We start from the raw sequence: 72,089 nt of genomic DNA on the forward strand, positions 1-72,089 counted from the left end.
TTTATAGCACTACACTTCCATGTCAAAATGTTAGAAAGATGTCAAATTAACAACCTAACATCACAACTAGAGGAACTGGAGAAACAGGAGAAAACCAGCTCCAAAGCTAGCAGAAGACAAGAGATAACCAAAATTAGAGTTGAACCGAAGGAAATTAATATGCAAAAAACCATACAAAAGAGCAACAAATCCAGGAATTGGTTCTTTTAAAAAATTAATAAGATAGAACACTAGCTAGACTGCTAAAGAAAAAAGAGAGAAGATCTTAAAGAACACAATTAGAAATGACAAAGGGGACATTTCCACTGACCCCACAGAAATACAAAAATCCCTCAGCGACTACTATTATCAGCTCTATGCACACAAACTTGAAAATCTAGAAGAAATGAATAAATTCCTGAAAACATACAGCCACCCAAGATTGGACCAGGAAGAAATTGAAATCCTAAATAGATTGAATTAGTAACAAAAAGCTTACCAACCAAAAAAGCCCAGAACCAGATGGATTCACAGCTGAATTCTACCAGATATATGAAGAAGAGCTGGTACAATTCCTATAGAAACTATTCCCAAAAATTGAGGAGGAAGAACTCCTTAATTCATTCTATGAGGCAAGCATCATCTTTATTTTTATTTTTATTTTTTTTTAATTTTATTATTATTATACTTTAAGTTTTAGGGTACATGTGCACAACGTGCAGGTTTGTTACATATGTATACATGTGCCATGTTGGTGTGCTGCACCCATTAACTCATCATTTAGCATTAGGTATACTTCCTAATGCTATCCCTCCCCTCTCCCCCCACCCCACAACAGTACCCGGTGTGTGATGTTCCCCTTCCTGTGTCCATGTGTTCTCATTGTTCAATTCCCACCTATGAGTGAGAACATGTGGTGTTTGGTTTTTCGTCCTTGCGATAGTTTGCTGAGAATGATGGTTTTCAGCTTCATCCATGTCCCTACAAAGGACAGGAACTCATCCTTTTTTATGGCTGCATAGTATTCCATGGTGTATATGTGCCACATTCTTAATCCAGTCTATCATTGTTGGACATTTGGGTTGGTTTCAAGTCTTTGCTATTGTGAAGAGTGCCGCAATAAACAGACGTGTGCATGTGTCTTTATAGCAGCATGATTTATAATCCTTTAGGTATATACCCAGTAATGGGATGGCTGGGTCAAATGGTATTTCTAGTTCTGGATACCTGAGGAATCACCACACTGACTTCCACAATGGTTGAACTAGTTTACAGTCCCACCAACAGTGTAAAATTGTTCCTATTTCTCCACATTCTCTCCATCACCTGTTGTTTCCTGACTTTTTAATAATCGCCATTCTAACTGGTGTGAGATGGTATCTCATTGTGGTTTTGATTTGCATTTCTCTGATGGCCAGTGATGATGAGCATTTTTTCATGTGTTTTTTTGCTGCATAAATTGTCTTCTTTTGAGAAGTGTCTGTTCATATCCTTCACCCACTTTTTGATGGGGTTGTTTGTTTTTTTCTTGTAAATTTGTTTGAGTTCATTGTAGATTCTTGATATTAGCCCTTTGTCAGATGAGTAGATTGCAAAAATTTTCTCCCATTCATTGCCTGTTCACTCTCATGGTAGTTTCTTTTGCTGTGCAGAAGCTCTTTAGTTTAATGAGATCCCATTTGTCAATTTTGGCTTTTGTTGCCATTGCTTTTGGTGTTTTAGACATGAAGTCCTTGCCCATGCTTATGTCCTGAATGGTATTGCCTAGGTTTTCTTCTAGGGTTTTTATGGTTTTAGGTCTAACATGTAAGTCTTTAATCCATCTTGAATTAATTTTTGTATAAGGTGTAAGGAAGGGATCCAGTTTCAGCTTTCTACATATGGCTAGCCAGTTTTCCCAGCACCATTTATTAAATAGGGAATCCTTTCCCCATTTTTTTTTGTCAGGTTTGTCAAAGATCAGATAGTTGTAGATATGCGGCATTATTTCTGAGGGCTCTGTTGTGTTCCGTTGGTCTATATCTCTGTTTTGGTACCAGTATCATGCTGTTTTGGTTACTGTGGCCTTGTAGTATAGTTTGAAGTCAGGTAGTGTGATGTCTCCAGCTTTGTTCTTTTGGCTTAGGATGACTTGGCAATGTGGGCTCTTTTTTGGTTCCATATGAACTTCAAATTAGTTTTTTCCAATTCTGTGAAGAAAGTCATTGGTAGCTTGTTGGGGACGGCATTGAATCTATAAATTACCTTATTCTTCCTACCCATGAGCATGGAATGTTCTTCCATTTGTTTGTATCCTCTTTTATTTCATTGAGCAGTGGTTTGTAGTTCTCCTTGAAGAGGTCCTTCACGTCCTTTGTAAGTTGGATTCCTAAGTATTTTATTCTCTTTGAAGCAATTGTGAATGAGAGTTCACTCATGATTTGGCTCTCTGTGTGTCTGTTTTTGGTGTTTAAGAATGCTTGTGATTTTTGCACACTGATTTTGTATCCTGAGACTTTGCTGAAGTCGCTTATCAGCTTAAGGAGATTTTGGGCTGAGACAATGGGGTTTTCTAGATATACAATCATGTCATCTGCAAACAGGGACAATTTGACTTCTTCTTTTCCTAATTGAATGCCCTTTATTTCCTTCTCCTGCCTGATTGCCCTGGCCAGAATTTCCAACACTATGTTGAATAGGAGTGGTGAGAGAGGGCATCCCTGTCTTGTGCCCGTTTTCAAAGGGAATGCTTTCAGTTTTTGTCCATTCAGTATGATATTGGCTGTGGGTTTGTCATAAATAGCTCTTATTATTTTGAGATACATCCCATCAATACCTAATTTATTGAGAGTTTTTAGCATGAAGTGTTGTTGAATTTTGTCAAAGGCCTTTTCTGCATCTATTGAGATAATCATGTGGTTTTTGTCTTTGGTTCTGTTTATATGCTGAATTACATCCCAGGGATGAAGCCCACTTGATCATGGTGGATAAGCTTTTTGATGTGCTGCTGGATTTGGTTTGCCAGTATTTTATTGAGGATTTTTGCATCAATGTTCATCAAGGATATTGGTCTAAAATTCTATTTTTTAGTTGTGTCTCTGCCCGGCTTTGGTATCAGGATGATGCTGGCCTCATCAAATGAGTTAGGGAGGATTCCGTCTTTTTCTATTGATGGGAATAGTTTCAGAAGGAATGGTACCAGCTCCTCCTTGTACCTCTGGTAGAATTCGGCTGTGAATCCATCTGGTCCTGGACTTTTTCTGGTTGGTAAGCTATTAATTATTGCCTCAATTTCAGAGCCTGTTATTGTTCTATTCAGAGATTGAACTTCTTGCTGGTTTAGTTTTGGGAGGGTGTATGTGTCAAGGAATTTATCCATTTCTTCTAGATTTTCTAGTTTATTTGCATAGAGGTGTTTATAGTATTCTCTGATGGTCGTTTGTATTTCTGTGGGATCGGTGGTGATATCCCCTTTATCATTTTTTATTGCATCTATTTGATTCTTCTCTCTTTCTTATTAGTCTTGCTAGTGGCCTATCAATTTTGTTGATCTTTTCAAAAAACCAACTCCTGGATTCATTGAATTTTTGAAGGGTTTTGAGGCAAGCATCATCTTTATACCAAAATCTGGCACATACACAGCAACAGCAAAAATATCAGGCTAGTATGTTTGATGAACATAGATTCAAAAATTCTCAACAAAATACTAGGAAAGCAAATTCAGCAGCACATCAAAAAGCTAATCCACCATGATCAAATAGGCTTTATCCCTGGGATGCAACATTAGCTGAATATATACAAATCGATAATTGTGATTCATCACATAAACAGAAATAAAAACAAAAACCCCATGTTTATTTCAATAGATGCAGAAAAGGCTTTTGATAAAATTTAGCATCACCTCGTGTTAAAAAACCATCAATAAACTAGGCTTTGAAAGAATATAATTCAAAATAATAGAGCCACCTATGACCAGCTCATGGCGAATATCTTAGTAAATGGGGAAAAGGTTCCATTTGTCAATTTTGGATTTTGTTGCAATTGCTTTTAGCGTCATCATCAAGAAATCTTTGCCTGTTCCTATGTACAGAATATTATCTCCTAGGTTATCTGCCAGGGTTTTTATAGTTTTAGGTTTACATTTAAATATTTAATCTGAGTTAATTTTTGTATATGGTGTAAAAAAAAAGGGCCTTTTTCAATTTTCTGCATATGGCTAGCCAGTTATCCCAGAACCGTTTATCAAATAGGGAGTCCTTTCTCCATTGCTTGTTTTTGTCAGCTTTATTGAAGATCAGATGGTTGTAGGTGTGCAGAATTGTTTCTGGGCTCTCTATTCTGTTCCATTGGTCTATGTATCTGTTTTAGTACCAGTACCATGATGTTTTGGTTACTATAGTCGTGTATTATTGTTTGAAGTTGAGTAACATAGTGCCTCTGGCTTTGTTTTCTTATTTTTGCTCAGGATTACTTTGGTTAATTATTAATTCTTCCAATTTATAAATGCATGTCTGTTTCCATTTGCTTGTGTCTAGTTTTTTTCATCAGATTTTTCTTGTTTTTAGTGTACAAATCTTTCCCCTCCGTGGTTAAGTTGATTCTTAAAAATTTTATTCTTTTTGTTGCTGTGATCAATGAGATTTTTTTAAATTTGCTTTGTGGCTAGTTTGCTGTTAGTGAATAGAAATGCAACAGATTTTTGTGTGCTGATTTTGTGTCCTGCAATTTTACTTTACATATAGAATGAAATATATTTATGAGCTTTGAACTCTTACAGAAAAAAGTCAAAGTCCTAAGTTTGGAATGCAGTCTTCCAAAATGTAAGGTTTTACTGTGAAAGGTTAATTATCTCATCGTTTTTGTCTTGAGAGTTATTAAAAGTATTTAGTAATCTATTTCTCTCTCTCTCTCTCTTTCTCTCTTTCTTTCTCCTTTTTTTTTTTTTTTTTTTTTTGACTATTTGCTCTGGCTATGACTTCTAGTACTGTATTGAATAGAAGTGGTAATAATGGGTATCCTTACCCTGTTCCAGATCTTAGAGAAAATGCTTCAGTTCTTCACTTTTGAGTATGATGTTACCTGTGAACTTTTCATATATGGCCTTTCTTGTGTTGAAGTAAGTTTCTTCTATAAGTAGTATGTTGAGAGTTTTTATTATAAAAGAGTGTTGAATTTTGTCAAATGCTTTTCCTGCATCTATTGAGATTGGTATGTGATTTTTTTATCTGGCATTCTGTTAATGTGGCATATCATGTTGATGGATTTACATATGTTCCTACCCTCCTTGCATCCCAGATATAGATCTCACTTGGCTATGATGTATAGTCCTTTTAATGTGCTGTTTAATTTGGTTGGCTAATATTTTCTGAAGGATTTTTGCATTCGTGTTCATCAGGGACATGGGCCTGTAGTTTTCTCTCCTTGTTGTATCTTTGCCTGGCTTTGATATCATGGTAAGGCTGACCCCATAAAAAGAGTTTGGAAATATTATATCTCCTATTATTTTAGAAGAGTTTAAGTAGGATTAGTATTAAGTCTTCTTCGAATGTTTTATATAATTCACCTGTGAAACCATCTGGTCTTAGGCTTTTCTTTGCTGGGAAGTTTTGTATTACTAGTTTAATGTCTTTATTTGTTATTGACTTTTTTAGGCTTTCTATTTCTTCTTAATTCAATATACCTTTGAACAATTAAACTCCCTTTTGATAAAAAATTAAAAGAGAACTAGAAAAATAAGAACAAACTTAAATCCGAAGTTAACAGAAGTAAGTAAATAATAAAGGTTAGAAAAAATATAACTTCCATGTACTTGTGAATTTTCCCATTTTCCTTTTGTTATTGATTTCTAGTTTCTATCATGGTTGGAAAAAGACTTATTTGTGACCTAGCATGTGATCTATCTTGAAGAATGTTCTATGTGCACTTGAGTAGAATATGTATTTTGCTGCTGTTGGATGGAATGTTCTGTGTATGTTTGTTAGGTCCATTTGGTCTATAGTGTTGCTTAGTTCTCCTGTTTTCTTATTGATTTTCTGTCTGAATGATCTATCCATTATTGAAAGTGGAGTATTAAAATACCCTATTATTGTATTGCTGCCTCTGTCTCCCTTCAGGTTTGTCAATGTTTGCTTTACATATTTAAGTGATCTGATGTTGAATGCATACGTGTTTATAATTGCTATTTTTTCCTGCTATATTGACCCTTTTATCATTACATAATGATATTCTTTATCTCTGCTGACACTTCTCAACTTAATATCGATTTTGTCTGATATAAGTATGGTCACCTATGCTCTCTTTTTGTTACCATTTGCATCCCTTCACCTTCAGCCTGTATGTGTCCTTAAATCTAAAGTGAGTCTCTTGTGGACAATACATAATTAGGTCTTTTTTTTTTTCTGTTCAGCCACTAAATGTTTTGATTGGTGAGTTTAATTCATTGAAATTGTAAGTAATTATAGATAGGTAAGGACTTACTATTGCCATTTTGTTAATTATTTTCTGTCTCTTTCATAGTTCTTTTGTTCCTCTCTTCCTCTCATGCTGTCATCCTTTGTGATATGATTATTTTTTGGAGTGATATGCCTTATTTCTTTTCCATATATCTATTTTTGTATTGACTATAGTTTTTCTCTTTGTGCTTATTGTGAGATTTGCATACAACTTTTTATAGTTATAACAGTCTATTTTAAGTTGACAACTTAAACTTAATCACATTCAACAACTCTACCCTTTTAAGCCACTTCCCCACCACACACAATTTATGTTATTGATGTCAGAATTTACTTCTTTTTATATTGTATATTCACTAACAAATTTTTATGGTTATAGTCATTCTTTAAACAATTTTCTTTTAACTTTTATACTAGAGTTAAAATGATTTACACACCACCATTACAGTATTGCATTATTCTGTATTTGTCTATGCATTTACATTTATGACTGAAATGTATACCTTCATATGCATTTGTGTTGCTGTTTAATGTTCTTTCATTTCAACTGGAACTTCTTTTAGCATTTATTGTAGGACAGGTTTAGCGGTTATGAACTCCCTCAGTTTTTGTTTGTCTGGAAAAATTTTTCTCTAGCTTTCATTTTTAAAGTACAATTTTGCCAGTATCATAGGATTCTTAGTTGGCATTTTTTTTCTTTCAGTACTTCAAATACATCATTCTACTCTCTTCTGGTTTGTGCAGTTTCTGCTGAGAAATTTACTGATAGCCTTATGAAGTTTCCCTTGTATATCATGAGTTGCTCTTGCTGCTTTCAAGCTTCTCTCTTTATATTTCACTTTTGAAAATTTAACCGTAATGAGTTTCAGTAGACCTCTTTAGATTCAACATGTTAGGGATCCTTTGGGCTTCATGAAAGTGATGTTCATTTCCCTCCACAGATTTGGGATGTTTTCAACCATAATTTATTTAAATAAGTCTTACTCGCCTTTCTCTTTCTCTTCTCCTTCTAATACTCCATAATGTACATATTGGTTTGCTCAGTGGTATTTCATAAATCCCATAGGCTTTCTTCACATTTACATTCTTTTTACTTTTTCCTTCTCTGACTGGATAATTTCAAGTGGCCTGTCTTAAAGTTCATCAATTCTTCCTTCTGCTTGATCTAGTCTGCTGTTGTAGCTCTCTATTAAATTTTTCAGTAAATTCACTGATTTTTCAGCTCCAGAATTTCTGTTTGGTTCATTTTATGGTTTTTATGTATTTGTTGAGCTTCACAATTTGTTCATGTACGGTTTTTCTGATTTCATTTTGATGTCTATGTCCCCTTGTAGCTCCCTGAGCTTCTTTAAGATGACTATTCTAAATTTCAAGTGGTTCATAGATCTGTGTTTCTTTAGGGTCAGTTACTGGAGCTTTATTTTGTTCTTCTAGTTGTGTCATATTTCCCTGAGTCTTGTAGCTTTTTCTTGGTTGTGTATTTGAAGAAGCCATCACCTCTTCCAATCTTTACAAACTGGCTTCAGGAAAAACCCTTTCCTAGTCAGCCTGGCCAGAGATTCTGGGTGAGCTGGTTGGTGGTGTCTGTGGGCAGTCTGCCTGGTAGTCTGTGGGAGGATTGACCTGCCACTGGGGCCTGTGGGTTAGCTCCTGAGATCTGCACACTTGTTGGGAGCCCCTCCCTCTTTTCTTTGTTCTTACTTACCCCAACGCAATGTAGCCATGCTGATTCCTTCAGTGGTATGGGTGAGGCATTTCAGAAGCAAGCCACTTAGGTGTTGCCCCAAGAGACTGAAGAATTCAGATGCACACTTTATTATTTCTTTCCCCCTCTGGAGAACTCACAGGCAGAGGGAAACTGTCTTGTTGCTACATTATGCTGGCTTAGGGAAGGATGACACAGGTAACGTGAAACTGTTCTTAACCTTTTAAATCCATCATTTCTTGTTTTTGTGCCCAACCAGGGTGCTATAACCTCTCATTTAGATTATGGAACTCACACACAAAAAACTATTTTCATCTATGAATGGTTGCTAAATCAATGTTTCTGTGGGAGGACAAGAACTAGGAGCTCCTATTCTTCCATTTTACTAATGTCACTCCCGCAGCTTTCTTTGGACTAGTGTTTGCATCATATTTGTTTTTCTTCTTTACTTTAAGCCTACATGTGTCTTTTTATTTAAAGTGAGATTCTTATAGATGGTATGTTTTTGGATCTTACTTTTTGAATCCAATTTGATTGGTTCGCTTTTTGATCAGAGTGTTTAGACCATTTACATTAAATGTGATTATTGCTATGATTGGGGTTAAAATGTATCATTCTGATATGTGCTTTGTGTTTATCTAATCTCTTCTTTGTTGTCTTTTTCCTTTTTCTTTGCTTCGTTTGAATAAACTAGATTTTAAAATTATTGTCTGTTATCTCCTTTATTAGCTTATTTTTTCTTCTTGAAGGATAGTCTTAAACATTTCTGGTCTTCTGGTAATGAGTTCTCTGTCCTTTTGCATGTCTGCAACAATTTATATTTTGCCCTCATTCTTAAAAGGCAATTTTACTCAACATGCAATTCTAGGTTTGTATGGTATTTTTTTGTTTTGTTTTCCATTTTTTTTAGTACTTTGAAGATGTTGCTCCACTATATTCTGGTCTGCACTAGTTCTGACTGCAAGTCTGTTGTTCTTATTTTTGTTCTTCTGTAGTATGTCTTATTTTTCTTTAGCTGCTTTTAAGATTTTGTTTTTAATCTGTTCTTCAACAATTGATTATGATGCTTATATGTGGTTTTCTTAATGTTCTTTTGGTTCACAATTTGTTGTTCATCTGGATCTGTGGTTCTATACTTTACATCAAATTTGAAAAATTATCAGTCATTATATTTTCAAAATTTTCTTCTGTCCCTCCATCCTTCTCTCTTTATGGGGAGTTCACTTGATGTTGTCTCCAACAGAACTGATGTTCTGTTAACTGTTTTGTTTTGTTTTCTTCTTTTGAGATAGAGTCTCACTCTGTCACCCAGGCTGGAGTGCAGTAGCACAATCTCAGCTCACTCTAACCTCCGCCTCCCGGGCTCAAATGATTCTCCTGCTTTAGCCTCCCAAGTAGCAGGGATTACAGGCACACACCACCACACCCGGCTAATTTTTGTATTTTTAGTAGAGATGGGGTTTTACCACGTTGGCTAGGCTGGTCTTGAATTTCTGACCTCAGTGATCCGCCCACCTTGGCCTCCCAAAGTGCTGGGATTACAGGCATGAGCCACTGTGCCCAGCCCTGTTGACTGTCTGTGGTTCTTTTTTCTCTGTAATACATTTTGAGTAGTTCTATTGTTAGGTCTTCACATTAATAACCTTTCTTCTGCAAAATCTAATCTGTTGTTACTCCAATTCAGTGAAGTTTTAAACTCACACAGTGTATTTCCCATCTCTAGAAGTCTGATTTGAATCTTTTCTATAGCTAACATTTTTCTCTCTATCATGCTTGTGTTCTCTTCCACCTTCCTGAACAAATGGAGCATGTTTATAATAATTTTTTTGATGTTCTTGTCTACTAATTGTATCATGTGGTTCATGTCTGCATCTGTTTATATTGATTTACTTTCTCTTGGATATAGTTCATATTTTCTTGTGTCTTTTTATGCTTGGTAATTTTTGTTCAGATAAAAGTCACAGTAATTTCACACCATTAGATACCATATTTACTCCCTTTCTATTTTAAAATTTTTTGTATTTTTGTTAAATATGTTGAGGTTTTGTTCTGAGATAAAGTTTAGTCACTTGCAATCAGTTTGATTCTTGCTTTTGGGCTTTGTTAGGGTGAATCTAGAGCAGCCTTTCTTCTAAGGCTAATTATTTACCATTACTAATGCAACAACTTTCTAAGGACACTACTCAATGTTTTGTGTATTAGGAGGTTTTTAGTCACTGGGTGTTGGAAGAACAAACTATTTCTAGCTTTGTGTAAGCCGTAGGGATTATTCCACCTATGTCTCTCTGTTGGTGTCCCTCTTGCATTTCTAGTTTCTTCACATGCATGTCTGTCCTCAGGTAAAGACTTGAGGTTTACCCTCTGTAGATCTCTGCAGCAATCTTATGCTTTCTCTGTACAACCCTTTCCTCTTCTCATACTTTTTCCTGAAAACTCTTACCACCCACCTGAATTCCAGAGTCTGTCTCCTCACCTCAGGGAAGGAACCACCAGGCTCTGATTGCATTCCTTCTTCCTGTTCTGCAGGCTGAAAAGGTTCTCAATGCTGTGAGATGGGACACTCATTGGGCTCACTTTCTTCATTTTCCTTATCCTAGGTACAATTGTCCTGTGCTAACTATTGTCCGGTGTTTAAAAACCTGTCCAGTTTTCTTAAGACAGAAAGGTAAGCTTGTTAGCCCATCATGACTATAATCAGAAGTACTCCCATATCTATGCTTCACATGAAATGCACTCATCCCTCCCAAAGGCAGTGACTTCAAAGTGTCATGCAATTAATGCATTTAGCTTGAACTTCACCATCTCTGGGTAGTGAGCAGTTTTCTATATCATGTCTTGATATAGTTTCTCATGGTCTGACAACTTAGAATCTAAAATAAAAGCTTTACTTCTTTTTGGCTTGATGAGAGTAGAGGCATAGCAACAGAATTTGGCCTTAAGAAAACTAAAGAAGGTTTAGACAAGATTCCATGGGAATATCCCAGGGAATTAATATAAAATTAATAATGGCCCAATAGTTATTATACAACTGTCCTAGTCAACCTTAGAAAACCCTATGAGTAAAATACTATTAACTTAGAGAAAAAATGTATTTGTTCAGAACGTATTTTTTGTTAGCATAGGGGACTCTCCAGATTGGTGCTATATTCACATATGTTTCAACAAAAAATATAACTTTAATTTCCAAATTAGTCTTTCAATGGAGCTTGGTTCTTAAAGGACCATTATTTAATTCAAGCTGTTCCACCATGTAATTTATCGTAAATACCCTTTAAGTGTCCAAAGGGAGACCACTTTTTCTTTTTGAAGAATGTAAATTGGAAATGGCACACAGCAGATTCATAATCATTATTGTTGACTAATGGCTTTCACCATCATTGGGTATAAATGGGTTTTATACTCTTGATTCTATGAATCACTTAAATGACCCAGAATTTGATCCAAAATATAAGTGCATTGAAATGGCTGGCTAATGAGTGAAGCAAGTCTTAAATATACAATTACTGTGGTTTCAGGATGAGTCACATGGGTGGAATTACAGAGAAATGCACATGTTTTTTTCTGTTCATTTTACACCTGATCTGGAAAGCATAATGATGCCTTTAATTGTGCCATGAATTTCAAGCCAACACCTTTTCAAATCACTCACTCTTGCTTTCAAAGTAAATTATTTAGAACTTTAAAGAGAAAAAAATCTTCAAACTCAGACAGGCTTAGTACTATGGATTGGGAGAGAGTTAAGATGCCATCTCTACACAATATGCCATCCATACTAATATAGCAAAGTTGGAAGACAGGAGGGGAACTTAAGAAAATCTGAAACCTTGTGAAACTAGTTAGAAGTAAAAGTTATTGAATTTAAATTCCAGGTCCACATGTTTGTATAATATGATCACTGCTCACATTTATTTACTTAATATTGAAACTAAACTAACATTGTTAGGTTGCAGCTGTTTAGATTTTGATAAATGACAAACAGAATTTTCTTCTTACAAACAGTGCAAGCGATCAGATCCATACTTTAGAGGAAAAAAAAAAGGGAGATTGAGAGAGACTAACAGGAAGTGGGTTTGTTCACTTTGGAATTCTATTTATAAATAGACCAAATCAGATGGACCCTAAGCCAGAGGGTGGCCACATCTTGTTTCCATAAACACGCACATTCTAATCACCTTTAGACAAAATCGTTTTGGCCTTTGTTTGGCTTTATGCATAGTAAAGTGCATCAGCTATTTATATTCCTGCCAGTAGGAAATGATGGGCCAGGTTTGTGGGGCTTTTTATTTTTAACAAAAATGTTAAAATCTGTTTATCTCACCCTGATCCTGCTGTCAAAAAGCTATAACTACTGGAAAGACAGAGTGTCTGAGGAGACAACTGCCTTAGATTGTCAGTGAGCCAATGACTGTGCTGCCTAAAAATATTTAAAAGTATTTTAATTCCTTTATTAAAAGCAGTTTATAAAAACACATAATTTTCAAGGAAGTGTGGGTGGAATAATACAGAATATAAAATGTGCCGACTTTCCATGTTTGGGCTATTTAATTTTTGTTAAGAAAAACAAAGACAATTACTTTTTCCATTTATTCTAGGAGATAACGGACACATTTTTTAAACATCTCAGGATTGTTCCTTCTTCTAGAAATACCTCTTTTTCAAACTGCAACTTGCAGTTCAGAGGTAGCCTCCATTTTTAAATGTGAGTCCATCTCCTACACTCAGAGCATGAGGCTTGAAAGGTTAAATTGCCTGCCCTAGTGCTCCCATCTGAAACTGATAAATCAGAGTCTTCATCAGGATTTCTTAAAACCTGAGAGTGAGCTTGGGTTGGCTCCCTCCAGGTAGTGAAAGTTATAAACTACACAACATGAGTGCAGATGGTAACCATATCTCCTGCCCTCTGTAGGAAAGTGAACTCTTTTAAGATATTAAAGCCAGAATATTGTGCCAGGGTGAACCCATACTTTGTGTTGAGACCAACTGTGTTTTGAATGATGTGTGATCAAATCACATTATGTCAAAATTTGGGGGCTAATATTTTACAGTTATGGTGTATCAGATTGCATAAGTATATTTTCAAATCACTTCCACTTACTATTATTCAAACTACTGTGAGTCAGCCATACAAGCATAAATATGGAGCAGCTATAAAGGGCATTGTTCCTTTAGTTGATATTTATTGGCCAGTTATTAGTATGCCGGCTTTGCGTGAACATCAAAGATAAGCACATAGAACAGTGTCTTCATTCAATGTACTTATAATCTAATAGGAAGATAAGTAAAATAAAATTTTCACCCCAATCAAATATGCACATGTGGTTACAATTTTAGATGAATAAATGGATTTATTACAAAGACCAAAGGATTATGACCTCTTCTCCTCCAGATAAAATAGCACTATGAGTTCACAGTATAAAACTCTCCCTTCCATTTCAAAAACATAAACAGTGTTAAGTGGAGGTGACCTACGGGATCCACTAATTGCAATGAGGCAGAGGCAACTGGGAAACTACAAGCAGAATATTCACCCAGGTCTGTCTTATGATAGACTCACTGAGTCTATACATTCGCTTGGCAGTTATTTCCCCAGTTCCCAAATTCATTATCAGGATGGACATGCTTAGCAACTGTTAGAAGCCTCACATTTATTGCTTGATCTGTGAAGAATAGGAAAGACCAAGGTTTTTTCCTGGAAGCCCCTGAAAATGTCCCCGTTCCCAGCTAAGATTGCAAATTGGAAAAAAAAAAAAAATACTGCATCCTTGGTGGAATGGCAGAGATCATTGCAATTTTCAAAGACTTAAATGATACTGGGCTGGTGATTCTCATTACACCCCCATTTAATTCACTAGTATTGCTCCTACACAAAGCAGATGACAATGGACTATCACGAGCTCAATTCAGAGGTTGTACCAATCACAATTGCTGTGCCAGAGGTAGTACCTTTAACAGAACAGGTTAATATAGCCTCTGGTACACAGTATATGACTTCTAACCCAGTGGATGTTTGTATTTTAAAATCCATCAGGATGAAACAAGACTGTAAAATTGGAGATAAGGAAGTCTAGGGGAGAGACATGTAATCAGATCTACAAAAGTGGGTCCTAAAAAGATGAGAATCTTTGTACATCAAAATAATAATTACTAGAAAACACCTTCTTTAGAAGAAGCACAGAACAAATGTATGGAAAGAGCAAGTACAATTGGCTGATGGAAGGAATAGGTATGCTAAAGAAATAGAAGTTACACATGAGCCCAAGAGCATGGACCTTCTTGTACCAAGCATAGTCTAGTTACTGTTGTTGAGGAATGTCCAATCTATTGGCAGCTGGGAGTAATTCATGCCACAAGGAGACTAACACAGAATGTCTAATTTACTGACATTGCCTCAGCTCAAGAGAGCCATTTTATAGTGAAGGAGATAGGACAAAGGACACATGATCACATGATAATAATCCATTCATGATAATAAATGCATTCATTCATCTAAAAATTATAATGACATATGCATATTTGATTGGTGAGGGTGTTTTTACTTATCCCCTATTAGATTATAAGTTCCTTGAATAAAGACACTGTCCTGTGTGTTTAACTTGATGTTCACACAAAGGCTACATACTAATAATTGGTCAATTAATATTAGCTAAAGTGCCAAATTAGGGATAACACTCCATGAAACTGGAATGTTATATAAATACTAAAGGCCATTAAATGGAACTGTGTCTTCAATAGGTAGAATATAAAAGCCTGGAGCAGTGCTGTCCAATAGGATTTTCTGTGGTAATGGGAATATTCCTCTGTACTTTCCAATATGGTAACCACTAACCACATGTGTCTATACAACACTTGCAATGTGGCTAATGTGACTGAGGAACAAAACTTTTAATTTAATTCAAAATTAAATATCATATATGACTAGTGGCTTCCATATTAGAGCATAGGTCTAGAGGCTTTTTTTTTTTTTTTCCTAGAGGGGCAATACTTCTACCATGAGCTGTAGTATTAATATCACTAAACATAAAAGTACAAATACTGACTGGTCACCTCCCTACCATTTGGGTAATTTGGGGTTGCTCATTCTGGTGAATCACAGGCAAAAAAAGGAATTACCATACTGACATGGGTAATTGATCCTGATCATCAAGAGGAGGTGAATTTTACTGTTGCATAATGGTTCAGGGACTCCAGTTTGGGACCAAGGAGATTCATTGAATCATCTCATTTACCTCCCATGCTAATTTTACTTATGAGTAGGAAGTTACATCAGCAATAGACTGACACACATGGTAACCAGGGGTTCCTCAGCCAGCACATCTGTCAGTCTGAGTGACTGGTCTTATAAAGTGACCTTTGAGGCCAGTCATTCAGACTGACAGATGTTCTGGCTGAGAAAGAAGAGAATCTGGACTGTGTGGTAGAGCCAGGAGATGATGATCTCAGTGCACTATTGGGACCAACTGAAGTAGTAAGACTGTTTGTCCCACCAACTGTTCCTCTTATAAGAGTTTTTTTTCCACAGATTCTATGTCTAACCACTGTTTTGAAGAAGCTTGTATGGTACAAAGGAAACAATGTAATTGCCAATGAATTACTAGTAATGTTTAGTAAATAAAACTAAATGTAGTAAATAAAACATTACTAGTAATTAATTGGCAATTATATTGTCAATTGAACAGTGGTTACATGGGCATGTTCACTCTACAAACGTTTATTGAGCTATGTACTTTAGATATTTGAATTTTACAGCATGTATATTGTAGTTCAATAGAAATATTTTTAAAATAAGAGAACTCCACACAGACTTGCCATTATCACATCCAGCAATGCATACACATCTATCCTCATTCACTTTGTTTTCTGGAACTCACACAGAACATTAACCAAGATAGACCACATTTTGGGTCACAAAACACACTCTAGAAAATTTAAAATAATGGAAGTCATAGAAAATATTGTTTCAGACCACAATGGAATTAAAGTAGAAATCAATATTAAAAAAAATCTGAGAAACCCCTAAATTAGTGGAGATGAAACAACACACTTTTGAATAGCATATGTGTCAAAGAAAAATCTCGAGAAATTTTAAAATATTTTAAACTAAATGGAAATTAAAGTATAACATCAAAATTCGTGGGACACATTGAAACAGTGCTTAGAGGGAAACTTACCATGTTGAATGAATATATTAGAGAAGAAAAAAGATTAAAAATTAATAATTTAAGCATATATTTTAGGAAACTATAAAAAGGAGAGCAAATTACATTCAACATAAGCAAGAGAAAAGAAGTAATGATAGAGCCAAAATAAATAAAATTCAAAATACAAAATCAGTAGGGAATATCAATGAAACCAGAGTTGATTCTTTGAAAAGATCAATAAAATTAATAAACCTCTAGCCAGGCTAACTAAGAAAAAGAAGAAAAGACATAAATTACTAATATCAGAAATGAAAGAAGGGTCATTACTATTGAGTCCACAGACAATAAAAGATTATAATATTATGATTAACTCCATTCCCACAAATTTAATAATCTAGATGAAATGGATCAATTCCTTCGAACCAAGCTACAAAAACTGACACAGGAAGAAATAATGTGAATAGGCTTATATCCTATTAAAGAAATTGAATCAATAAGTAATAACTCTTCAACTTAGAAGGCACCCAGCTTAGATGAGTTCACTAGTAAATTATACCAAATATTTGAGGAAGAAAATATATGAATACTCTACAATTTCTCCCAAAATATAAAAGTAGAATGACTTTTTCCTAATTCATTCTGACATTAACCTGATACTAAAATCAGATAAAGACATTAAAACAGGGGGAAACTATATAGTGTATATCTTATTAGATGAAAACATCCTCAAGAATATATTAGTAAATTAGATTCAACAATGTATAAAAATAAGTATACACAATGAGCAAGTGGGGTTTATTTCAGGTATGTAGTATGCAAGCCTGGTTCAACATTCAAGAAACAATGTAATTCATCATATCAAAAGGCTAAAGAAAAAATTATATGATTATATTAATAACGCAGAAAAAGCATTTGACAAAATTCAATACCCATTTATGATAACTAACAAAAACCCTCAGCAAAATAGGAAAAGAGGGAATTTTTTTTTTTTTTTGAGACAGAGTTTTGCTCTTGTTGCCCAGGCTGGAGGGCAATGCAGCGATCTTGGCTCACTGCAACCTCTGCCCCCCGGGGTTCAAGTGACCTTCCTGCTTCAGCCTCCCCAGTAGCTGGGATTACAGGCATGCACCACCATGCCCGGCTAATTTTGTATTTTCAGTAGAGATGGGGTTTCTTTACGTTGGTCAGGCTGGTCTCAAACTCCTCACCTCAGGTGATCTGCCTGTCTCGGCCTCCCAAAGTCCTGGGATTATAGGTGTGAGCCACAGTGCCTGGCTTTTTTTTTGTTTGTTTTTTAGATGGAGTTTTGCTCTTGTTGCCCAGGCTGGAGTGCAATGGCCAGATCTTGGCTCACTGCAACCTCTGTCTCCTGGGTTCAAGCAGTTCTCTTGCCTCAGCCATCTGAGTAGCTGGGATTACAGGTGCGCATCACCACACCCAGCTAATTTTTGTATTTTTAGTAGAGACGGGGTTCACCCCGTAAACGTTAGATGCTTTCTTGCTAAGATCAGCTACAACCCAAGGAAGCTACTCTTCCCACTCCTATTCAACACTATATTGGAAGTGATAGCTAAGTAAAAAAGACACCAAAAGGAATAAAAACAATGCAGATCGGTAAGGAAGAAATAAAGTTGTCTTAGTTTGCACGTGACATAATTGTCTATGTAGAAATCCCAAATAATCAGTTAAAAAACTCCTAGAATTAATAAATGCTTATAACAATGTTGTAGGATACAAGGTTAATATGCAACGCTCAATTACTTTTTTATATACCAGCAATGAACAATGAGAATTTGAAATAAAAATATATAATTCCATTTACATTAGCAACAAAAAAATTAAATACTTAACTGTTAATCTAACAAAATATATGTGAGAAAACTACAAAACTCTGATGAACAAAATCAAAGATTTAGATAAATGGAGAGATATTCTATGCTCATGGATGGGAAAACTCAATATTATCAAAATGTCAGTTTTTTCCAAATAGAACTTACATCTGACAAGATATCAATCAGCATCTCAGCATGTTAGTTTGTGGATAGCATCAAATTGATTCTAAAGTTTATATGAAAAATCAGCCAGGCATGGTGGCTCACACCTGTAATCACAGCACTTTGGGAAGCCAAGGTGGGCAGATCTCTTGAGCCCGGGAGTTCAAGACCAGTATGAACAACATAGTGAGACCCTGTGTCTACAAGAAATACAAAATTTAGCTGGGCATGGTAGCACAAGCCTGTAGTCCCAGCTACTTGGGAGACTGAGATAGGAGGATCACTTGAGCCCGGAAGGCTGAGGTTGTAGTGAGTCAAGATCAGGTCACTGTACTTTAGCCTGGGCAACAATGAGACTGTATCTCAAAAGAAAAAAAAAATAAAGTTTATATGAAAAGGCAAAAGACCCAGAATATCTAACTCATTATTGAAAGAGTACAAAATCTGAAGACTGATGTTACCTGACTTCAAAATTTACTATAAAGCTATAGTTTTCAAGATAGTGTGATATTGGCAAAACCGTAGACAATATATCAATGAAACAGAATAGAGACCCAGAAATGAACTCATACAAAGTCAACTGATCCTTGAAAAAGAGCAAAGGCAATTCAAGGGATAAATAATACAAAACAACAACTGGACATCCACATAAAAAATTAATCTAGACAGAAAACTTACATATTTCACAAATATTAACTCAAAAGGGAATATAGGCCTAACTGTAACATGCAAAACTATAAAACTCTTAGAAATAACACAGTAGAAAACCCAGGTGTGCTGGGTTTGATGATGGCTTTTAAGTAACAAGATCAAAAGCACAATCCAGAAAAAAAAAATTGGTAAGTTGGACTTCATCAAAATTCATACCTTCTGCTCTGCAAAAAAAATACAGAAACTGCAAAAGACAGTGTTGATGAAACTGCACTGTGAAAGACAGTGTTTATGAAATAATGAAAAGTCAAGTTACAAAATGGGAGAAAACCTTTGCAAAATACAGATCTGATAAAAGGCTTGTTTTCAAATTATACAAAGAACTCTTGAATTCAATAATAAGAAAACAAACAACCCGATTAAAAAATGGACCAAAGACTTAACAGACACCAAAGAAGATAAAAAGATGGCAAATAAGTATATAAAAAAATACTCAGCATCATATATCATTAGAGACTTGGGAATTAAAACAATGAGAAACCACTACAAGCCTATTAGTGTTGTTAAATCTAAAACATTGACAACAACCATGGCTGGTGAGGGTGTAGAGCAACAGAAACTCTCTTTCATTGCTGATGGTAGTGCACAATGGAATAGCCATTTTGGAAGACATTTTGGCATTTTCTCACAAAACTAATACGCTCTTACCTTATGATCCAGTATTTATGCTCCCTGTTATTTACTCAAATGAATTGAACACTTACATCTCCACAAAACCCACACAGAAATGTTTAAAACAGCTTTATTCGTGATTGATAAAACTTGGAAGCAACCAAGAAGTCCTTTAATAGGTGAATGAATAAACAAACTGTGGTTCATCTATGCAGTGAAACAGTACTCAGCAAAATGAAAAAAAAAAAAAAAAATGAGCTATCAAGCTGTGAAAACACATGGAGGAACCTAAAAGGTGTATTGCTAAGTGAAAGAAGCCAGTATGTGAAGGCTACAAACTTTATAGTTCCAACTATATGGCATTTTGGATAAAGCAAAACTATGGAGACAGTAAAAAAAAAAAAAAAATCTATGATTCCCAGGTATTCAGAAGGAAGAAGGGATGAATAGGTGGAGCATAGAGGATTTTTAGGGTAGGACAACTGTTCTGTATAATACTGTAATGTTGTATATATCATTATATATGTATAAACACCTATAGAATGTACAACACAAAGAGTGAACCCTAAAATAAATTATAGACTATAGTTAACAATAATGTATCAATATTGGTTCATCAATCGTAACAAATATACCACACTAATGCAAGATGTTCATAAAGAGGAAACTGGGATGGTGCTGGTGGTAAGGGGGTATACAGGAAATCACTTTATACTCAGTTTTTCTGTAAACATAAAACTGCTCTTAAAAAAAACTCTTTTAATTTAAAAAGACAAAATCTTCCCCAATAAAAAAGAAATTTAAAAATACATTAGTGACATGCAAATTAAAACCATAATGAAATATCACTATTTAACAACAGAATGGCTAAAATTTAAAAGACTGAAAATACTGAGTGCTGGCAAGAAGCTTTAGAAATATCTCATACATTCATAAATTATTGGTGGGAATGCAAAATGGTACAGCTACTTTAAAAATCAGTTTGTTTCTTGTAAAGGTCATCATGTACTTACCATATGATACAGTATTTTACTCCTAGTATTTACCTAAAAGAAATTAAAACATGTATACACATACAGGATTGTACAAAAGTATTTATAGTAGCTGTATTCATAATTGCCCCAAACAGGAAGCAACCCAAATGCTCATCAATTGGTAAATGGATAAAAAGAATTATGGTATATTCATACAATGGAATATTACTCAATAACAAACAGGAATGCAACAACATGAAGGAATTTTCAAAGGATTATACTCACATATGTGAAAGAAGCCAGACAAAAGGCTATGAAGAAAAACCCATTTACAAAATGAACAAAACATTTGAATGGATATCCAAAGGACATTTACAAATAGCTAATAAGGACATAAAAAGATGCTCAACATCATTAATCATTAGAAAAATGCAAATAAAATCCACAAAATATTTTTATACTTATTAGGATGACCATAATAAAAAAGATAGGCAGCAACAACTGTTGGAGAGGATATGGAGAAATCAGAGCTCTCATGAATTCCTGGTAGAAATGTAAAATGGTAAAGCATTTTGATAAGTTTGATGGTTACTCAAGAAGTTAAACATAGAGTTAGCGTATGAACCAGCAATTCCACTCCTTGGTGTATACTCAAAAAAGAATTTTTTTAACTTTTATTTTAGCTTCAGAGGTACATGTGCAGGTTGGTTATATGGGCAAATTTCATGTCATGGGGCTTTGATGTACAGATTATCACCCAGGCAATAAGCATGGTGGGAGGGAGAGGATCAAAAGAATTTAAAACATATGCCCACTCAAACACTTGTACAAGAGTGTTCATAGAGGCATTATTTAAGCCAAAAAGTAGAAACAAGCTAAATGTTCATCAACTGATGAATAGGTAAACAAAATATGGTATATCCATATGATGGAATATTATACAGCCATAAAAAGGAATGAAGTACTGATACATGCTACAACATGGATGAAACTTGATAATGTTATGCTAAATGAAAAAAGCAAGACACAAAGGCCACATATTGTGTGATTCCACTTATACAAAACATCTAGAATAGGCAAATCTGTAATGGTAGATAGAATGATAGTGTTTTCTAAGGGATGGGGTAGAGGGGAATGGGGAGTGACCATTAATGGGTGTGGGGCTTCTTTTGGGATTGATGAAAATATTCTGGAATTAGCTAGTAGTGATTGTTGCAAAACCTTGTGAATGGGCTAACCACCACTGAACTCTATACTTTAAGGGGGTGAACTTAATGGTATGTGAGTGATTATCTCAATTTTTTAAGGCTGTGTGTAGTATGATAACATTTATTTGACATTATGGAAAAGGCAATCATAAGAACAGAAATCAAATCACATAGGCTGAGGGTTGGGGAAGAGGATTCACAGAAAAGGGGAAGGCAGAGGCTCTGGGATGATGACAAGTTTTATGTTTTGATTAAGATGGTGCCTATACAAATGTATGGATTTGTCAAACTCATATACATAATAGGACTCAATTTTACTGTATATAACTTATAACTCAACAACCCTATCTAAAACAAAGAGGAAGATAAAGATACTATGAGAGAGAGAATGAGAATGATGGAGAGACTGTATGAATCATATATCCATGTATGAGAGGGAAACTAAACTTTTGGTTATATTTTTGTGTCCTATAAAAAGAGTAGGAGCTTAGGCTTCTCACAGTTCCAGGTTCATCTCTTAGAGCCAGCAGTTTTTGACTGTGACTTTGGCAAGATTTTTAATCTTTATGAGCTTCAGTTTCTTCATGTGTAAATTGCAGGAGGGAAAAAAGGAGAAAAGTGATTAATAGTGGTTGGGCACCCACTACATACCAGAAACTATGTTGAACATTAAATGATATTGTAATTCTAAATGTATATATATTTAGGGCAAAAAAAGCAAAGGTCTCATACAATTTTAAATTTGGAATATGCTATAAGAGTTAATAAATATTATCTCCCCAAGTGTTTGAAAGTATTATACAAAAGCAGCTGTCTCAAAGGAATGTGGTTGGTGGTGAGAAATGTGTGGTTTCCAGGACAACATTTTTCTCAATATAAAGATGATCAATCCTGGGTTGTACAGGGTGGGCAATAGTTAAAGCCTGATATCTGCTTGTTTTGTTTTGACTATAAATGGCAAACAAAACTCATCCCAGGTAGAACTGATAGCACCGTAACACCAAATATCTAGTCAATTAATGAGAACTGAGCTTGAATTAGCAGCAGACAAGGGAGGCCACCATCTCAGCTGACCACTGGACTTGGAGGAGCTGCTGAGAGCAGCCTGGGTTAGCTCCTTAAGTTTACACTGTATAAGTGAGGGCAAGTCGAGGGATGCTCTTTGGAACCCTACTGCCATTGGGCAGAAATACAGAAGGCTAGGATTCAATTAAGCAGCAACTGGCTGAAATTTGGTCTGAAAAGCCTTTTGCTTTCTTCTCCATGGAAATCACAATGAGTTTTACAGCCCACTTCACTTCCTCTTCCTTCCTGAAATTGTAATCATTTCTATGGCTCTCTTTCACACCTTTTGTCTACCGTAGAGTTTTGCACTTTATGAGTAGTCTTCATCTGTCATATCTGACTCTCTTTATCCCAGGATAATCTTGCCTGGCAGAAGAAATATATATTCTTGGGGGCAAGAGAATGTCATTATCTATTTGTCCTTTGTTCCTCTCAGCACCTGAGACGTTAGGATTTAAACTAACTCTGCTCTGATGGATTGACCAGATTTACTTGAACTCTTGAAATGAATAATCAAGTCTCTCTCCTCAGGTGTTTATGTTCCTAGAACTCTTGGCAGGTCCCAAGTTCTGACCTTCTTACCATTTTTGTTGAGACAAAAGTTCTCAGGAAAACAAATAGTTGGTCTTTGGGCAATCACAATTTCTCTGAGCCTCAGTTCCCCACCATAAGATAGGCCAGAAACATAATTTTTCTCAGGTTGTTGTAAAAAAAAATAGATAATGTAGAATAGCACCTCATAGTACATGCTCAGTAAGTGGTAGCAATTATTGTCATTACCTTTTTTAGCAACTCTCATTCATAAATGGCTCTAATAAGTTCACAGGAGAAGTAAGTAGAAGCGGCAAGATTCCTCTTCTGTGAAGATGCTGCTATGAAGACCTCACAGGATGGCCATGTGGCGTAAACCAGATGAAGGATATCGCTGAAGCACTATCCAATATTTCCAAGCAAGAAGAGCCACTGAGTCAGGGATGGTGTCAATACATGCAATATTTGAGGAACACCCTTAGGGTGAGATGCGGAAAAGGGAAGGATTAACCGAACCCTCTCAATTTGTATTTGGCATTTCTATGTAAGGAAATGAAGTGTTTCTTCCAAATAAATTACAGCACTGAAGGAGGTACTGATTAAAGATTTCTGCTTGTGAAGTTACTTTAAAAAGTACAATCCATTTTCAGAATTCTCTTTCCTTCACGCATTACTTAATTTGCTGGTTTCAAGTTGGTATGGCTCCTTGAAGCAAAAACAGGTGCTTTTGAGAAGTGGTAAGAATGCAGAATTAATGGCATGCAGAGATGTATTCTATGTCTGAAAACAGGCTATGTATCTAAAACCTTCTCTATGTCTGTGCTACTTAAGTGCTAGAATAATAAAACACAGGATGAAGCAGAACAATTGTGCTATTGTTTTTAACATCCTCAAAAAGGATTTTGGGGCACCATAAGCTGCTAATGAATTTCAGGAGGCAGGTGCAAGACATGCAATTACTTTTCCATTTTCATCCCTTTTTATCATTTGAGAGCACTTACAGATTATTCACTGGTTTTCATGGTAGAGGCTTTTTGTGAGAAATAGTCTATCAGAAAACAGCTATTAAACATTGTTCAAGATGTCTCTAATTGGGAGGAAAATAATAAAGACAATGAAAAATGACAATTTCTCAAATTTAAAGAATTTTAAGTGGTTCTCATTAAAAGTTTTAAATGGCTACTTTATTTTACTAATATGCTTGGTTACAAAGGCTTATAATTCAGGCTCCATTTAGTCTTTCTCCAAAGAAATAAAATATATGTCCCTTCTCCAAGCTCATCTCAGTGAGCTTTGCCTTTAGTTATCATTGGACTGCTCACATCTGCCCCCTCTTCTTTGCTCCTTCTATAGTCTTCCTGGATGCCAACTTCTTGGCATATCGAGTTCAGGCTTCCGTGGCCAACAGTAGACTAGGTTTGGAGCACAATCCTGAGATGAACTGGGACTTAAGAAATATAATCTTCTTATTTCATGTCATTGCAGTACAGCTTTTATACTCCAACCCTCAACCCTACCACTTTCCCCTCTACCATCAAGAAGCCCTTTAACTTTATTGCATTATGAACAATGTAAAAGGTATCATTGTTCAAATTATAATCAGCTATGGAAAGGCATTTTCTTATGCTCTCAGGATTGTTGCTAAGGTCGAAGTGGAAACCAAAATCACCAAGAACTTAACTTTCGAAGTCCAGAGAGTTTCCAGCATTTAGAGCTATCTCCCCACCCTAAAAGGCTAATCAAGAGTACCCCAGAATCTGTTCCATGAATCCAGTCACCTTTCCTGTTCCCAGCCCAATCATATGGCCAGGGGACTGGGTGGAGAGAAGATGACCAGTTTTGGGAAGCACAGTGCTCTTGGAGAGAAGCTCTATTCTCTCTTCACATGGTAGCGGTAAGGTGGGGGCTGTGCTTCCCTGAAGCCAATGCAGGAAGGTCTCAAGAGAATCACCAGTCACATAGAGGTGTTTGCCACTTCATTACCCTGTTAGGCAACTGCATAGCTAGTAGGACTGCTTATCCATCCCTAGTTCGCTGAATGTGGAGAAAGACAATTGGAGAATGACTGGGGGCCTATGGAAGAGGTAAAGACCAAGAGGCTTGTGCTCCTACCACTTAGCATGGAAATAATATGTGGATGTTTTTCTGATTGAATGGACCCAACCTAAGATAGCTGGGCTTGCTGGTGTCCCCCCAAAGAGAGCAGCCCAAGTGGCAGGAATGGATCTTTGATGGGTGGAGGACCGCCAAGGTGGGAGCTGAAGGGGCGGGGGTCAGCAAGAAATGTTAAGTCACAGCTGAATTTTCTCATCAGAAACCATGCATTGAGGAGACCCCAGCTGTTTCCTTCAAGACAGACATGTGTCTGGTGTGGGAGACAGGCAGCCCTTGGACGTCTGCCACACAAAGGCATTGTTGAATGGTTAGGGCTGGCAGCAGAGGCAGCAGCAGTCAACCCAGGAGATGCCTGCAGCTTTACCATAGCACTTCCTTAAGGAAAATTGCCTCTCCCAGATCTTCTCCTAAACCCTACACTGAAGGGAAAGGTCTGGAAAGAACATACTTTATTCGTCTTCCCCAGACAGGCCTAGTCAGTGCTAGCGGAGACAGAGAATGGGTCTACATGGAGTGTGATGCTTTTGCTTTATAATGAAGATGACTGAATATTAAATATGAAAGCCAGTCATTCTTTCTTTCTCTTTTTTTTTTTTTGAGATGGAGTTTTGCTCTTGTTGCCCAGGCTGGTGTGCAAAGACGCGATCTTGGCTCACTGCAACCTCTGCCTCCTGGGTTCAAGTGATTCTCCTGCCTCAGTCTCTTGAGTAGCTGGAATTGCAGGTGCCTGCCACCACGCCCAACTAATTTTTGTATTTTTAGTAGAGACAGCATTTCACCATGTTGGCCAGGCTGGTCTTGAACTCCTGATCTCAGGTGATCCACCCGCCTCGGCCTCCCAAAGTGCTGGGATTACAGGCATGAGCCACCATGCCCAGCCCAGTTATTCATTCTTTTCACACATATTTATTTCTTTTATTTCACTCCCCTAGCTAGTTAAATCACCAAACTCTGTGGCTTCTACTGACCATCTCCCTTCAATCTACCTACCATTCCTTTTCTTACTGTCACCACCTTAGCTCCTGCACCATCATCTGATGCCCCATAGGGATCTGCTGTATGGGATCCTACATGGGTACTTGCCCTTCCCAAACATTCTCCACCTTGTGTGCAAGGTGATTTTATGAAACACAGATCTGATCATGTCACTCTCTAGTTTAAAGTATTTGTTTTCGTTTGTCCTTGGGATAAAGCCCAAAATCTATAGCACGGTGGTATAAGGCTCTGGGTGACAAGGACTTTGCCTATGTCTCCACATTTGCTTCAGAGCCCACCCTCCCTGCCTACACTCCCTTCACACTGATGTCCTTTCAGCTTTTTGAAAGCTTGTCATTCTTTTTCTGGAAGCTAGGCCTTTGGCATACAGCCGAGAACATTCTTTTTCTTCACCCTTTGCTCATATAACCTTTGCCAATCTTTCAAGTCTTAGCTTAGAAGTCCTTCCTCAAGGAAATTTTCACTGACCCTGGATTAGGTTAAATGAGCTTGCTATATATGACATGGCACCTATGCTCCTTCTATTAATGTCCTAGTCAATATGAAATTACTGTTTATGTGTATGGACTTCCAACTAGGGTTTATGGTCTCTGAAGAGAGAGAGACTGTTTGTCTAGTACACCACCATATCCCCAGTACTTAGCACTGGGCTCATTGCATGATAGGACCTCAATATTTGTTGAGTTGTAGACCTTCTGTATCGCTTTCTCCCTGTATCTTCTTTCCCTCTTTTGAAAATTGTAGAACGTGTTAGTAGTTTCTTACTCAATATTTATTTCCCAGCTTTCTTCTATGCTAAGAGGATCCTGATTTTGTTCAAGTTTCTGCCTACAATATGGCCAGAGATGGTGAGACTCTTTTGAAGATATTCAATGAGGAGAAGGTTATTTTGTTTCAAGTACTACACAGAATTTGTTTGAAAAGCAGAAACGAAAACAAAAAAGCTGAAAGCGACAAACCTATTAACTGTCTGGTATGAAAGAAACTCATCCATTCATCCATCCACTCACACAAAAAATACTACTATATGGGAAACATTATACTATACATTGAATACCAATGGTGAGTAAAACAGAATGATCCCTTCCCTTATGGAACAAGTAGGAGTTGCCCAGATGTATGTTGTGTTATCTGTGTGTGTATGTTATGTGTGTTGTGTATGTGTTGTGTGTATTGTGTGTGTGTTCAGGATGGGCAGTGGTGGTCCAGAGGGAGCATCATGTGTAAAAACTCAGATCTGAGAATCTGTGTGACATTTGGGGGAAACTGAAAACAGTTCAGTTTGGTCAGAGCAGAGAATGAGGTAGGAAATGGTAGAGATACGTGGCCCAAAATGTACGTGGGGCAAGTGATGAAGGGTATTGTTAGCCATGTTAAAGAATTTGTGCTGCCAGGTGCAGTGGCTCACGCCTGTAATCCCAGCCCTTTGGGAGGCCAAGGAGGGAGAATCACTTGAGGTCAGGAGGTCAAGACCGGCCTGGCCAACATGGTGAAACCCCGTCTCTATACTAACAATACAAAAATTAGCCAAGTGTGGTGGCGCATGCCTGTAGTCCCAGCTACTCAAGAGGCTGAGGCAGGAGAATTGCTTGAACCCAGGAGGCAGACATTGCAATGAACTGAGATCCTGCCACTGCACTCCAGTCTGGGCAACAGAGTGAGACTCCATCTCAAGAAAAAAAAAAAAATTTATGCTAAGAACAATGAGCAATTTTGGAAGGAACTGAACCAAGGCAGGGAGTTTAGCAGGATCAACCTGGATGTTGTGCAGAGATTAATCTGCAAGGATAACAGGGGAAGCAATAAAAATAAAAGAAGCTGTGTAAGGTCATTTAATACAGTTCCTAAATTTTTTTCCATCATGGAGTTGAAATGATGATTTTTTTTTTTTTTGCATAACCCTTAAACTAGAGGGAATCTGAACTCCCTGAAAAGCCTCCCACCTACTGGAGGGGATGGTCCTGGGAACAAGATCCCCGGGGCCAGTAGACATCCCCAAGGGCTGAAGGGAATTAATATTTAGGCATCTCACCACACTCGTAAGCCACTTTCTGCACACATGTTGGAAAGCTGATTTAATCTCATCCCTGGTGCTCACACTCCCTCTTTTAAGGACATCAGTGTGAACACAAATAACATCAAAGATAAGGAGGGCACTTGAATAAATTGCCAGTGAGCCTCACCCTTCCAACTTCCTACTACCTCTCTCTGCCTGGCCTTTTCGTGGTTTCTAGGTAATGCAAGTCTTCTTGATAATTATGACTTATGGATAACTTTTCCCACTTTCTGTCAACTGTGCAAGTCAACTTCCTTGTACGTTTCCTCAGAGCTCTACTTCAAGAAGATAACAGTAGTCAAAACAATAATAAAGCCAATTAGTTCACTAATGTTTAAGTCAACACAGTATTATTCCATCAGAATAATAACACACAAGTGTCAAGGATGTCATTAATGTGAAATTATACTAGTCAGATTTTCTGACAAGAATGCACAGAAACAATTGAGGTGAAGAAAGAAGAGAGGAATTAGGAGGAAGAGGTAGGGTGCCCACAGAGTCCTTAACTATACCCTATTGACCTTTTAGTGATTCCCCAAGTTGATGAAGGTGGTGCTTAAATTGCATAAAAAGGGAGCTAGGCCTCATTGGAGCCTGTAGGGCCTCCAGACTATACTTCCATCTTAAACATTCTTTGTGGGCAGAGAATTTGCTTCTTCAAAAAACTTTATGGAAAGCTTCAACAAGTATCTAGTAATTAAATTTCAAAACAACCCCATAGAGCGAGCAGTGCACTGTTTTCCTGCCTTGTTCAGGAGACAGGGAGAGGCATGAGGAGGTCAAATGATTTGTGACAGGGACTGCCTCAGGAAAGGCTGCCTCTTCAACTCTGTGTTTTACTCAGCACATGACTTGATGTAAAGGGTCAGGAAACGTCTCCGTGAAAGTAAATAACACATCCGAAAAGATGAAGGGACAGCAACAGGCCCGATGTTGCTCATCAGTGTTTCACTAAATTCTGTAGACTTAGTGGACCTCAGATGAAACACTAACCTGCTTTAAAATTTTTTATTTGGCCTGCGCCCTAATGCCAGGAGATTTTCATTCACTTTGGGCCATTATGACTAGACCTAGGTATCGTCTGAAAAGTGCTTCCAAGTGAGTTGATATACACTGTATTAGTGTATATCATAAATATACACTAGGGCTGCCATAAAAAAGTACCACAGACTTATTTGTTATATGACAATAAAACTAATACCACTGGTGTCCTCTTAGAGTGAGGGGAATGGTGTGGGTGGTGGAACATGATAGAACATAGCAGGATGATGTGGTTGGTGGATTAAGTGAGGGAATGGGAAGAAAAAAGGAAGGAGGTTCTCAGGCCCAATTCCCAGTTGTTTCCCTGGAGGCCAACTACCTGCCTTCAGTCATAGCTAGATTCCCTCCACTTTATTCCCTTGATTGTTTTTCAGGAAAAAAACCCATGTGAAAATAACCATTTCTTAGTTTAAATAATTTAACAAAGGCCTTTGACTTCAATTATTCTCCCTGTGGTATTGGACTCTGGGTCTCACTCAGGGAGGGACAACCCCTGAGGGCTTTGCTCTTAAACAAAATGTATCACTATTATGTGATTTAAACAAAAAAACAAACAAACAAACAAACCCAGAAAAACCAAGTACCACAGACTATGTGGCTTGAACACCAGAAACTTATGTTCTCAAAGGCTAAAAGTTCAAGATCAAGGTGTTGGCAGGGTTGGTTCTTTCTGAAAACTGACCCTCACTTGCAGATGATGATCTTTTTTCTGTCTTCACATCATCTATCTTTTGTACTTGTCTGTGTTCAAATTTCCTCTTATTCTAAGGACACCTGTCATAATGCATTAGGGCCTAGCCTAATGACCTTATTTTTACATAATCAGTCCTCTAAAGACCCTATGTCCCAGTACTATCACATTCTCAGATATTAGGGAGTTAGGACTTGAATATATAATTTGTGCAAACATAATCACAGTTTTGCCATTTAAAGTAATGGCAAAAATTGAGTGGCCAGGCATGGTGGCTCACGCCTGTAATCCCAGCACTTTGGGAGGCCAAGGTGGGCAGATCATGAGGTCACGAGATCGACACCATCCTGGCTAACACGGTGAAACCCTGTCTCTACTAAAAATACAAAAAATTAGCCGGGCGTGGTGGCGGGTGCCTGTAGTCCCAGCTACTTGGGAGGCTGAGGCAGGAGAATGGCGTGAACCTGGGAGGCAGAGCTTGCAGTGAGCCGAGATTGTGCCGCTGCACACCAGCCTGGAAGGCAGAGTGAGACTCCGTCTCAAAAAAGAAAGAAAGAAAGAAAGAAAGAGAGAGAGAGGGAGAGAGAAAGAAAAAGAAAGAAAGAAAGAAAGAAATGGCAAAAACCACAATTACTTTTGCACCAACCTAAAACATTTTCGGGGGAAGGGACACAATTCAGTCCCTAGAATAAACCCAATGTTTAGAGCCACTGCTGTGGCAACATGGATGCAGCTGGAAACCATTATCCTAAGCACACTAATGAAGATACAGAAAAGCAAATAGCACATGTTCTCACTTACCAGTGAGAGCTAAACATTGGGTATACATAGACATAAAGATAGGAACAACAGACACTAAGGAATATAAGAACAGGAAGGGAGAGAACGGGGTAAGAGCTGAAAAACCATCTATTTGGTACGGTGCTCACTGCCTGCATATCAAGATCATTTATACCTCAACCCTCAGTGACATACAATATACCCATGCAACAAACGTGCACTTGTACCCCTGAAACTAAAATAAAAATTGGAAAAAATAAAAATATAAATATGAAAATGTAGACCGACTCACCAAATGGTGAATGCTAAAGATAGAATAGGCCTTAAGATTAGAAGTTCTTGCTTTTCATTTTATGGATTAAAAAAAGGCCTAAAGACCAACAGCTTTTCACAGCAGAGTGATGATTAGCACCACACTTTCCTGTCACAATCTGGGAGGGCAGAATATTCCAGATCTTCTTCATTGTTCATCCTGAGAGCTGAAAACAGTGATGGATGCTCTATCAGTATAGGTCATCAAATGAATGAATGAATGAATCCAGTGTTATTTTCCCTATAGTACCCTTCTTCATGTCATCAGAAGAGATTATTTTCAGGTCGTGAGAGTGATAATGCAATGAGGATTCAGAAAAAATAAACTCTTCTCGTGAGTGGCAGGATGGGCTTAGTGGAAGGCAGGAGGTATTTCTTCTTGAGAACTCTATTTCATTTTCTTAGAGATATGTTCCTCTGTAAAGGTAGACAGGAAAAGTTCCCCTTGATCAGAATCACCAGAAGGGAATTTTTGCTCTTCTCCCCAACTGTCTCAGTCCATGTCTGCCATCTCGTGCCTCTGGCTTGATAAACAATGTGTGACCATATATCTAACTAAACAATAACATAACGTGCATGGCTTGTCCAGGGCCTGGGGAAGCCTCCTAATCCTATCTTCTGTATTACTGAGGTGGGGGAACAATTTGTAGCTTAGCTACTGAACATGCCTAATAGGTGAAGAAATGAATTTCCAGTAGTCCCTGCCACTAATCATTTTGAGGCAGCTGAGGATGGAGATTAGGAGCAATTGGGGAATGGGATATAGAATAAGAGCTCCTTGCCACACAGTGGCTTGTATCACTATGCTTACACCTGAAAATGGTGAACTTACTGTTCTTACCAGTTTGATTCAGAAGGGACGGGTTCTCCAATCTTTTCTTTCTAATATAATAAATTTAATTTCTTTCTTTTTTTTATTATACTTTAAGTTCTACGGTACATGTGCACAACGTGCAGGTTTGTTTCGTATGTATACATGTGCCATGTTGGTGTGCTGCACCCATTAACTCGTCATTTACATTAGATATATCTCCTAATGCTATCTCTCCCACTCCCCCAACCCCACAACAGGCCCCGTTGTGTGATGTTCTCTTTCCTGTGTCCAAGTGTTCTCATTGTTCAATTCCTACCTATGAGCGAGAACATGCAGTGTTTGGTTTTTTGTCCTTGCAATAGTTTCCTGAGAATGATGTTTTCCAGCTTCATCCATGTCCCTACAAAGGACATGGACTCATCATTTCTTATGGCTGCATAGTATTCCATGGTGTATGTGTGCCACATTTTCTTAATCCAGTATATCATTGATGGACATTTGGGTTGGTTCCACGTCTTTGCTATTGTGAATAGTGTCGCAATAAACATACGTGTGCATGTATCTTTATAGCAGCATGATTTATAAACCTTTGGGTATATGCCCAGTAATGGGATGGCTGGGTCAAATGGTATTTCTAGTTCTAGCTCCTTGAGGAATTGCCACACGGTCTTGCACAATGGTTGAACTAGTTTACATTCCCACCAACAGTGGAAAAGTGTTACTATTTCTCCACATCCTCTCCAGCATCTGTTCTTTCCTGACTTTTTAATGATCACCATTCTAACTGGTGTGAGATGGTATCTCACTGTGGTTTTGATTTGCATTTCTCTGATGGCCATTGTTGATGAGCATTTTTTCATGTGTCTTTTGGCTGCATCAATGTCCTCTTTTGAGAAGCATCTGTTCATATCCTTCACCCACTTGATGGGGTTGTTTTTTTCTTGTAAATTTGTTTGAGTTCTTTGTAGATTCTGGATATTAGCCCTTTGTCGGATGAGTAGATTGCAAAAATTTTCTCCCATTCTGTAGGTTGCCTGTTCACTCTGATGGTAGTTTCTTTTGCTGTGCAGAAGTTCTTTAGTTTAATGAGATCCTATTTGCAAATTTTGGCTTTTGTTGCCATTGCTTTTGGTGTTTTAGACATGAAGTCCTTGCCCATGCCTATGTCCTGAATGGTATTGCCTAGGTTTTCTTCTAGGATTTTTATGGTTTTAGGTCTAACATGTAAGTCTTTAATCCATCTTGAATTAATTTTTGTATAAGGTGTAAGGAAGGGATCCAGTTTCAGCTTTATACATATGGCTAGCCAGTTTTCCCAGCACCATTTATTAAATAGGGAATCCTTTCCCTATTGCTTGTTTTTCTCAGGTTTGTCAAAGATCAGATGCGTGTAGAAGTGTGATAATATTTCTGAGGGCTCTGTTCTGTTCCATTGCTCTATATCTCTGTTTTGGTACCAGTACCATGCTGTTTTGGTTACTGTAGCCTTGTAGTATAGTTTGAAGTCAGGTAATGTGATGCCTCCAGCTTTGGTCTTTTGGCTTAGGATTGACTTGGCAATGAGAACTCTTTTTTGGTTCTATATGAACTTTAAAGTAGTTTTTTCCAATTCTGTGAAGAAAGACTTTCGTAGCTTGATGGGGATGGCATTGAATCTATAAATTACCTTGGGAATTATGGCCATTTTGACGATATTGATTCTTTCTGTCCATGAGCATGGAAGGTTCTTCCATTTGTTTGTGTCCTCTTTTATTTCTTTGAGAAGTGGTTTGTAGTTCTCCTTGAAAAGGTCCTTCACATCCCTTGTAAGGTGGATTCCTAGGTATTTTATTCTCTTTGAAGCAATTGTGAATGGGAGTTCACTCATGATTTGGCTCTCTGTTTGTCTGTTATTGGTGTATAAGAATGCTTGTGATTTTTGCACATTGATTTTGTATCCTGAGACTTTGCTGAAGTTGCTTATCAGCTTAAGGAGATTTTGGGCTGAGACGATGGGGTTTTCTAGATGTACAATCCTGTCATCTGCAAACAGGGACAATTTGACTTCCTCTTTTCCTAACTGAATACCCTTTATTTCTTTCTCCTGCCTGATTGCCCTGGCCAGAACTTCCAACACTATGTTGAATAGGAGTGGTGAGAGAGGGCATCCCTGTCTTGTGCCAGTTTTTAAAGGGAATGCTTCCAGTTTTTGCCCATTCAGTGTGATATTGGCTGTGGGTTTGTCATAAATATCTCTGATTATTTTAAGATATGTCCCATCAATACCTAATTTATTGAGAGTTTTTAGCATGAAGGGCTGTTGAATTTTGTCAAAGGCCTTTTCTGCATCTATTCGATAATCATGTGGTTTTTGTCTTTGGTTCTGTTTATATGCTGGATTACATTTATTGATTTTCATGTTGAACCAGCCTTGCATCCCAGGGATGAAGCCCACTTGATCATGGTGGATAAGCTTTTTGATGTGCTGCTGGATTCGGTTTGCCAGTATTTTATTGAGGATTTTTGCATCAATGTTCATCAAGGATATTGGTCTAAAATTCTCTTTTTTTTGTTGTGTCTCTGCCAGGCTTTGGTATCAGGATGATGCTGGCCTCATCAAATGAGTTAGGGAGGATTCCGTCTTTTTCTATTGATGGGAATAGTTTCAGAAGGAATGGTACCAGCTCCTCCTTGTACCTCTGATAGAATTCGGCTGTGAATCCATCTGGTCCTGGACTTGTTCTGGTTGGTAAGCTATTAATCGTTGCCTCAATTTCAGAGCCTGTTATTGTCCTATTCAGAGATTCAACTTCTTCCTGGTTTAGTCTTGGGAGGGTGTATGTGTCAAGGAATTTATCCATTTCTTCTAGATTTTCTAGTTTATTCGCATAGAGGTGTTTATAGTGTTCTCTGATGGTAGTTTGTATTTCTGTGGGATTGGTGGTGATATCCCCTTTATCTTTTTTCATTGCATCTATTTGATTCTTCTCTCTTTTCTTCTTTATTAGTCTTGCTAGCAGTCTATCAATTTTGTTGATCTTTTCAAAAAACCAGCTCCTGGATTCATTGATTTTTTTGAAGGGTTTTTTGTGTCTCTATCTCCTTCAGTTCTGCTCTGATCTTAGTTATTTCTTGCCTTCTGCTAGCTTTTGAATGTGTTTGCTCTTGCTTCTCTAGTTCTTTTAATTGTGATGTTAGGGTGTCAGTTTTAGATCTTTTCTGCTTTCTCTTGTGGGCACTTAGTGCTATAAATTTCCCTCTACACACTGCTTTAAATGTGTCCCAGAGATTCTGGTATTTTGTGCCTTTGTTCTCATTGGTTTCAAAGAACATCTTTATTTCTGCCTTCATTTCATTATGTACCCAGTAGTCATTCAGGAGCAGGTTGTTCAGTTTCCATGTAGTTGAGTGGTTTTGAGTGAGTTTCTTAATCCTGAGTTCTAGTTTGATTGCACTGTGGTCTGAGAGATAGTTCGTTATAATTTCTATTCTTTTACATATGCTGAGGAGTGCTTTACTTCCAACTATGTGGTCAATTTTGGAATAAGTGTGATGTGTTGCTGAGAAGAATGTATATTCTGTTAATTTGGGGTGGAGAGTTCTGTAGATGTCTATTAGGTCCACTTGGTGCAGAGCTGAGTTCAATTCCTGGATATCCTTGTTAACCTTCTGTCTCATTGATCTGTCTAATATCGACAGTGGGGTGTTAAAGTCTCCCATGATTACTGTGTTGGAGTCTAAATCTCTTTGTATGTCTCTAAGGACTTGCTTTATGAATCTGGGTGCTCCTGTAGTGGGTGCATATATATTTAGGATAGTTAGCTCTTCTTGTTGAATTGATCCTTTACCAGTATGTGATGGCCTTCTTTGTCTCTTTTGATCTTTGTTGGTTTAAAGTCTGTTTTATCAGAGACTAGGATTGCAACCCCTGCCTTTTTTTGTTTTCCATTTGCTTGGTAGATCTTCCCCCATCCCTTTATTTTGAGCCTATGTGTGTCTCTGCACATGAGATGGGTCTCCTGAATACAGCACACTGATGGGTCTTGACTCTTTATTCCATTTGCCAGTCTGTGTCTTTTATTGGAGGATTTAGCCCATTTACATTTAAGGTTAATATTGTTATGTGTGAATTTGATCCTGTCATTATGATGTTAGCTGGTTATTTTGCTCGTTAGTTGATGCAGTTTCTTCATAGCATCCATGGTCTTTACAATTTGGCATGTTTTTGCTGTGGCTGGTACTGGTTGTTCCTTTCCACATTTAGTGCTTCCTTCAGGAGCTCTTTTAGGGCAGGCCTGGTGGTAACAAAAATCTCTCAGCATTTGCTTGTCTGTAAAGGATTTTATTTCTCCTTTACTTATGAAGCTTAGTTTGGCTGGATATGAAATTCTGGGTTGAAAATTCTTTTCTTTAAGAATGTTGAATATTGGTCCCTACTCTCTTCTGGCTTGCAGAGTTTCTGCCAAGAGATCAGCTATTAGTCTCATGGGCTTCCCTTTGTGGGTAACCCAAATTTTCTCTCTGGCTGCCCTTAACATTTTTTCCTTCATTTCAACTTTGGTGAATCTGACAATTATGTGTCTTGGAGTTGTTCTTCTTGAGGAGTATCTTTGTGGTGTTCTCTGTATTTCCTGAATTTGAATGTTGGCCTGCCTTGCTATGTTGGGGAAGTTCTCCTGGATAATACCCTGCAGAGTGTTTTCCAACTTGGTTCCATTCTCCCTGTCACTTTCAGGTACACCAATCAGACGTAAATTTGGTATTTTCACATAGTCTCATATTTCTTGGAGGTTTTGTTCATTTCTTTTTACTCTTTTTTCTCTAAACTTCTCTTCATGCTTCATTTCATTCATCTGATCTTCCATCACTGAAACCCTTTCTTCTAGTTGATTGAATTGGCTACTGAGGCTTGTGCATTCATCACATAGTTCTCATGCCATGGTTTTCAGCTCCGTCAGGTCATTTAAGGACTTCTCTACATTGGTTATTCTACTTAGCCATTCATCTAATCTTTTTTCAATGTTTTTAACTTCTTCGCCATGGGTTCAAACTTCCTCCTTTAGCTCGGAGAAGTTTGATCGTCTGAAGCCTTCTTCTCTCAACTTGTCAAAGTCATTCTCTGTCCAGCTTTGTTCCATTGCTGGTGAGGAGCTGCATTCCTTTTCAGGGGGAGAGGCGCTCTGATTTTTAGAATTTTCAGCTTTTCTCCTCTTTTTTTTCCCCCATCTTTGTGGTTTTATCTACCTTTGGTCTTTGATAATGGTGACGTATAAATGGGGTTTTGGTGTTGATGTCCTTTCTGTTTGTTAGTTTTCCTTCTAACAGTCAGGACCCTCAGCTGCAGTCTGTTTGAGTTTGCTAGAGGTCCACTCCAGACCCTGTTTGCCTAGGTATCAGCAGTGGAGGCTGCAGAACAGCAAAAATTGCTGAACAGCAAATGTTGCTGCCTAATCGTTCCTCTGGAGGTTTCGTCTCAGAGGGGTACCTGGCTGTGTGAAGTGTCAGTCTGCCCCTACTGGGGGGTGTCTCCCAGTTAGGCTACTCAAGGGTCAGAGATCCAGTTGAGGAGGCAGTCTGTCTGTTCTCGGATCTCAAACTCCATGCTGGGAGAATGATTACTCTCTTCAAAGCTGTCAGACAGGGACATTTAAGCCTGCAGAGGTTTCTGCTGCCTTTTGTTCAGCTATGCCCTGCCCCCAGAGGTGGAGTCTACAGAGGCAGGGAGGCCTCCTTGCGCTGCTGTGGTCTCCAACCAGTTTGAGCTTCCCAACCACTTTGTTTACCTACTCAAGCCTCAGCAATGGCAGGCGCTCCTACCCCAGCCTCACTGCCGCCTTGCAGTTTGATCTGAGACTGCTGTGCTAGCAATGAGCAAGGCTTCGTGGGTGTAGGACCCTCTGAGCCAGGCACGTGATATAATCTCCTGGTGTGCCGTTTGCTAACACCATTGGAAAAACGCAGTATTTGGATGGGAGTGACCCCATTTTCCAGGTGCCACCTATTACAGCTTTGCCTGGCTAGGAAAGGGAACTCCCTGACCCCTTGCACTTCCCGGGTGAGGCAATGCCTTGCCCTGCTTCAGCTCATGCTCACTGCACTGCACCCACTGTCCTGCACCCACTCAAGCCCCAATGAGAAATGCTTCTGTCTAGTTTTTATGTGAAGATATTCACGTTTCCAACGAAGGCCTCAAAGAGCTCCAAATATCCACTTGCAGATTCTTTAAAAAGAGTGTTTCAAAACTGCTCTTTCAATAGGAAGGTTGAACTCTGTGAGTTGAAAGCACACATCATAAAGAACTTTCAGAGAATGCTTTTGTCTGGATTTTATGCACCCACTCACTCAAGCCCCAGTGAGATGAACCCGGTACCTCAGTTGGAAATGCAGAAATCACCCGTCTTCTGCGTCGCTTATGCTGGGAGCTGTAGACTGGAGCTGTTCCTATTTGTCCATCTTGGAACCGCCCCGGGTTCTCCAATCTTGTAATTTAGGTCTTCCCATCTCTATCCCACTGAATTTCACCAAGAACATGGAGACTAACCATACTCACACAGAGACATCTGTCTTGGCCTGGTGGCCACAGTTACCACCCAGGGCATGTAACAGGCAGGTGGCCTTGGGGCTCTGAGGAGGTTGTAAGGACTCACTTTGTGGCAGTATGTGCCTTCCTCTTGCCCCTTCATGTGCAATTTTAAATGTCAGGAGCTGCAATAATTTACTGTCAACAAACACCCCACACAGCTTTTGAACATAAGAAATAGATTACAGAGTTTTACAAAAGCAGAGATGTGTCAACTGTAAATCTCAACTACCACAGCATATGTACCAGAGTCAAGGATTTTGCAAAACACATGGCTACCTTTCTGAGAAGGTTGTGAATGGCTCTAACCAGGCACTGTGACCTTGCTGCATCAAGACCACAGCAGAGTGAGGGAGCTTTTCCTAGGGGGTTTAAAGCCCTTTTCATTTTTAATAAACCACATCTCAGTTTTCATCCCAGTGTCCTGCACACACACATTTTCCTTTGTCCTGTATGAACTTACCCCTTAGAGGCTTGAGGCCCTCTGGGATATGGGAGCAGCTTCCTCACTCGGGTGCCTCCCATCCATCTCTCTAACTTAGTGGTTCCCAACCAAGGGTAATTTTGCACCTGCCTTCCCCAGAAGATACTTGGTAATGTCTGGAGACTTTTTGGTGGTCACAGCTGGAGGTTTGCTACTGGCATTAAGAGGGTAGAGATCAAGGATGCTGCTAAACACCCTGCACAGGACAGCCCCACAACAAAGAATTGTCTGGCCCAATGCATTAATAGTGCCAAGCTTATGGAACTGTGCCATCAGCAAGGACAGCCTCTTGGTCCACAGTTCATGGTCTATAATTCCATTCTGTTCTCCTCCATATCTGCTGTTTTGGAAGAGGAATTCCCCTCCCTCATTATCCACCTTCTTGAACAACCACTTTCTGCCTCCAGAGTTTTGCTTCCTCCAACATTTCCCTTTCTCTTACATCCTTTATCATTTCTCCTCCAAGTCCTTGTTTTCTCTTTGTCTGTACATACGAACCAGGTTTTCCTAACTTAGAAACCCACAAAATTGATGTTAAGTTACTGGTGATTTTAAAAACCTTCTCTGAACCCTTTGAATACACCCTCTTTCTTTTCAACTGGAAAATTCCTCCCGTTAGTGGAAGTGTCATTGTTCCCTCTGTCCCTCCCCTCCCACCCACCCATTTTTTGTGCTGCTGCTTCTCCCTCGATCTCTTAAGTGGCCTTAGCTTAGACTGCAGGCTTCTTGAGACATTCAGCATGGTTGACCACTTGCTGTTTCATAAAGCTCTCCCCTTCCTTGGCTGCTATGTGTGCATTCAACTACTCTAAAGCTGTTCTGCTGTCTCTCTTTAATAATCATTAACTGACAATACAATGATAACATTTAGAAGGTTTTTTTTTAACGAAGTTTTCTTGCCACATGGTGTTGATAACACAACTCCTAGCATCTGATGTGTGAATAGTGAATTGGCAATAGATTTCGGGTATCACTAAAAATCTCTTTGAACATCTTTACAAATCACAAACTGCCATCCATCCTGCCTTTGAGCTTCAATTTCTACAACAAAATGCTGAGGTGAAAGTTGACTGTGGCAGCCTCTCTGTCTTTGACAGCTCCACTCCTTCCTCCCATGTGGTTGGCTCAGACTACACTGCCCCTGAGTTTTCGTTCACTAGCATAGCTCCAATTTTTACTTTTATATTTTTGCTTAACCTGTATCTATATACCCAACCATGTCTTTTCTCTTAGGATCATAGGACACATCTATATTCTCCTCTGAACTTACCGGTTTGATAAAGAAGGGAGGGATTCTCCCTTGAAATTATCTCATCTGACTAAACATTTGGTGTGAACTTTGGATTGTCACTGGCCTTTACAGCAGGGGTGGCCAGAGAGATCTGCCCGTTTGATCGATTCCTGCTGAGGTATGACTGCCAGGCTTTATGGAGTGCTCCTCAATCCCTCCAGGTGCTTTTCATTTTCAAAGATCTTCGGAAGCATCTTCCCTTCCTTTCTGATCCTTTGCTATTTGACAGTTTCTCTCAGAACTTCTGCATCTCCTTGCAGACTCTGCAGACTACATCTTGGGCTCCTTTGCACCTCTTGCAAGGTGTGGTGGACTGAAATATTCTTGCACTGTCTTTCTTTCTGCTGTCTTCTCCAGTGCTGTCACTGCTGTACTATGTTTGTGTTGGTGTTTGTGTGGACAGGCTGAGGTTTCTCTGAAAGGCCACAGTTTACTCTTCACTGGGACTAGAAAGGCAGTTCAGTGTCTTTCAATGTCACTCTTCTAATGTTTCTAAAGCTTCCTTTCTGTCTACCTCCCTGTTGTATTCCCCTCTCTTCAAGTTTCCAGCACAGAATGGAGATGGGGAGGTTGCAATCTAGGTATCTTACTTCATTCTTGGTTTTACTCTCTTCCCCACCCCCAACATCGCTCAGATTAGAAAAAGTGAGCTTCAGGGTTTTCTTTCTTTGTGTTTGTGCCTAACCTGGCATGTAGTAAGTGCAATAACCTTCACAGCCACCCTGGAGGTTGGGTTGATCCAGGCTATTCTAGCCCTTGGTGATTGAATATTTTCTTTTATGAATGCCTATAACACTTTGGGTCTATAATACTCAAAGATAATACATCATTATATTGTTAATTATATCATTATGTCCACATCCTACCTCTAAACTTAGTTGCAAGAACTTCAAAGGTTGTAGCCTGTCTATGGTGTCATGGAAAGATATTTGGTCTTCGTCCTTAGTTTCCAACATAGAGTTCCTACAGTGCTTGGAATTTCCTGAGTGGTAAGTGTGGTAAGAGTGTCTCTTGTTCTAATGAAGTGACTCTTGTTAGGCCCCTAGATAGTTTCAGGATGAAGACTGGTTGCCAGAAAGACCAAGACGTGATTAGAGGGTTGGGACTTTCAGACCCACCCCCAATCTCCCAGAAGGGGAGAGGAGCTGGATACTGAGTTAATCACCCATAGCTAATGATTTAATTAGTCATGCCTAGGTAATGAAGCCCCTATAAAAAGTCCTAAATGATGGGGGTTCAGGAGCTTTCAGGTTGGTGAACACATCGATGTGCTAGAGGGTTGCATACCCGGAAAGAGCATGGAAGCTCCACCTACAGCTCCCCACCCCCTATACCTTGTCCTATGCATCTCCTCCATTTGGCTATTCCTGTATTGTATCCTTTTTCATAAACTGGTGGATGTAAGTAAAGTATGTTCCTGAATTCTGTGATCCTTTCTAGTAAATTATTGAACCTGAGGAGGGGATCATGGAAACGCCTGATTTATAGCTGGGTGGTCAGGGGTTCAGGAGACCTGGGACTTGAGGCTGGCATCTGAAATGGGGGAGGGCAGTCATGTGGGACTGAGCCAGTAACCTCGTAACCTGTGGTGTCTGCACCGACTCTAGGTAGGTAGTGTCAGAATGGGATAGAATTTTTGAATACCCGGTTTGTGCCTGGAGAATCAGAGAATCAGTTCCTCTGAGGAAAAAAATAACCAAAACCAAAACCAAAAGATCTCTCTCATTTGGTATTAAGAGGGCAGGAAGGTTGCGAGTAAAAACAGCTCACTGTCATATAGGTTTTACATTCCCAAGGCCTAGGAGTATGCCATGCCTTTCAGTAATTTGAATAGACTCTCTGCTAGTGTGAGAGAACATGCTTTGAATCACTGAGGGCAAGTTCGGGGAAGACCACTGTAGTCATTTTGAGTTGAAACTGAAGAAAAGAATCAGAAACTACTGGTCAAATGTTCTTCCCACATGGCGTTCTTTCCCCCCTGTTACCGAAGGCTCCTGCATTTCAAGTCAACATGCCTACCTATCTCAATTCCTCAGTAAATGGAGACCATGGAGCCTTAGATCATCATAGTATTCTCAGGTTCATTTGGCTTATGCAGACCATAGATGAGAGACTGGACCTTGATTTTGGGGGTCTCTAAATGTGACGTAGAAGAAGGGAAAGAGGGGAGGTAGTAGATGTCCTACTAGAGGGTATGTAATGATCCCAAGCCATGATTACGAGTAAAACTCTATCTGATCTTTTCAGCCGGACCCACCGTCTTCTAGTTGTTCACCAAAATGACGAACACAAAGGGAAAAAGGAGGCATGCAGTGTATGTGCTCTAGGCCTTTTAGAAAACATGGAATTTCTCCTTTGGGCATGTATATGTGAATCTATGAGAAAGATGATATTGCAGACATCAAAGGAATGGGTACTTTTCGAAAAGGAATGCCCCATGAGTGTTATTACGGCAGAACTGGAAGGGTCTACAGTGTTCCCCAGCATGCTGTTGGCATTGTTGTAAACAAGTTAAGGGCAAGATTCTTGCCAAGAGAATTAATGTGTGTATTGAACACATTAAGCACTCTAAGAGCTGAGATAACTTCTTGAAATGTGTGAAGGAAAATGAGCAGAAAAAGGAAGAAGCCAAAGAGAAAGGACCTGGGTTCCACTGAAGGACCAGCCTGCTCCACCCAGAGAAGCACACTCTGTGAGAACCAATGGGAAGGAGCCTGAGCTGCTGGAACCTATTCCCTATGAATTCATGGCATAATCGGAGTTAAAAAAATAAAAGACCTCTGGACTGTAAAAATGTTACTCTTCATTGAGTAGAAGTGAAGTGTCCTCTCCCCCAAAGAAATATTTAAAGCAAATTTTAATTGTGTCCTAATTCATTATGTAATGTCTTTACTATTCAAATTTAATATATTTCTTGCTGAAAGATGTGAGGTGTTTTATTGTGCAACAAATTACCCAATTGGTTAGAAAATGGCCAGATAGGCCGGGCGCGGTGGCTCACGCCTGTAATCTGGTACTTTGGGAGGCTGAGGCAGGTGGATCACAAGGTCAGGAGTTTGAGACCAGCCTGACCAACATGGTGAAACCCTGTCTCTACTAAAAATACAAAAATTAACCAGGTGTGGTGGTGCGTGCCTGTAATCCCACCTACTCAGGAGACCGAGGCAGGAGAATCGTTTGAACCCTGGAGGCGGAGGTTACAGTGAGCTGAGATCATGCCACTGCACTCTAGCCTGGGACAGAGTGAGACTCCATCTCAAAAAAAAAAAAAAAATGGGAAAACGGCCAGATATTATTTATGAAATAATTCTACTGGCTTGAAGATAGTCCCTCTAAATCATCATGGAAGAAATAAAATAATTTACAAAAAAACTCAATCTGATAGGGTAATTTACAATGAAACACATCATTTGAAGACTATTATTGCTGTACACCTATCTTATATCCCTAGTTTATGATAAAACCCTTTTTAAAAGTTGTCGGCTAGTGATGCATTCAGAAATCTACTCACTCCCTCCTCCCCAGGCTCTGAGTGCATTGCAGTGAAGACATAATACCCAGCATCTGATGTGTGTCTAATAAATTAGCAGTGAGCTGGATGTCACTTGAAATCTCCTCCCATGGGAACCAAGTGAGCCACAAATTATTTATTTCCACCATTCATTTATCATTCATATACTTTGCTTTCATTTTCCAAACAGTAAAATGTGGAGATAAATAGTCCTATCTGTTTACTGGGACATGGAAGACAAATATTCCCTCTTTTTTTCTCCTTGCTTCTACCACACAGCTATATGTTTCCATGAGGTCTCTTTAGCTAACTCAGCAGTAATTTCATGGATGAAAGGAAGGTAGGTAGATAAAGGTAAGTGGATTTAGAATAAGTAATTGCATTTCACTTACTCCTCAGAATCCCCCTCTGTCTATTGGATCCAAATGGAATATACACTATGAATTCATTAGCAACTCCACATGGTGGCCACCTGTTGCAGATACAGCAATTGGCTCACTCAACTCCATTCCAACCCCCATGTAACAGATTTTGCATCAGGCGGTGCTGTGGTTTCCAGAACAGCCACTTCAGCATCATCTAAGCACTTGTTAGACACCTAAGTATTTCTTCAAATTCTTAGGCCCCACACCTACTGGATCAGAAATTCTAGGTGTGGGCCTTAGCAATCTGTGTTATAACAAACTCTCCAACACACCACAGTTTGAGAACTGCTGTCCATCTTTGTAGCTCAAAGTGTAATCTGTATCAGCATTGGCACTGCCTGAGAGCTTCTTAAAAATGCATAATCTTGGGTCCTAACTTGCACCAACTGAAAAATGCAGATTCTGCATTTTTACAAAACACCAGGGTCATTCATGAATACCATAAATTTGGAGAAGCCATGCCTTGCATCTCTGGTTTAGCACTGACTACACATGTGATTCACCTGCAGTGTTTTTTAAAAAGCAAATATACTGAATCCCCAGTGATTTCGATATGCTTGTTATGAGGTATAGCCTCAGTGTTTGGATTCTGAAAGCTCCCCAGGAAGTTCTAATTTGCAACAAAGTTTGAGAACCACTCATATGTCATGCTAAAGACCAGGAACTAAATATAATATTTTCCAGCTAATTTATGTCTTCCTTCAAGTATATGTATCTGAGCATGATTTGCAAAGCATACATGAAGAAGAGTAAGACACCAGTCATGGTTTTTCTGAAGCAGCATTTCAGGGGTGCCAAGCTTCATCTCCAGCTTCACAGACATCAAGAGGTGGGGCATTGGTTGTTCTGGGGTGGATCTCAGCAGAGGAGTGGTGGAACTAGAGCATGCAGTTGGGAAAGAGGTTCATTGATTTCCTGAGTCCCTGATGACATGACAATGGAAACAGCAGTTTTCCTGGTGGGCAGGTTCTACTGTGTTTTTCTACAAGTCACTCATGCAGTCAGCCTAGAGCCCTCTTACCCATTTTGTTAGCGTTTAATTTCTTTTAAATACTTTACCTCTTAAAACAGCTAGAGTGATTTTGTTATCTGCACTGAACTCTGCCTGATCCATCTATGTAACGTATAAATTCATGTCCATGCCTATCATTCATTGTTCACAAAGTGACTGAATTGAGCTGAATTAATATGAGCCCTTTTCATAAGCATTTGATTTGTATCATCAGAAACAAAAATTTGTCATAAGGAAACTACCATGCAATGAAAAGTTATGATCTTGGTTAAGAACAGCTTTTTGTCTAAATCTTTCCCCACCCTTTTCATCAGTACACATCTTCCCCAGGCTCAAGTGTTCAAGTCATATTTGTGATGATTATAAAATATTGTGTACTGATACTTGCCCTGTCCAAATCTTAAAAGGCCATCCCATTTAGAGACGCATGGATGATTCCTTCACTGTCTGGTAAGAAACATCATAAAATGATATTTTCCCACTTATTTCGGGGGTTAAAAAACCAAGCGTGATTTTTTGCATATAATTTCACATATCTGCTTTTATATTTACCAAAGAAAGAGACCTAAATTTGGTAAAAAAAAAAAAAAATTATTTTATTTTCAAATGATGCTTTTTGATGACTAAACTCTTTTACATTAGGTGTCCAATTTCTCAAGAGTCTTTTCTGTGCACGAACAGTAACAAGGGCTTTTGGTGTCAGGAACTGATGGTATAGCCAGAGGGCAGATAGGAAGATGGAAAGCAGAGAAAAGGAAAGAGTGTTAGGGAGACTGAGGAGAAGGAAAGGCCCAGCAAGATCAAAGCTGCCACAGATTCCTTGCACATGGGAGATAGGCGTTAGCTATGGGCACCCTACTCTGCATGTTAAATACAGTTGCTCATTTTTCATTTTTCCTGGATGTTCCCTTCCACATTGGTGGTCGGCAGTTACTGAAGCATTCCTGAAAGCTAAGTTTAGATGGAATCTCCTTCCTAGAGACTAGTGGCCACACTACATAGGATTATCACATGGTCGCTATTATTTTAAAGGAGCAGAGTAGCCAGAGTGAATGGGCCACCCTTCACAAGACAATCCCAGGTGCTCATTGCCTTTCCCTAATTGGTCCCATTTACCAGCAAGGGAGACAGGGGAGGTGGTTGAAGATAATTTCCAGGTAACGAGGCTCCCTTTCCCATTACGTTTGCTTCCTTTGAAAATAATCTCGCAGAGTAGCCCCCATCACACAACTTCACACCTGGATGGAGCTGCAGTAATGTACAGTTAGACTTGTGCTTACAAAGAAAGATCAAGGAGATACGTTGCAGCCTAAATTGGACAGAGATAAATGCAATCTTTTTGAAGCCGGGATTCTCCATGGATATATAAGCATTAATGATTATCTTTATGTACAATGAGTTGAAGCTAAACTGCACGTGGAGGCTGACATGTACTTATAGACACAGCTTTACTTCCACTCTTGTATAAGCATGAGTGCTTATCATATTGAATTTGTTGTTGGTTTTATGCATTTTTTTTCTTTACTCATTGTGAAGGTCTGTGGCTTTCCTTTTAACTTTGCAAAACTTTGGTACAAAGGAAATTTTAGAACATGAAAACATTTTTCAAATAATTTCAAAATGAACTGCATCCCCAACTAATTTGATTATTAGGAAGAAAAGAACAAAGGCTTGCTAACAGAGAACTTTAAAATATAATATAATTATTTACACGTGCAAGCATGTTTAAGCGTGCTTTCTCAATGGAGACACATCGTGCAATACTTTCATGCTCTAACTGTTGCCCATTAAAAAAATCCTGCACCATAAGCAGGTGTGATTATACAGCCAACTGCCAATTCTGACTGGCTCAGGGATCCGTTTTAAAATGTCCAGATGGATATGAATGTCGGATTTGGCAGTTAAATTGTAGAGTCCAATATATCCCTTTTAAGTTCTAAGGCAATGAAGAAAAATATCGATGTTTCCCTTCACTCCCAAATAGATTTCAAAAGAAGACTTTGGTTTTTTAAAGTGGGATTATATTTCCTCATTTCTTTTGAATATCAAGATAAACTTTGTTGTGACTTTTATCACTTTTCTTCAGTCTAAATATGTTAACTAAAAATCTCCATTGTTTTTGGTGGATAAGCTAAAAATTAGCAAGAAATTGGCTTTGGAGGTAACCTGGTGTCTTTAAACAAGTGTAAAGTGAAAGAGAAATAAAACGACCCCTGGGCAGCTCCCCAGAGCATGCCATCTACCCTCCAGAGACATGGTTTACAGGAGAAGGACATTTAAACAGAGCAGAGGGACAAGAAGGCATCTCCTTGATTCCTGTTTTGAATCACAGATATGCACATCTGCCACCCCCAAAAGAACAAGGCTCAGCAGCAACTTGCTATCCTCAATGTATGGGAAAGTGCCATAAATATCACACTTAATATTTTCTTTTTCCCTGATTTAAAGTCCTCAGTGGTATTCAGGAAACTCCAGGTTATTGATCATCTTTTTATAAAATGTGTGTGGCAGATGGAATGTAGATTTGCCTCATCAAATGTGTTGTACGGGGCTTCCTTCTTGAAGACCAGGAGCACCTGCAATACATCGCTAGAGCTTCACCCTGGGCAGGCTTCTATATAACATTGCTGCCTGATTGAAGGGAAGTAACTAATCCTGTCTGTCCCATGATAGACCCAGCATAGCATCTGTAGGTACTTTAAGCATGGGGTGGAGACTGAAGAAAAGAGATGTGCTTTTAAAATGATCTGTAGGAATAAGATCAGGAAGACTCCAAAAATATCTGCTGTTGTCACTTCTATTCAACATTGTACTAGAGGTACTAGACAGTGTAACCAGACCAAAAATAAATAAATGAATAAATGGAAAAGACATTCAGATTGAAAAGGAAGAAGTAAAATTGTCATTATTCACAGATGACATGCTCAACTGTCGAAAATTTGATAGAATTCACACAAAAAAAGCTACTGGAACTAACAGGTAAGTTTCTATACTAGCAATAAAAAATCAGAAATTGAAAGAAAATTTCCTTTAAAATGCATATAAATTTTAAATGCATATAAATTATAAAAACATAATGTACTTAGAGTTAAATCTGACAAAAAAATGAGGATGATCTGTATACTGAGAGAAATTAAAGAAGACCTTTATAAATGAAGAGTTACACCATATTTACGACAGTACTCAATATTGTTAGGATGTCAGGTTTTTGTTTTCCAAGTTGATCTAGAGATTAAAGGCAATGTCAATCAAAGCCTCAGCAATTAGCAAGCTGATTCTGAAGTTTATATGTAAATGCAAAAGACAAAATATAGCCAAAACAACTTTGACAAAAAGAACAAAGTTGGAGGACTAATATGATCTAATTTCAAGATTTATTTATAAAGCTACAGTAATCAAAACCCTGTGGTATTTGTATAAAGACTGACAAGTAGCCCAATGAAACAGACTAGATAGCCCAGAAATGGACACATATATACGTGGACAACTGATTTGTGACAAAGTGTAATGGTCGTTAGTGTAAAGAGATAGTCTTTTCAACAAAGAGCGCTAGTCTTTTCAACAATTGTATATTCACATGTAAAAACAAACAAACTTCAATCAACAATTCACACTATATATAAACATTAGCTCAAAAAGATTATAGACCTAAATATCGAACTATGAAATTGTAAAAGAAAACGTAAGTGAGAACCTTTGTGGCTTGGGCTTAGGCAAAGATTTCTTAGCTAGTACACCAAAACACAACTGATAAAAGAGTAACTTGTTAAGTTGGGTTTCATTGCAATTAAAAACTCATGCTTTTAGAAAATACTACTAAAAGACTGAAAAAACAAACCACAGCCTGGAAGAAAATATGTACAGAATTATATATCTGAAAAAGAAGTTACATGCAGGATATTTAAAGAACTCACAAAACTCAATAGTAAGAAAACAACCCCATTAAACAAATGGACAAAAGATCTGAAGGGACACTTCACCAAAGGAAATATATAAAGACAAATAAGTACATGAAATATATTCAACATCATTTTTCATTAAGAAAATGCAAATTAAAAACCCAAGGAAATGCCACTGTACACCTATTACAATAACTGAAATGAAAATGACTGACCATATCAAGTGTTTGTGAAGAATGTGAAGCAACTGGAATCCTCATATACTACTGGTGAGAATGTAAAATAGTACAGCAACTTTGGAAAAACAGTTTAACAGTTTCTTAAAAAATTAAACATATATGAACCATATGATATAGATGCTCCCTTCCTGGGCATTTACTCAGGAGAAATGAAAGCTGTCCATGTAACAAAATTTTAGCCAGCCGCGGTGGCTTATGCCTGTAATCCCAACACTTTGGGAGGCCGAGGTGGACGGATCATCAGGTCAGGAGATCGAGACCATCCTGGGCAATATGGTGAAACCCCATCTCTACTAAAAAAATACAAAAATTAGCTGGGCGTTGCGGAACGTGCCTGTAGTCCCAGCTACCCGGGAGGCTGAGGCAGGAGAGTTGCTTCAACCCAGGAGGCAGAGGTTGCAGTGAGCCGAGATCGCACCACTGCACTCCAGCCTAGCAACAAAGCTAGACTCTGTCTCAAAACAAACAAACAAAAAATTTTTAGCAAATTGAGTTTAATAATTTAATTGGCCTTTATTAGTGATCCATTAATTGACCAGCATTCCATATATGAAAAAGAAAGGCACTCCGCTAAGCTGAACATAGTAGGTGGGCTTTACAGGTAGAAAATAGCTTAAGAAAGCAGAAAAAAAGCAGATTGGCCATTTCAAAGTTACTGTTCTTATACGATATAGTAAAGAGGATTTCATTATCATGCCAGTTCCAGTAGATTGGACTTCTATCAGTTGCTGTGAATCTCCTGTTCAGTTTGACCTCATGGCACCCAGCATGAGTGACTCTATTCTGGTTTGGTCTGATCTGTTACACCTAGAGCAGGAGCTCAGCCCATAACAATGGCCCCTACCCCCCACCATCAATTTTATTTAACAAGCCTAAAACCTACAGAGACTTGAACATGAATGATTATAGCCAAAAACTGTATATGACTCAAATGTCCACTTATAGGTGAATGAATAAACAGACTATGGTGTATCCATACAATGGTATATTACTCAGTAATGAAAAGGAATTAGACCACCTTAGGAGCCACAATATGGATTAATCTCAAAATAATTATGCAAAATAAAAATTTTATGGTTTCATTTATATAAAATCTTAGAAAATGCAAACTAATCTGTATGGCAGATCAGTGGTTCCCTAGGCATTGGAGTGGGGAGGATTGCAAAGGTGGGATTACAAAGAGGCATGAATAAACTTCTGGTAGTGATGAATATGTTCATTATCTTGATTGTAGTGACAGTACCAGGCAGGGATACATATGTTAAAACCTATTAACTTATTAAATATGTAAAGTTCAGTGTACATCAGTTATGCTTTAATAAAGCTGTTTAAAAAAAGACAATGGGGGATAATCCCCTTCCTCTTTCAGTCTCTCTATACCTCTTTTTAATGTATGGTTAGGTGCTCTTACATTCCTTGTATAATAGTGGCTTGCTCTGTGAATTCTCATTTAAGCTTTTATGTGCTTCAAAGCGTTCCACCATTCTTCCACCATATCGTTTTAAGCCCCCTCCTTTTTGTTTTTGTGTTAAGGATATGAATTTATCCTCTCTATATTCATTTTGTCCCTGCTGACCCTTTCCAGAAGACAGTTGAATCTCTATGCCTTTCTGTAAACATTGGAAGAATTGCCTTTTCACAGAGACATGACATTTTCCATGGGGATTTATGGGAAGAGACAAACTGAATCAGATCTTCCTCACAGTTGAGCATGCCAAGGACAAATCCTCCAAGTTTTCCCTTTCTTTTTCTTCATAGAATTTGCGGCTCCAGGGCCCTTGGGGGTGTGTCCTTTGTGAGCCACACTGTCTAGTAATTACATAGAAGTACAGCCCCAGGCAGGTGTAGCTGAGCGCCCCCACTCCTAGGAGGAGCTTCTCCACTTCCAACACATCTATTGTGACACTGGCTACAGAGAAATTCTTCTTATATTCTTTTTTTTTTTTTTTTTTTTTTTGTGCAACATTTCTCTGTTTAGCTCTGTGTTATGCTATGATTAAACCGGGCATGAAGTGTAGCACAATTACTTCAAAGGCAATTCCAGTTGACTGGGTCTTTTCTCATTTATTAAAATATGAAGCATGCTGGACCTTCAAACTTTTCGTTTGATATCTGTATCCCTAAGGTGTTATTGGAGCCTTGATTCTCTGTATTTCACATGCGGAGAGCAAAGGGTGTTCTAGTAGGAAACAATCCCTAAATATTTCCAGAACTTGAGTAGCCTCAGTCTTTTGTTCTGCCAGTTTATTGTGCAAATGTTCAGAGAGAGGTTCTTCCCAAGGAAAAAAAAAATCACTTACTATAAAAATCTAAATCTGAGCCCTTTTGGAATATTGTTTCACCTAGTGAAAAGTTTACCTTGATTTTATCTGTTTGTTTCCTCAAGTAAAAACAGCTCAAATGACTGTTATTGGCTAGACAATGAAGGAAATAAAAATGGCATTTGCCTGTTGGGTAACTTTGAGCAAATTAATTGAGCCCCTGTGCCTGGACTTACTCATCTTTCAGTTAAGGAAGAATGGTTTCTTAAAAAGTTGTTTCATGTTGAAGACGTTTGTACTCCATATCTGAGTTTTCACCTGTCTAGTCTTCTATGGTGGCAAAATAGATAGCAAAACTTCTAGATATAAAACATTTTCAAAACAAATGCCTTCTAGTAATAAAATATTAATTTAATTTATATAATATTTGATTGATACAGAATAAAGCATGTAACGTATGTGTTTGTCAAAAGCATAGCAAGAAATGCATACCTGTGAACATACCACCAACTGTCAAAATTACATATGTGCTCCTCAATTCCATCTTCTTACATATCCCACTGCTTAAATTTCTTGCTTTTTTCCCCAGTAATCTTACTACACATGTACATATTGCTAAATGACATCTCACTTAACTTTCCTTATTTGGGGGCTTAAGAAAAAAATTAATCATTCTAAGTATTGTCATCTGCAACTTGCTTATTTTTTTCTAAGATTCCCCCATAATGTTGTCTGTATCTATAGTTAATTCATTCTTACTGCTATTTAGTATTTTTACATGCATAGTTCATTTTCTATCTATTCTTTAGTTGATGGAGATCTCAGTTTGTTTTTTTCTATTACAAAAGTACAGCTGTGAATGTTTTGGTGCATGGCTTCCATTGCCCCTGTGCAAGAATTTTTCTCCTAATAGTGGAAGTCCTAGGTTATAGAGTACATATTAGAACATATATAGGCATACCTTTAGAGAATAATGCCAAATTATTTTTTAAAGAGATTGTACAATAAATTTTTCATAAAGCATGTGTTGTGTGGGTCCTACTATATCAATGCAATATTTCTACTGTATTCCACAAGCGGAGCATGTGGAAATGGTGCTTGTTTGATAGAAACTTCTCTTCATCTAGGTTCTGTTTGTCTACCTGCAGTAGAAGTCAAACACCTCTAATCTTGAACTTAGGGATCTAATCTTGATCAGGGATGAGGCTGGCAAGGCACACATCCATTTCCTCAGCCTTGGAATCCCTGAACTACCTTTCAGCTCCAGGTGCCTTCCCACTTTTAGCCCCTTTGAACATGAAATTGGTTATTCACCCTGTTTTGGATAGCTTTCTGTCTATATTTTCCCTGAAGCTGTAAGTAGTGAAAGACCACATGTCCCATCTATTTGGCTTCTAGAATGAGATGCTACCTGCATACATTCCTTAGCAAAGCTTTATTCTTCCTGTCCTTTTCCTCTTTCTTTTTTGCTTAAACTTTTTCTTTCTTTTAGTAAATGTGAACATATGTTAGGTTTTCAGATTTGGGGGGTAATATTTAAATTAATATTTAATTTTAATTTAATGCAATAATTATAATTAAGACTTAATGTAATATTTATTTTATAAAGTAATCCATAATCACATTTTTGATGAGTCATAAGCAAAGACCTCTTGAATGCTTACTTTACTTATTGCCAGGTACTGAGCTGAGTGCTCTGGCTTCAAAGATAAATATAGTGTAGTGATGAGTGGACAGAAAATCATCAGATGCCTCCACATGGTGTGATGATTTCTATGTGGAAATTACAGACACACAGGATGTGAGGAAATATGTGCAAGAAAGTAATGGACTCTGGTTGAGGGAGTGAAAAAAGAAGCCACAGAGATGGTAACGGCTCAGCTGTGCCTCTTCAGGTGAGTTTGCCACATGAGAAATGGAAGAAAGGCAGGCAAAAAAAGAACAAGCCAAGAGTCCCAACGGAGACTTGGCCAAGTGTCCTGGGCTGCTGGAACATTCCCCTTTGAAGGTACAAGCCATCTAGTAGGATGTTCAGAGGTAAAATGGACCGAGAAAAATGTGAATTAATGGCTCTCCCTCTTCTATGATTCTTCCGTGGGCAAAAGCTGACTTGGCAGAAGCTGTCTGATACTGTGGGTCATCCTGACCTTGAGACTGCGCAATGTGCCCTGGCAGATTCAGAGTGTGTCCTGCTAGAACCCATGTGCTGGACTCACATTTCCAGTGAGTAATGGGCTGACATCAAAGGCTGTTCTCGCAGGAGCCTTTCAGGGTTATATTTATATCCAACCCAATTCTTTGTGCTAACAGAAAACTAGAATATGTAGGAAATGGAAATCCCCATGCCACAGTCTAGTCAGCACTTTCACTGCCTTCCCCACTGAACAATTAGTAAATACTTCTACTATTTTATTATGATTGCTGGGAATTTTATCCCCTTCTGTCTCCTCCAGGAGAGAATGAGTGAAAATTAGCAAGTAAGATGACTACATTCATTGCCTGAATGCTAGAGAGTGCCGCATGCCCCCAGATTAGATTTGTGGCATGAAGGCTTTGATCTCTGCTTCCTACATGTGTCTGCGAGGATTGGTACTATGGTACTAACTTATTTCTTCCCTTTCATTTTATCCTGACTGACTGAGACGCATGGACTTTGACTTTCCGAAACCTGAATTCTAACTTGTCTTAAGAGTCAAAATAAGCCATGGTCTACCATTCTATTCCTTCCTCAACTAACCTTTCTCAGATTGATACAACAGCTAGACTCTGTCTAGGAAAGATTGAGGTCTTGGAGACATACGACTTTTCCTGCATTTGCTGGCCCTGGTATGAATTGAGCCAGCTCAGCACTCTTCTCTGGTGTCTGTTTTTAAAGCCTTGTGCTTTTATGGTGCCAATGGCACTTGGGGAGGATTGAATGGCTGTCTGTAAAAGCTGCTAAACTCTGAAGGCTCAGGTGAGGCAGTGTGAACAGGGGAGCAGTAGCGGTTTTTTCCATATCATTATCTTCCACCAGATATCTGCAAAAAGTCTCTACAAAGTACCTTGTTTTGGCTGATTGGGGGGTTAAGGAGTTAAGCAAAAAAGAGAAACGGGCATTTCGAACAAAAGCCATGCTGAAGACTTTTATTTTAAGCACACTTTGCCCTGCCCCGCCCTATCCAGCCTGGGAAAGAGTCAGCAAGTTCATGCAGGTGAACCATATCACATTACGTGAACACATCAAATATTTTAGAGTCTGTTTCAATGTGAAAGCTGTACATTAAAACTAATGTCAATTTTGCTGGTAAGATTCCGTTTGTTTTATTTTTCCCAAATGGTTTGTCTTATAATTTTTGCTCTTAATTATAACTGCTATAATTTAGAGTTAAATTAGAAGTCGAAGGAAAAAGATAACTTACAGTGTAGTGTTCTTATATAGCTGAAGTTTCCAACAGTTATTATGTCTCACAAGGATCTTTAAAAATAGCATTATTATTCATATCTCATCTTTCTCAGCTTGTAATGTGCTGTGCCACTCATACAGTATACTCTGGAGGAAGTTGGGGTTTTACCTTCAAGTTTTGATTTGGAGAAATGTAAAGAACGTAGGCTTTAATTTAAAGTCAGATAGGCACATCTTTTAATCTTGGTCCTACCAGTAAGTAGCAGAGTGACACTGAAATACTGAAATACCATTGAACGTCCCTGAGCCTCATTTTTCTCATAAGTATCATGTAGATTGGGGGATGGCAAACTTTTTCTGTAAAGGGACAAATAGTCAAGATTTTAGAGTTTGCTGGAAAAATGGTCTCTGCTGCAACTACATACTCAGTTTTGCCATTGTAGCACAAGAGCAGCCATAGATAATACAAAAACAAATGGGTGTAGCTGTGTTCCAATAAAACTGTCTATAAATGCAAGCTGCAGGTTGGATCTGGCCTATGGGCTGTAGTTTGCTGACTCCTGATATAGATAAAGATATTATGTCCCAGTGCTGTCATAAGGACTGCATGCTATATATAAGATATGTGGAGTGATTGGCGCTGGTGGCATAAAGTCAGCTCTGTGACTCAATTCATTCCCTCACTCTGTGCCTCTGTGATCCCCTTTGCTGCCACTAGTGATCCAAGTCAGAATGCAGGCAGGCAGAGAAATGCCTTTTTCAGTAGGATATCAGACTGTTTGGATGGAGTTTCTCTTCGCATCCTACTTATTATGTATAAAAGTACCTTTAAAGCTCTGAGCACAGTAGGAATGCCAGTTGTTATTTTTTTTTTTCCTCCCTAGCGTCAGGGCAAGAGAGGAAAAAGTATTCCTAAAGAAAGTGACCCCTTGGCCCAAGGCAGCCTCTTGATTAAATCTTCCTGTTAGAACTTTGAGAAAAAGCAAAGATAATTGGACTGTGTCATCTTCCCCTCTGGGCAAAAGTTTTCTGATTTTGTTTTCTGGCTCTGTTTCTGATTTTCTCTCTTTTGATGATGGTGGGTGCCTGTAATCTCAGCTACTTGGGAGGCTGAGGTGGGAGAATTGCTTGAACCCAGGAGGTGGAGGCTGCAGTGAGCCGAGATTGTGCCATTGCACTCCAGCCTGAGCGACAGAGCAAGACTCTGTCTCAAAAAAAAAAAAAAAAAAAAAAAAAAAAAAGGTTATCTCTATCTGGATGGATAAAAAAGATAAGTTACATGTGAGATTTTAGTTTGAGAAAAATGTGGCATGGTTGAATAATTTTTATTTAAGCCTTATCCCAACATTGCAAGACACAGATCTGTATGAAAATATTTGTTGCTGTTGAATTGATATAAAGAAACAGAATCTACTGGATCATTGGTGTAGAGAATAACCCTAAATATAACATTTATTGAGAGCCTGTTATTTTTTAGAAAGTAATATATTTCTACTCTAGAAAATTTGGAAAATGTAGGAAAGTATATAGGTAAAAAATAAATAAATAAAAGGATAAAGCAAAACAATAACAAGAACCAAATCTTTTCTCTCTCTGTCAAATGTTGATATTAGACATTTTAATGCTTCTTGTCTTTTATAATAGTTGCACTCTCCATTTTTGTTAGTTTACAAAACTGGAATCATATCCTATGTTCATACGGATTCATCTGTAAGCTGCTCTTTTCATAATAATGGCATGAAGTGAACACATTCCCTTGTCTTTAAAAACCTTTTATGGCATCATTTTTAATGGCTATGGAGGATTCCAGGGATTGAGATAACATATTTGGAGGCTGATCTTTCAAGACCATTTAGGAACTTTCACTTCTCCTTAGCACTTTTGTCGTAATTAAAAAAAAAAAATCAAAGAAGTTAAAACTCACATCAGTTTGTTTGTCTCTTTTGTAAAGCGGTAAGAGGTTTGACAATGGGATTGTCCTTTCCAGCTGGATCAGGGCTAAAGGGAAGCAACTGAGCATGGGTCTGTGTTGCATCTGGGCAGTGGGATCCCAGCATCAGTGGCCAACCTGTTCCTTAGGGGCATTGCCTCAACTACACGGCTGCATGGTGACAATTCAGGAGTTGACAACATCTGCTCATATTGTATAGTCACCACATGCATGCTCTGTCTTGATTAATTTGGTTGTTTCATTTTAGACATTCTCTTGTCACAGAACATTCTGTGCTTGTACCAGTGATAATGAGTTACCCAAGGGATAGCCTCTTCAGAACTAATAAATCTGTGACTCTTAGAGTACTGAATACATCAGCATCTTTCTAAAGATACAAAGCAATACAGCTGTGCATTAGTAACATTTAACATTGTAACATTTGTGTCTGGATGGGTAGGAAATGTTATACTTCAGCAATTAACCCTTTTGTCTGTGGCATTAATGAATGAGATTAGAGTTGGATTTGAGGATTTGTTAAATGACAAAGTCCAGTGACCTTAATTACTCTAATGCCGTTCCTAATCTTCTCTGACCTGTGTAAATGAAATGCATTTTCAGCACATCAAATGGTAAGGGTTGTTACTTTATAATAAGTAAACTGCTGGTCAGAACTCTAGTGTTAAAAATGGCATGAGAAATAATGGAACGTCCACTAATTTATGCATAAATCTCTAAAAATAAAACTAAAGAGACTTCAAGTCTGGGCCATGTAGCATCTTCTGTCAATCCTTTTCTAACTTTAAATAAAAATTGCTTTCTTGCCCCCCAATTATAAACATTTACTCAGCCATTGTGAAAACAACAGATGATGTAGCAACATACAAAGGGAGAAAGTAAAAACCTTCCGTAAATCTGATTGCTGAGATTTAACCAATGTTCACATTTTTATTTGTATCCTTCTGGGAATTTTTTTCTATGCGTGTATACATAGAAATATGTATTTTCCTAATATATAGAAATGGGATCATGTTACATGTATTATTTATTGTATTCTTTTTTTCAGGCTAAAGAATATATCCTGAGCTGATATTGTCCCTCTTTCTATCTTCAGACCACAGGAACTTAATTGCTTTTGTTTCTCTTCAGAGCTGCCACCACCTCCCCAACTTCTTAAGGTCTCTCCCCAAGACCCCCTGCAGAAGACAATAGAGCCCCACCGGTTTTGCTTGGCTCACTCTCGCACAGACCATTGTTAGGGATTTTATTGCTAACTGAGTAGGAAAACAGAAGGATATAAAAATAAAAACCACGGCACATTGTATAGGTTTGACATATTAAGACCTTCCTGTTCCTTGGTTGGGTGGTGCTTTGGGGCCTGAAAGTTAATTGTCATCTTTAATCCTGGGCAGAAACCTCACCAATCTCCCCCTTACTTAGACATTTTCCTACCTTGAGCTGCTTAAAATCAGTGATTCTCAAACTGTCTGTGGAGATGTGGAGAATATTCAGTTGTATTTTATGAGTTTTTTTTTTCTTTTTTCTTTTTTTTTTTGAAATGGAGTCTCGCTCTGTTGCCCAGGCTGGAGTGCAGTGGCGCAATCTCGGCTCACTGCAAGCTCTGCCTACCGGGTTCATGCCATTCTCCTGCCTCAGCCTCCTGAGTAGCTGGGACTACAGGTGCCCACCACCACGCCCGGCTAATTTTTTGTATTTTTCGTAGAGACGGGGTTTCACCGTATTAGCCAGGATGGTCTCGATCTCCTGACCTCGTGATCTGCCTGCCTTGGCCTCACAAAGTGCTGGGATTACAGGCGTGAGCCACTGCACCTGGCCTTTTTTCTTTAAAAATGTGTTTGTGGTAAAATACATATAACATAAAATTTATTATTTTACCCATTTTAAGTATGCAGTACAGTGGCATTAAGGACCTTCACACTGTTGTACAATTGTTACCACTGTTCACTCTAGAACTTTTTCATCATCCCAACCTGAAGCTGTACCCATTAAACATAAGCTCCCACTTCCCCCAAAAGCCTGGCCCCACCATTCTACTTTCTAACTCATGAACTTGACTAACTTGACTATTCTAGCTACTTCACATAAGTAGGATCATACAGTATTTGTACTTTTGAGACTGGCTTATCTCACTTAGCATAATGTCTCCCAGGTTCAGCCATGTTATCTATCTCATGTGTTATAATATCCTTTCTTTTTAAGACTGAATAAAATTTCATTCGCATTTTATTCAACCATTTATGCATTGATGGACATGGGTTGCTTCCACATTTTGGCTATTGTAGACAATGCTGCTATGAACGTGAGTGTACAAATGTCTGTTTGAGTCCCAGCTTTCAGATTTTTTGAGTATATACCCAGAAGTGGAAGTGCTGGATAATTCTATTTTTAATTTTTTGAGGAAACATACTGTTTTCCATAGTGGCTGCACTAGCTTACATTCCCACCAACAGTTGTTTCTTGACTTCCCTACCAACAGTTGTTATTTGCTGGGTTTTTTTGAATAATAGCCATCTTAATGAGTGTGAGGTGATATCTCATTGTGGATTTGATTTGCATTTTCCTAATAATTAGTGATATTGGCATATTTTCATATGCCGATTAGCCATTTGTATACATTAGTCCTCCTTATATGCAGGGATGTGTTCCAAGACCTCTAGAGGATGCCTGAAGTCTCAGATACTATCAACCCTGATGTCCATGTCATCTACCCACAAATTTAATGCCTTTTCCATCTTAACTAAACACTTATGCACCGTGGCCACAACTTTTGCAGTTTGAAGTCTGACAGCAAAACTAGCACAAATTTCTTCTTTTCATCTTCACAATTTCATGGATAGAAGATTCGTTCTTACCAAGCTCTTAGCAACCTCCACATACATTTTTTTCTTTCCTAATTAAGTTGAGAACTTTCACTTTTTCACCTAATGGAAGCACTTCATAACTTCTCTTTGTCATATCCCAATTGCCAGCATGACTCTCTTGCACTTTGGGGTTGTTATTAAGTAAAATAAAGGTGACTTGAACACATGCACTGCAATACCTTGACAGTAGTTGTGATCACTGAAATGGCTCTAAATGACTAATGGGTGGGTAGCTTGTGAAGTGTGGATATGCTGGAAAAAGAGTTGATTCATATCAGAGGTGGGATGGAACAGGATGCCACCAAGATTTCATCATTCTACTCAGAATGGCACACAATTTTATATTTATAAATTACTTGTTTCTGGATTTTTCTATTTAATATTTTGGACCATGGTTGAACACGAGTAACTAAATCTGTGGAAAGCAAAACTGCAGATAAGAAGAGATTAATGTATCTTCTTCAGATCTTTGGCTCATTTTTTAAAATCAGGTTTTTATTTTGTTTTGATTTGTTTTTTAACTTCTCTTTCATTGCAGATTGATAGTTTATAAACTATAGTAATGTTATTATCAGTGAATTATGGAATGTCAAGATGAGGAACTTCAGGATGAAGTCCTAAAATGTCTACTTCTAGCCACAATTAAGTAAAAGAGACTGATTCAGTTTTTCACCTTAAACAATCAGAAAACCAGAAAAATACGTGAAACAATGGTTTTCAGATACTGCACAAAAACCCCTGCATACCTATGATCCCTTCAGAGTGATGGTGCCATGGATTGAATGTATGTTTTCCTCCAAAATTCATATGTTGGAACTTAAACTCCAACGTGATAGTTTTAAGAGGTGAGGTATTTGCGAGATGATTAAGTCACGATGTTAGAACCTCTATAAATGGGATTAGTATCCATATAAAAGGGCTGGAGAGAACTAGCCAAGCCCTTCTTGCCTTGCATCTATTCTGCCTTGTGAGGACACAGCATTTATCCTTTTTGCTCTTTTGGCCTTCTGCCATGTGAGAATGCAGCAAGAAGGCCCTCACCAGACACCAAATTTTGGTGCCTTGATCTTAGACTTTCCAACCTTCAGAACTGTAAGAAATAAACTTCTATTCTTTTTTCTTTATTATTATACTTTAATTTCTGGTATATATGTGCAGAACATGCAGGTTTGTTACGTAGGTATATTTGTCCCTTGGTGGTTTGCTGCACACATCAACCCATCATTTATATTAAGTATTTCTGCTAATGCTATCCCTCCCCTAGCACCCCACCCCCACTAACAGGCCCCAGTGTGTGATGTTCCCCTCCCTGTGTCCATGTGTTCTCATTGTTCAGCTCCCACTTACGAGTGAGAACGCGCTGTGTTTGGTTTTCTGTTCCTGTGTTAGTTTGCTGAGAATGATGGTGTCCAGCTTCATCCATGTCCCTGCAAAGGACATGAACTCATCCTTTTTTATGGCTGCATAGTATTCCATGGTGTATATGTGCCACTTTTTTTTTTTTAATCATTGTTGGACATTTGGCTTGGTTTCAAGTCTTTGCTATTGTGAACAGTGCTGCAATAAACATATGTGTGCATGCCTCTTTATAGGAGAATGATTTATAATCCTTTGGGTATATACCCCGTAATGGGATTGCTGGGTCAAATGGTATTTCTGGTTCTAGATCCTTGGGGAATCTGTCCCCAACGGATGTTGAACACTGTCTTCAACAATGGTTGAACTAATTTACACTCCCACCAACAATGTAAAAGCATTCCTATTTCTTCACATCCTCTCCAGCATCTGTTGTTTCTTGACTTTTTAATGATTGCCATTCTAACTGGCATGAGATGGTATCTCGTTGTGGTTTTGATTTGCATTTCTCTGATGACCAGTGATGATGAGCTTTTTTTCATATATTTCTTGGCTGCATAAATGTCTTCTTTTGAGAAGTGTCTGTTCATATCCTTCACCCACTTTTTGATGGGGTTGTTTGTTTTTTTCTTGTAAATTTGTTTAAGTTCCTTGTAGATTCTGGATATTACCCTTTGCCAGACCGATAGATTGCAAACATTTTCTCCCATTCTGTAAGTTGCCTGTTCACTCTGATGATAGTTTCATTTGCTGTGCAAAAGCTCTTTAGTTTAATTAGGTCCCATTTGTCAGTTGTGGCTTTGTTGCCATTGCTTTTGGTGTTTCAGTCATGAAGTCTTTGGCCATGCCTATGTCCTGAATGGTATTGCCTAGGTTTTCTTCTAGGGTTTTTATGGTTTTAGGTCTTATGTTTAAGTTTTTAATCCATCTTGAGTTAATTTTTGTATAAGGTGTAAGGAAGGGGTCCAGTTTCAATTTTCTGCATATGGCTAGCCAGTTTTCCCAACACCATTTATTAAATAGGGGATCCTTTCCCCATTGCTTGTTTTTGTCAGGTTTGTCGAAGATCAGGTGGTTGTAGATGTGTGGCATTATTTCTGAGGCCTCTGTGCTGTTCCATTGGTCTATATATCTGTTTTGGTACCAGTACCATGCTGTTTTGGTTACTGTAGCCTTGTAGTACAGTTTGAAGTCAGATAGCATGATGCCTCCAGCTTTGTTCTTTTGGCTTAGAATTGTCTTGGCTATATGGACTCTTTTTTTGGTTGCATATGAAGTTTAAAGTAGTTTTTTCTAATTCTGTTAAGGAAGTCAATGGTAGCTTGGTGGGGATGGCATTGAATCTATAAATTACCTTGGGCAGTATGGCCATTTTCACAATATTGATTCTTCCTATCCATGATCATGGAATGTTTTTCCATTTGTCTGTGTCGTCTCTTATTTCCTTGAGCAGTAGCTTGTAGTTCTCCTTGATGAGGTCCTTCACATCCCTTGTAAGTTGTATTCCTAGATGTTTTTTTTCTCTTTGTAGCCATTGTGAATGGGAGTTCATTCATGATTTGGCTGTCTATTATTGGTGTATAGGAATGCTTGTGATTTTTGCACATTCATTTTGTATCTGAGACTTTCCTGAAGGTGCTTATCAGCTTAAGGAGATTTTGGGCTGAGACAATGGGGTTTTCTAAATATACAATCATGTCATCTGCAAACAGAGACAACTTGAATTCCTCTCTTCCTATTTGAATACACTTTATTTCTTTTTCTTGCCTGATTGCCCTGCCAAGAACTTCCCATACTATGTTGAATAGGAGTGGTGAGAGAGGGCATCCCTGTCTTGTGCCAGTTTTCAAAGGGAATGCTTCCAGCTTTGCCCATTTAGTATGATGTTGGCTGTAGGTTTGTCATAAATAGCTCTTATTATTTTGAGATCCATTCCATCAATACCTAGATTATTGAGAGTTTTTTAGCACGAAGGGGTGTTGAATTTTGTTGAAGGCCTTTTCTGCATCCATTGAGATAATCATGTGGTTTTTGTGATTGGTTCTGTTTATGTGATGGATTGTGTTTATTGATTTGTGTTTGTTAAACCAGCCTTGTATCTCAGGGATGAAGCCAACTTGATCATGGTGGATAAGCTTTTTGATGTGCTGCTGGATTCGGTTTGCTAGTATTTTATTAAGGATTTTAACATCAATGTTCATCAGTGATATTGGCCTGAAATTTTCTTTTTTTGTTGTGTCTCTGCCAGGTTTTGGTATCAGGATGATGCTGGCCTCATAAAATGAGTTAGGGAGGAGTCCTTCTTTTTCTGTTGTTTGGAATAGTTTCAGAAGGAATAGTACAAGCTCCTCTGTACCTCTGGTAGAATTTGACTGTGACTCCATTTGGTCCTGGGCTTTTTTTGGTTGTAGGCTATTAATTACTGCCTCAATTTCAGAACTTGTTATTGGTCTATTCAGAAATTCGACTTCTTGCTAGTTTAGTCTAGGGCGGGTGTATGTATCCAGGAATTTGTCTATTTCTTCTAGATTTTCTAGTTTATTTGCATAGAGGCATTTATAGTATTCTGATGGTAGTTTGTATTTCTGTGGGATTGGTGGTGATATCCCCTTTATCATTTTTTATTTTGTTTATTTGATTATTCTCTCTTTTCTTCTTTATTAGCCTGGATAGCAGTCTATCTATTTTGTTAATATTTTCAAAAAACCAGCTTCTGGATTCACTGATTTTTTAAAGGGTTTTTCATGTCTCTATCTCCTTCAGTTCTGCTCTGATCTTAGTTATGTCTTGTCTTCTTCTAGAATTTAATTTGTTTGCTCTTGCTTCTCTAGTTCTTTTAATTGTGGTGTTAGAGTGTTGATTTTAGGTCTTTCCTGCTTTCTCCTGTGAGCTTTTAGTGTTATAAATTTCCCTCTAAACACTGCTTTAGCTGTGTCCCAGAGATTCTGGTACATTGTGTCTTTGTTTCCATTGGTTTCAAAGAACTTATTTATTTCTGCCTTAATTTTGTTATTTACCCAGTAGTCATTCAGGAGCAGGTTGTTCAGCTTCCATGTATTTGTGTGGTTTTGAGTGAATTTCTTAATCTTGAATTCTAATTTGATTGCAGTGTGGTCTGAGAGACTGTTAGGATTTCTGTTCTTTTGCATTTGCTGAGGAGTGTTTTACTTCCAATTATGTGGTCAATTTTAGAATAAGTGTGATGTGGTGCTGAGAAGAATGTATATTCCGTTGATTTGGGGTGGAGAGTTCTCTAGATGTCTATTAGGTCCACTTGGTCCAGAGCTGCGTTCAAGTCCTGAATATCCTTGTTAATTTTCTGTCTCATTGATCTGTCTAATATTGACAGTGGGGTGTTAAAGCCTCCTACTGTTATTGTGTGGGAGTCTAAGTCTCTTTGTAGTTCTCTAACGACTTGCTTTTAGCTTTTCTTGTTGCGTTGATCCCATTACTATTATGTATTGCCCTTCTTTGTCTTTTTTTGATCTTTGTTGGTTTAAAGTCTGTTTTATCAGAGACTAAGATTGCAACCCCTGCCTTTTTTTTTTCTTTTCATTTGCTTGGTAAATATTCCTCCATCCCTTTATTTTGAGCCTGTTGTGTCTTTGCACTTGAGATGGGTCTCCTGAATACAGCACAGAGATGGGTCTTGACTCTTTATCCCATTTGCCAGTCTGTGTCTTTTAATTGGGGCATTTAGCCCATTTATATTTAAGTTTAATACTGTTATGTGTGAATTTGATCCTGTCATTATGATGCTAGCTGGTTATTTTGCCCATTAGTTGATGCAGTTTCTTCATAGTGTTGAAGGTCTTTACCATTTGGTATGTTTTTGCCATGGCTGGTACCAGTTGTTCCTTTCCATGTTTAGTGCTTCCTTTAGGAGCTCTTGTAAGGCAGGCCTGGCAGTGACAAAGTCTCTCAGCATTTGCTTGTCTGTAACGGATTTTATTTCTCCTTTGTTTATGAAGCTTAGTTTGGCTGGATATGAAATTCTGGGTTGAAAATTCTTTTCTTTAAGAATGTTGAATATTGGACCCCACTCTCTTCTGGCTTGTAGGATTTCTGCAGAGAGATCCGCTGTTAGTCTGATGGGCTTCCCTTTGTGGGTAACCTGACCTTTCTCTCTGGCTGCCCTTAACATTATTTTCCTTGATTTCAACCTGGGTGAATCTGACGATTATGTGTCATGGGGTTGCTCTTCTCGAGGAATATCTTAGTGGTGTTCTCTGTGTTTCCTGAATTTGAATGTTGGCCTATCTTCCTAGGCTGGGGAAGTTCTCCTGGATAATATCCTTCAGGGTGTTTTCCAACTTGGTTCCATTCTCCCCGTTACTTTCAGGTACACCAATTAGATGTAGATTTGGTCTTTTCACATAGTCCCATATTTCTTGGAGACTTTGTTTGTTTCTTTTCATTCTTTTTTCTCTAATCTTGTCTTCATGCTTTATTTCATTAAGTCTATCTTCAATCTCTGATATCTTTTCTTCTGCTTAATCGATTTGGCTATTGATAATTGTGTGTGCTTCATGAAGTTCTTATGCTGTGTTTTTCAGCTCCATCAGATTATTTATATTCTTTTCTAAACTGGTTATTCTAGTTAGCAATTCCTCTAACCTTTTTTCAAGGTTCTTAGCTTCCTTGCATTGGGTTAGAACATGCTCCTTTAGCTCGGAAGAGTTTGTTATTATCCACCTTCTGAAGCCTACTTCTGTCAATTCGTCAAACTTATTCTCCATCCAGATTTTTTTCCTTGCTGGCAAGGAGTTGTGACTTTTTTGAGGAGAAGAGGTGTTCTGGTTTTTGAAATTTTCATCCTTTTTGCACTGGAATAAACTTCTACTCTTATAAATTACTTAGTCTGTGGTATTTCTGTTACAGCTACACAAATGAACTAAGACAAATGAGGAATAAACAAGATGAGCCCTACTATTGCCTCAGCTTGCTGTGTGGAGGCAGCCTGAAAGCATACCTCCAGGGGACCAAATTAATCCTTTGTACCATAACTGTAAGCCACAACAAAGTCCACCACTACATAAAAGAATACAGCAAAATCCAACACCCAACTACCAAAAATGCATGCTCTCCAGAATCTAATAAAAAATTACCAGGTCTAAAAAGAAACGTAAAATATAATCCATAAACAAGAGAAAGAAACCAACTGGTAGAGTTGAATTATGATAAAAAATAAAATGGAAAAAATGAAATAGAACATATAAACCCCCATTTCTTTTAATTATTAGATTTAATGGACATTAAAAAATTACATTGCTCAAATTCCTATAAAATTTCTAAGGACCTACTCCCAAGTTTTGTAATACTTATGGCTCTGTGAACTGGTAACAATTCACACACTATCACCAGGTCTCTGGACCACACTCTATGTAGCCCTGTTTAGGCCAACTTTTTTTTACCCCTAGCAGATTGACTTGAATATGCAGTTAGTGCAAAAAAAAAAATCATATTTGAATATGTTTATGTAAGAGTGTTGTAACCTTAAGTGAATTACTCTTCCTCCAGGGAGTCCAGACTAAGAGGCTCCCATCTCAGTGGTTTTCCAGCACCATTCTAGATCCCAGGGGAACACATGGGGTAAAGGCTTGAGGTTTTAGAGTGAAGTATGTCAGAGAAATTTATGAGAGGCCTAATTAGCACAGCCATTTTAGATAAGTAGAGACACAAGTTTTAAGTTAAATGCTTCTGAGCCTAATTATTTCCTCTTTTAGCATGGACTTAGAGGAAACTGCACTAAATCATCCTGGAAATAGATCGCCAGTTCACAGGATGCTGAGAACTAATTATTGAATGCACTGAACCTTGTGCATGTTGTAACTGCTAAGAGTGAAGACATAGGAGAGCAACCATAGGGCTCTTCACCAGCCACCTCCTCCTCTCAAGCAAATGTCTGTGGACACATTTTTCCAGTAGAGTATGGGGTGTTTGATGTCCTATTAATTGACAGCAGTTTCCCCTTTCAGTCCTCAAGATCACTGCTCAGCCTGCCTAGGTTCAAAACTCTTGTTTGTGAGCTGGGAGGAAAAAGAGAAAAAAGATAAAATAAATGTGAATAAAATAGAAATAAGCAAATGTCATTGATTACATTTCATTTGTTACTTTCATTTTGGAACCCATTGCAACCCACCTATCATGTCTTTTGTTTCTCATCTATAAAAAAGATACAATGATAATAGTACCTACCACGTGATGTATAATTGAATTCACATGTGGAAATATATTGGCACATGTAGACTGTTCAATACATATTAACTCCCTATAACTAGAGCTGTACATTCATATGTGTTTACTTCTTTCCTTCATTCTAATCCACTCAAGAACCATATAGTATCTGGGTGATCAATTTTAAAAAATTATGCAATCGGTCTTTTTAAATTAAAAGCACTGGTATGATTTTGTAAAATATAGCACTGTTTAATTTAAGATAGAGAGTTTTCATTAGTTTCTGTGATAAAAGCACATCTCACCAAGGGCAAGGAGTTGAGTCCTGAGGTGTGGGTGGTATGATCGATCTTTGAGGGCCGGCTGCCTGACATGTACTTCATCATGCTTGCAAAGGTTCATCATCTCCTTTTGTTTTTATATAGAATCATTAATATCCATGTCCTGTGCCTGGGTCATTTTGGTTTATTGGTAAGAAAAGCAATTAGATGGTAGAGCACTCAGTGATGCCTGCCCTGACTAGGTGTTGCCACATGAACCTTGCGAATGCCCAGAAGAGTGAGAAAGGTGATGAATTTATAGGCAAGGTCTAAAGCTAAGGATGGTAAATCACCTTTTTATTTATAAATTCCAAGTTCACATCCCTTTATCCTGCTATGTAAAATAGAATATCTTGGTGATTGGTTTAAGGTCCTAGATGATGCTCTGCCAAGACACGAAGAGGATCTCTGGACATAGGTGTTCGTATCAGAAACTCTTTGTGAGCACGTGGCCTGGTCACAGACAACTATAGAAAGTCTGGGGCTGGGTACAGTGGCTCATACCTTGAATCCTAGCACTTTGAGAGGCTGAGATAGGATGATTGCTTGAGGCCAATAGTTCAAGACCAGGCTGGGCAACATGGACTCCATCTCTACAAAAGTGAAAAAAGAAATAAATTAGCCAGGGTGGTTGTACATGCCTATAGTTCCCTGATACAGTTTGGCTGTGTCCCCACCCAAATCTCATCTTGAATTCTCATGTGTTGTGGGAGGAACCCGGTGGGAGGTAACTGAAACATGGGGGCAAGTCTTTCCCATGCTGCTCTTGTGATAGTGAATAAGTCTCACAAGATCTGATGGCTTTAAAATGAGGAGTTCCCCTATATACGTTCTCTCTGTTTGCCTGTTGCCATCCATGTAAGACGTGACTTGCTCCTCCTTGCCTTCCACCATGATTGTGAGGCTTCCCCAGCCATGTGGAACTGTAAGTCCAATTAAACTCTTTCTTTTGTAAATTTCTCAGTCTCGGATGTGTCTTTATCAGCACCATGAAAATGGGTTAATACATCCCTAGTTGCTTGGGAGGCTGAGGAAGGAAGATTGCTTGAGCCCAGGAGGTTGAGGCTGCAGTGAGCTGTGAGCATACCACTGCATTCCAGCCTGGATAACAGAGTGAGACTGTGTCTCTTAAAAATATTAAAAATACATACATACATACATAAGTAAAATCTGAAGATAGCACCTTTCCTTCTAATAATGGGTTGCTGAGTTTCTTTATAGATTTCAGTGACTGCTCCCTGTATGAATGTGGAAACTTCTCATGAGATGGCAAGTGTGTTCCTAGGGATGAATAATTACTTTTGGTAGCAGTAAATAAAATTATTTTGAAACGGATCGAAGGTCTCATCTATAGAGAAAGCACTCTTTTAGTTATCCTTATGCTTGGCTAAATTGGTTTTCTGAAATGAGAATGTAATATTCCTGAGAGATTGAGTGTTCATATTGAATTATTTTCATCTAAAAAATAATCATTTTCAGAGGTAGAGGTGAGCTTTTGTGCTAAACTAGAAGTGGCAAAAACTTAGGTAGTAAGGAATTTATTTTTCATTTTTCTGCTTTCTAACTTTCCTCCTTGACATTCTCTAAATTACTACTTTTGACCACTTTTTAAAAAATTTACATGTCCTCTCATGACACAGTCTGCCAATCTCTTGGCTTTGTGACAGAGACAGCCAATTCTCTCTCTACAGCTTTAAGACTTCTTGTTATATGTAATAATAAATCTCTATCATCTAAGCCATCTTGATTCGGTGTTCTGTTCCTTGCATCTGAAAGCACCTTGATTCTTTTTCCTCTAAACGATAATGGGAGAATGAATCATTCTAAAGCGAAGTCATAATCATGTTACTCCCATGCACAGAAATCTTAGTAGTTCCCTACTCCCAACCAAAAAACAAAACCCCACATTTATAATGTAGTATTTAAGGCTTTCCTAAATTTTGTCCCAATCTATCTTTCCAAGCTGATTTCCCATATGCTTAGTTTACCTGGTCCCTTCCATGGGTTACAACACTTTAAGAGCTGCAGTGAGGGAGAGAGAAGAGGGATGCAGTTGGGCCTGACCCTGGACCAAAGCACCCCTTGCCCCTCCTCTCCTCTTCTAGTTTCCACCCTGCCTCCAAAAAATGAATGTGGAACTAGCTGGTATCAGTTTGATTTTGACCTAAAAATCATTTCTGTTTGAGAGGCAGAAATCATTGTTAGTAAATTCTTCTGTGTCTCAATGCAGAAAAAAAGAACAAATTTGAGCATCCTGAAAGAGGAAGGTTGCCTTTGAGAGCATGGTTCCTAGATTCCTCAGCTCCAGGATAAGCACTACCGTGGGGTAGCCCTGGTCATATCATGTGTGCTAGAGAGGAGAGATTTTTCTTTGGCAGCAGGAGGTATATCCAGAGAATGCTGTAGCTCCAAGACTAAATTCTGCAGCGGAGATCAACAAAGAAGAACAAGGCATACTGTTGACCAGCATAAAGGCATGCAGCCAGCAAGCACTGAACCACTGCCACTGCCTCAGCTGCTGAGTCTGAGAATAACCCTTAGAGCCTGCCCCTGTCTGTGAGGCAAGCTCAGGAGCTCTGTCAGTGCATTCCAGTCACATTAAAGTGAGGGGCTCTCCATCAAGAAAGAGAGTGAAAGCCCTAAATCAAAGTCAAAGGGGATGGGTTCTGCCCTTACAGCAATGTTCCTATCAGGAAAGCCCCACCTGGTTTCCAAATTTTCCAGTCAGACTGAACATGGGAGCTTGTCAATCAGTCCTAGACACCTCTGGGACAGTGACACTGAGAGTAGAAGCCACACCCCTAAAGCACTCCTTAACCCAGGTGGGAGCATGGGCCTGAAAACAGAGACTGGAAATGGTGCCAAGGGAGGCATTCCCATCTACTCCTTTGATCTAAGAGGTCCTGAGACTAAAGAATGTAATTCTGCTGACCACATAAAGTTCCAGGATTCCCGGCACACAACACACTTGATGATGCCCTCAAATTCTGTGGCCCACAGCTCTTCCATACCTTCCCGTAGCCAGACAATTGTGCAGAGTCCACACCTTCTTGGAAGACATCAGCCCAAGTGGTGCATGTGCTTTCAAGCTGCAGAAGCTGTATTGAAAGTTCAGGTTGAAACTGATGCCTCTTTCCCAATCCGGAAAATTCCTAGCAGCAAGATAGAGAGAAGCAAAACCCTGAACACACAGATATCTGCCTTTGGAATGATCCAAAACTTTTCCCACAACAGCCCCCAGCTCCAGCCAACCAGGGCCATATGTGCCTTTCTAGACTTTCAGGAATGTCAGGCTCTGAAATGTAAGGGCAAAATGTCTCCAACCCTGCACCCAATCCAAGTCTTTCTGGAGTCAGTTGGCCAGACAATGTGCCAAAAATTCCAGATGATGGAAACTTCTCTTTTGGCAAAGAGGTCTTTGGTGTTCTTGGGGTACACTCCCCAAGTCCCCAAAGATTGTTTTCAGAGATGTTTTAATAGCAGCTGGCAGAGAAACAGTGAGATCTTCCCCTTGGGATAGCACAGCTGACCTAAGGCCCAGCATAGAGATGACTAGGATGATCCCAGGCTCTCTGTGAATATCCCATTTTCCCTTGACCAGTTGAGAGACCTCTCAGTCCTACCAGGGAAGACTTTTCCAAAGCACTGTCCCACAGATGGGCTCCAGTTGGGAATTTGAGTTTGGGATGGTTCTTCATGTCATGAAATAAAATGTCCATCTAAATATCAAACGTGGGATCTAACTCTCAGATGATACCTCAAAAGATGAGAGGCTGGGTGTGCCCTGGGGAGATGGTGAATTACAGTCGGGTAGCTCAGCTGTGCTGCCTGCTCAGCAGAAGACAGCACCCCTGCCATGTGGTGAGCACCCTCAGCAGGAAGATGACATGGGCTTCAGGTCATTCCTTCCCATATCTTAGGGTTCAAACAGCAACAGGGTTTGGCAGAATCTTAGTGAACCAATCAGACCCAACAAAAGGACTAACAGCCAGCTCAGTCATAGCCACCACTACCTTTCAACCCTTCCAGAAACCCCATTAGCCTCAACACAGCTTCTGCAGTTTAACATGGCCTCAGGCAGGGGCCCTTGAATAAATCTGGGGCATGCAGCCAGGTGTGTTCTCTTGATCTGAACTCTCTGAAATCTCCCACTCTACACAGTCCAGTCCACAATATGGGACTTGCCCTCGGGAAACCTCAAGTTT

This window comes from Pongo abelii, chromosome 4 (genome assembly GCF_028885655.2).
Source record: "Pongo abelii isolate AG06213 chromosome 4, NHGRI_mPonAbe1-v2.0_pri, whole genome shotgun sequence".
Lineage (NCBI taxonomy): Eukaryota > Metazoa > Chordata > Mammalia > Primates > Hominidae > Pongo > Pongo abelii.